The 71933-nt window shown below is 40.2% G+C and overlaps 3 protein-coding genes across 7 annotated transcripts; 1 reads left to right on the forward strand and 2 right to left on the reverse strand.

Moving 5' to 3' along the window:
- Positions 1-864: 864 nt before the first annotated feature.
- On the reverse strand, positions 865-5164 carry use1 (unconventional SNARE in the ER 1 homolog (S. cerevisiae)). The gene is made up of 8 exons (XM_086090072.1): positions 5047-5164; positions 4524-4573; positions 3978-4056; positions 3716-3868; positions 3518-3533; positions 3377-3398; positions 3135-3297; positions 865-2351 (listed from the first exon to the last, which is right to left on the reverse strand). The coding sequence occupies exons 1-8, from the start codon at positions 5143-5145 to the stop codon at positions 2169-2171; spliced, it is 765 nt and encodes a 254-aa protein (XP_085946198.1). The 5' UTR covers positions 5146-5164; the 3' UTR covers positions 865-2168.
- A 532-nt stretch (positions 5165-5696) lies between these two features.
- On the reverse strand, positions 5697-54880 carry myo9bl (myosin IXb-like). 5 transcript variants are annotated; one of them, XM_086088724.1, is made up of 44 exons: positions 54491-54880; positions 37273-37496; positions 36965-37184; positions 36149-36658; positions 28938-29032; positions 27309-27371; positions 26798-26897; positions 26541-26641; positions 26063-26192; positions 25893-25982; positions 25658-25774; positions 25445-25579; positions 25102-25223; positions 24851-24992; positions 24573-24768; positions 24006-24081; positions 23529-23621; positions 21259-21372; positions 20622-20661; positions 20394-20516; positions 20238-20318; positions 19914-20024; positions 19677-19802; positions 19426-19575; positions 18695-18855; positions 16227-17393; positions 16035-16110; positions 15845-15930; positions 15272-15390; positions 14290-14483; positions 14083-14190; positions 13835-14005; positions 13694-13735; positions 13505-13616; positions 13336-13409; positions 13051-13243; positions 12750-12878; positions 12179-12284; positions 11957-12088; positions 11476-11599; positions 11298-11345; positions 9639-9754; positions 9272-9411; positions 5697-7363 (listed from the first exon to the last, which is right to left on the reverse strand). In XM_086088724.1, the coding sequence occupies exons 2-44, from the start codon at positions 37431-37433 to the stop codon at positions 6819-6821; spliced, it is 6939 nt and encodes a 2312-aa protein (XP_085944850.1). In that variant the 5' UTR covers positions 37434-37496; positions 54491-54880; the 3' UTR covers positions 5697-6818. The 5 variants fall into 5 exon arrangements, with proteins under 5 accessions (XP_085944850.1, XP_085944847.1, XP_085944848.1 ...); XM_086088721.1 differs by lacking the exon at positions 23529-23621 and having other exon boundaries at positions 54491-54878; XM_086088722.1 differs by lacking the exon at positions 21259-21372 and having other exon boundaries at positions 54491-54878.
- A 4909-nt stretch (positions 54881-59789) lies between these two features.
- Positions 59790-63128, forward strand: s1pr4 (sphingosine-1-phosphate receptor 4). Its single transcript, XM_086089411.1, has 2 exons — positions 59790-59836; positions 61691-63128. Exons 1-2 carry the CDS (start codon positions 59804-59806, stop codon positions 62999-63001), a joined length of 1344 nt encoding a protein of 447 aa, XP_085945537.1. The 5' UTR covers positions 59790-59803; the 3' UTR covers positions 63002-63128.
- The last annotated feature ends 8805 nt before the right edge of the window (positions 63129-71933 follow it).

Consider the following 71933-nt stretch of genomic DNA (forward strand, 5'->3'; position numbering starts at 1 on the left):
CTGATCACTTCCAATTCCAAATGAGTAGAGAGCTTCGTTTGGGTCACTGAGGTTACTATCTGTCATTAGCCGGAGGCCACGCCTGACGCTGGAAGTCACTGCAAGCGCTATTATTGTTACGCACAAACAATGCACTCAAAACGTGACATTCAGAAGAGAGATTGACGCACACAGCCTCAGAAGAGCACTCGTGTAATAAACCAACACAACATATTTACAAGGACTGGCATACTGTATATACTGCACATACACTCCACTGGACAATTCATTAAGTACATCCACGTTCCACGTAATTTTTTTTTAGCAAAATGCCTGCTTTTAAAATGAATTTGCCCAACTATTCAGTGTTGCAGGACATTTTGCACAATATGCTGTTCACTGACAAGAAGCTGAACGGCAACAATCACATGTGTTTGATTTATGAATGGACCAGTACATTTAAAACAAAAACAAAAAAATTATATTTAGAACAGATATAAAATTACTGATTAATCGTGAGTTAATTATTGAAGTCATGTGATTCATTACAATTAAAAAAATTAATCGGCTGACGCGATAAAAAAAAAGAATTATTAAAAATTAGGGGCGTCAGGCGGTTACAATTTTAAATGGCATTAATCGCATGACTTCACTAGTTAACTCACAATTAATCACAAATTTTATATCTGTACTAAATGTTCAATAAAAAAAAAAGGTTTTCACACTCATAACAAAAGTAGAAAAAAATGTTTAACTAATAGTAAAATGAATTTTTGACGTCTATTGCCGTCAATGGCAGTGAATGAGTTAAAAGGGAAGCCAACCTCAAAATGTTATTTACGATATAAGATAGAAAGAATTATGAACAGTCAGGGTTCTGCTAGCTCCCATTAGAACAGATGAACTTTATTCAGGGTTAATCAGAAGCACTTTAAACGGTAGCAGGTGCGTGCTGACCCATTTAAAATGAGTTTTAATGTGGTTGCTTAATTCTAAAAACAGCCATATCCCCACATCTCAGTTTATTTTTACTTCCCCTCTCGAAATGATTGCATTTGTTTTCAACTGAGTCCTAAAAGTCAGGTCGCGTTAATGGTGGAGAAAGTTTTAACATTTATCTCGGCGACATTTTGGGGGCATTTGAACAGGGGTGTGTAGACTTTTTATATCCAGCATATATGCATTAGTAGTATGACAAGGCTGATCTTGGCTACTTGATGGAAAATTGTGACTGTGACTGCTTTTCCTTCACCACTGTGTAATCTGCTGACTCAATGCCTTACTTAGCCCCAATGCAAGTGGACAGTGACAGTTTAACATGACCTTAAACATGCACAGTGTCTGGATACTCAACAATTAAATACCTTGGCCGGTGTGCCACCCTCCTACAATGTTGAACAGTTGTGTGTTCGTCTCAATTGATCATAAGAATTACTTACAGCTTTCTGTCCAATGTAGTGCGTTACTACCAGTGCAAAAAAATATATACAAAAATGATATTTTGCTTGTCAATTTAGAGTCTTCCATGAACCTAACTGCGTGTTTGTGACTGGGGTAGGAAGCTGAAGTATTCAGAGACAATCCAGAAAAGCATGGGGAAAACATAACTCCATATCAGAAGGCCGGAGGCCATATTCAAACCTGTGAAGTACACATGCTGTGGGGTATATGCCACAGAGGCGGGACTTCCGACTTCCTGGTTATCACACACCATATACCATTCACCAGGCCACCGCGCTGCATAAATTGTGCATGATTATATATTATAAAAAAGGTAGAATATTGAATACATCTCTTGGTTTCGATCATATTTTTTTAGATTGTGCTGGTGTGTACCTTTTAAATTGTCTGGTGAGTGTTTTTCTATTTAATTACTTCAGATGAGCAAGTTTAAGTGTAATAAATTCAACCTCAAGACACACTGGATTGCAGTTTGCGTCATGAACTTAAGTGTTCATTATTTAGAAAATGTACGATGACTGGAAGCGGACATGATGAGATTACTGAACAATGAGTATCCATCCACATTGCAGAGCTATGTGTCTAGTCATGATTGGTTTAGAACAACTAATACTGAAGTTAGACAAGCGGTCCACTTAAAGGGATCCTTTGACCGGAGGTGAAATTGCATTGCATCACATACAGATCTGTGGAGAACTTTGAAGTCTTTAGGGGAGGAGGACACTTCATCATCTGAGCCTGGGGAAGAGTCTGATGAAGAGGATCATGCTGATGAAGGTGAACGAGACCAGGATGAGCATGAGCCACAGCAGCCAGTTGACCGACTTCTTGGCATGCTGCTCCAATCGCTCCGACTCAGTCTTCAGTTTCTCGAAGTTGACGTCGGCCTGATGCATCGACTGGCCCAAAGTCTGAAAGGTGGAGGGAGACACCGCTTGGTGAGAAATTGAAAAACACAACAACAAAAAACAAAAAAGACAATTAGGACTCTCAAAGAATTGGGAATATTTGGCTTTTGGGTGAAATCATCTTTACAGGTGAACCTTATTTGACGTACTAATTTTCTTGATAGCTTGCAGATACATAAAATGATTTTCACTAAATGTTTTACTTGTATGACTTTAAAAAAAAAAAAGTGCAACCCTAAGTATGGCCACCGGAACGCCCCTAAAACAAGCATTATAAACCAATTTCTCCTCCTAACATCTACATCCAAATTAAGAGCTTAGGCATAATTATGATTTATTATAACATCTCTGAATTATTATTATTTTTCTTTCAGAACAAAAGCATACTGTAGCAATTAAGTAAATTTTTTTTAGGACTAAAGGCTATTTTTTTAGACAATAAAAAGGTGTGTTTGTTCTTATTATTTTTTGTTATCCCCACCCCACACGAAAAATAATATATTAAAAAATATATTTTCAGGAAATAGTACTTTTTCCCCCTCCAGATTATGACCTTGTCCCCCCAAAAATATAATAATATAATCAAAAATAATAAAATTAAGACTTTTTTCTTATCAGGGGACATTGCAAAAATGTCTCCAAAAACTTTTGGCAAGACCTTTAGATTACAAAGAGGTCAGATTGTTCCCCCCCAGTGAAATAATTCGAATACTTGTCTTATAGCGCTCCCTAGCGGCAAAAGCAGATACTGACTCATCGAGTGTCTTGACTACTTTGCACATGCACCTGATTGTCCTGTTTGATGATGCTCTGTGCAGCCAGTGTGTTGTTTTTCAAGTTCCTGGCCAAGTTGAGCATTTCCTCTGCGATTTTCTCCTGCAGGTTGTGTTGATGCTGCAAGATGGCGTCCAGCTCTGCGGCCGACTGACGCTCGTCCAGAGGCAAACCTCTGAGGGACCAATCAAACATTTAGTGCCACCCTTCTGTCCAATGGAGCTAAAACTGTAAAGCCTAATGAAATTCTTTACCTTCTGTTTCGCAAATCCGTTTCTATAGAAACAAAAGGGGGACAGTTATGTAAACTAAATAGTATATACTGTTTAAAAAGCCAACATTTGACATACAAATTGGAGAAGTGAAGTTGCATTTCAATGAAACCAAAGGCTTACCTTTGTTTGAAAAGCCCTGTAATGACAAAGAGGTCATAGTAGTCGACATGTTCAAAACAATCAATGCACAAATAGGACTCAATACAACAGCAGCAATTTATCACCAAATTGAGCTATGCTATCTTTACCATTGTAAACAATTATATTAGTGCAGCCAGATATTTTGGCGTGGTTCTTTCACATCACAGTCGTTCCTACCGTGCCAAGCAGCTCATCCCTCATTTCCCCCGTACATCGGGCTTTGGTCTGCATGTGAACCGTTTTAGTGGCAGCCATTCTCTCGTTTGCTATAGTTGGAGTTCGGCCAGGGGCGAGGAACTGATTGGCTAAAGCCTTTTCCGCTGGCGATGACTGTGGTTGAGAACAGAAGAGCCATGACTTCCCAAATAATAATAATAATAATAATTTTAAAATCAAATAAAATAACAGATGTCAGCCATTTTAAGGGGTGACTACTGACCAGCTTCTCTGCTTCTAGAAGGCCCTTCAAAAAATCCACCTTTCTTGTGTATTCTGTCAGCACTTCTGGTGTGGGTTTGCTGAGTAAAAAGAACAGAAATTAAATAAATACCAGGGATGGTATGGATAGCGCCGAGTCTGGGTCACTTGAGTATCTGTCGATACAGAGTCCTGATTATTATGAATCGTAATTATATGAATTATTATTATTATTATTTTTAAATCAGACTAAAAATAACTTTTCTTCAACATTCTAATTAATTGAAATGTACCTGTCAGTGTGTGATAATGTATTTAATTAATGAATGACATGTTAATTTTACAACAACAACAAAAACCCTGGAAGATGAATGAATAAATGAAATAAAACAAAAAGCAGAGTCTAGGACGTCAGGGATATTTGCCTGCATGCAAATCCGCACTTCGCATTTAATGAAAACGTCAACTATTGCAAAAACAATAAACGTGAAGAAAACAATGAATTTTTAAATGTGTGAATTAACTCAATTTATGTTGTAAAAAAGAGAGTGCAGTGCGATGGTGTCACCTCATGCTTTTCCTCAGAGCCACTAACATCTCCTCCAAGGCACCAACATACTGAGGAGAGCAAATAAACAGCAACTACTTTACTTTTATAGTTTGAAATGACAGGCATTTAAACAAATTATCGAAACTAACGTTCTCTCAAGAATTCCAGCAGAATCGAGCATTATAGGGGAGGAGGGAGCATCTTTTGTAGTCACGTGTACGTAATTGTTAAAAATGATGCATTTGTTTTATATTCCAATGTGACAGGGATGACATCTGAAACTAGATGCAAAAATGAAATAATCTAGGTCCACACTATTTGGAATAAATACTTGTTAAGAAAAGTGCGTCAGGGTTTACATTAATATTAACAAAAGGTGAAAAGTTGCTCAAATGCATTGGCAGTGGTTTCAGTGACGACGTGGCTAACCGAGAGGCTAAATGCCTAAATGCTAACAACAGCCATGCTAAATTTTGCAAACGACTGCGTAAAACAAACCACAAATTATTTTATTTCTTGACCCGTCGTTGGGTTACTTTACCTTCCCCAGTCTCCATTCAGCCTCGCCCCGTTTTTCCGAAGCTATTGACTCACAGCGAGACAATAAACGGACGAAGTTGATTTCTAATCTGGAAGCCATGACAGAAGACAACCGGGTGTCGCGCTTAAATGACGTCACAGAAAAAGCGGCGGGATGAGCTTTAAAAAAAAACGTAGCGCGAAACATGAAAACGAATTAACTCTCACGTAGTGCATTTTCTAACTTACATAGACACGAACCTAATTCTTACTCAAGCGTAATTCAAGCAGTCTTATTTGTTAAAACGTCTGACTGCCCAGTAAGTCAGGTGTCTTCAAAGAGCGACTGCTTTATTTAGCTTTAATTAATACTGTTATTAATTAACGGCCTTATGAACGAATTTGGGACTGGAACAGATTTCACCTTTGCATAATTTCTTATGGGGAAAAAATGCTTGGCAACTAGAAAACGTCAACCAGCATCACTAAACAGACTGGAGGTTTGACTGTAGGCTATCTACTTACCTCGATTAACAGTGAGAGTTGATGGTAGATGATGACTATAACATCATTCTTGAGCTGGTCGTCTCATGACAGACTGTCTGCTTAATCAGGTTTTTGTATTGTGCAATGACGATTGACCCGATAAACACACACCAGTCGTGGCAGATGTAACAACAAGCATCATGTTCTGTATTGTCATGTTAATACTAATAGCCATTACACTTGATGCCATTCAGTCCCAACCATACACTCTCTGGTAACAAAACTTGGCCAAGTTCAAGGCAAACATTCAACAGCAGTCAGAGAGGAACATTAGTATTAAAACGAAGTTGGCCAACGCAACACTGCGGCAGAACATTTCAAGTGAAGCAACGTAGAAAAGTGAGGTCAAAGACATCATAGCGTGTTTTTTCTGTTTTCTTTTTAAAGGAAAAAGTGGCGTGTGCTGCTCGCGTCTCCCGTTGCTACGTGAGGGCAATGACTTCCTATCTGATGTTTGATGTCCAGCAGGTCGAGTAGAACGATGTGACACCTGTATAATCCGTCACAACATGAACACAATTCCAGGTTTTGTACAAATCAAAGAGTGAGAAATCCCTCCCCCTAAAAAAACAAAAAAAACAAAACAAAAAAAACAAAAAACACATTAAACAAAACGGGTGAACATTAAGCACAGGTGGGGAACCTTTTTTCCCTTTCTGGGCCATCACAGGGCACATGAAGGCAGACAACCCTTCACACTCAATCTCTGTGCAAACTGTTAAGTTATCGGTGACTCCTGTTGGGGCCTTTTCAGTTTTTATAAAATTCTGTGGGCCGTGCTAAATTTTTGACAAAAGAAATGTGCTTCAAAGATGGCAAAAAAAATGCTGGGTTAAATGTTTTCTGGCTTTACATGTTTTTAGAATTGCATACCCTCAAATACTCTTGTGGGACATGGGTTCCCCACCGCTGCATGAACAAGACAATAAAAAGACATAGAAGTTTTCTAGCATTAAGGCACAAGCTAGTATATTTTAGTGAGCATATTGGCTTCACTTTTTCATTCGGAGAACTAAGAAAAAACAAAGTGCAACAGGGATTTTAAATTAGCACAAATGAATGGGGGCGGGTGGGGCACAAAGACATTTGCTGGTCCACCATTAAGAGGCTACGCAACCTGGCATATTGGAAAAAAAAATATCTTACAAAAAGGTGCATGGCAACAAGTCCACTTATATTAAATGCCAATTAGTTGCCACAGATTGTAATCTGTGTAGCTCCCAAATCAACCAAAAATCTCCTTCCTGGTCAGACATCATTGTCCATATAAGGTATGTCTGGGTCAGAAGCGTGTCTACGGTCCTCCGAGGCTGGCATCTCGTTGTGCTGGTGTGGCGGACACTGTGTCGCCATAGAGATGGACGAGGAGGAAGGAGAAGGCGGGCTGGAGGAGAAATGGGTCAACAGGTCACACTCGGGCCTGTCGAGGTAGAGGGATTGGGTGCTGTCTTTACGGCGGCCTGGTTGCTCCCTTCTCTTCACAAAGTAGTGAAACGAACGCTTTTCATGTGGGCAGGAAGCCCGTCTTTGACCCGAGCTCACTGGCTGGGCGAGAACACCCGGAGGCAGTTTAACCGTGTCCGGGATGACGGGATTGCGGCGTTGCAGCTGGTGCCTGCAGGTAGCGTTGAAGGACATTGAAGAGGAGGAGCTGGACACAGATGAGGAAGAGCCAGAAGGGGTGATTTGTTGCAGACACACAAGTCCACCAGGGAGTGATGCTCTCTGCGCCAGGTGGGATGGCTTGGCTGGGTACGCTAGCTTGTATCTCCTCTGCTGAAGGCCAACTTCAACTGGAAGAGAGGGAAGACAGCGTTAAAATGGTTTCGGCAAAGTTCCTTAATAGAAACAAGATACGATTACAGGAAAGGTGTACAATTAGAGGATCATGCAATTGTGGTTCATGCAATATGCTGTATGTGGGAGGCCCAGTAAGGAAATTATTTGTCATGCAAATGGGTTAATTATTGGACAAACGCTTCATTTGGTATACCAACATTATCAAATCACTGGAAACAACAAAAAATTTTGTTGAGTCGATAGCATTGTGTCGTTGAAGAACGCCAGCCAATTTTAAACACTTTAGATTGCTTAATCATTTGTAAAAAATAAATAAATAAATAAATAAATATATATATATATATATATATATATATAAATAAAAAATAGCAGACCCATGTGGGGACTCTCCAATAGTATGGAATTATGGAAAAAATAACAAATTGACCAAATTTGGACAGTAAGTTTTGGCCCAATGTCAGCAAAAATGAGATGTGACACAAGTCACAAAAATTCAGCCTTTGGAAAGATTAACAACAAAAACATTACTGAATATGTATCTGAAAGGGAAACACTTCAAAAGTTTTCTTTATCATATGTTCATATTAGTGAAATAGGAATAAAGCAAATGAGTTCACCGTTTTCTGCAGCCATTTTGTTATTCGATGGTCCTCTGCCGTCAACAGAAATTGACATTGTGCAATGCAGCCCAAGGACACTTTGGCGTCAATTTCAGTCGACAGCAGAGGGCGCTAGAATGTCCAAATAGTTTACCTGCGTTTCCTTTGATACCATTTTGTTCCATGTTTAGATCTATATTAGGGTTCAACACATAAAAAATAAAAAAAAAAGGGGGGGGGCACCAACCCAAGTGCATCCTTGTTGACCTGGTGGAACCAGAGTGTCTTATTATTGTAACTGTACCGCATGTTTGCATTGATTTTCTTCTATGATGGTCATTCTCATTCTCTTTGAAAAGGCAGGAATTTTTTCATATAACTTTTGCATTGATCCTATTGATTTTATGTAATTTATAATTATGTCCCACACTCCAGGAAACTGTAGCAGCACTTACAAATGCAACTCATTTGAAGATGATGAGTGGTGTTAAATTTGAGCAACAACAAAAATAAATTAAAAATAAATAAATAAAAACAGTACTACACACTGATAATACTTACAAGCCAAAGTAGTACTATGCCGACACGGGAAAAGAAAAACATTTCACAAAGACATCAAGGACATACAGTTGTAATTATTCAAGAAGAAACCTGAATGATTAGAAGAATAAAGTAGTAATTTTAGGTACTTTTAAAGGAAGAGTTTGAAGTATGAAAATGGTTCAAACTGATAGTAGTATATTAGTAAATGATCTGTAAAAAATAAATAAATAAATAAAATCATCCCTCTCTGGCCCCAACTTGCCCGTCTAATTAGATTTTTAAGAAACCGTCATACCCGAGGAAAAATAACCAATCAGATGCCCTTACCAACACCAAATATTTAATTAATTAATTAATTCACATTTAATTTGACACTGCCACCGTGCGCAAACAAAGCTTTCTTCATCTTAGGTTAGAGAAGATGCAGACAGCAGGAAGACTTACGAAGTTGCAAAATATTAGACATAATTATGCAGAGGACACATTTCTCCAGCATATCCCATCATTTTCCTAGTGAAAATGTTTGCGCATGCTTCTGTGCCATACACGTGCATACACGCAAAAAATTGCTGGTGGTACAACCTGCTTTGCTATAGAGCAGACGGCACCGCTCCCATCACCATCACTGGTCCAGACCTGCACCACAAAAGACAGGAAGGGCCCACCCCAACGGCCCCGAGGTCTGGTCAGAAAGCCACAGGCGACAGAGACAGACGGACATGACCGGACAGACAAAGCAGACACTGACTGAAAACTGACCTTCGGGCTCAGAGTTAAGAGTGGAAGAACGCTGCTGCTCGTCCAAGAGGCTTTCAGAGCTCAGCGAGGCTTCGGAGTCCAAGTTCTCCTGGTCTGAACCGGGCTGCTCCAGCTCTGGTAAGCGGCAAGCCAGATCCACTCTGGGGAAGAGTTCACATTAGAGAATCTAGAGACTCGTTAAAAACAGTGGTGGGTACTCTCCAGTGTCCTCATCAGAATCACTCAGTCACCACTGTAGCAGAATAAATAAGTGTGGGAGCTTGACCAATACGTACTTCAGTATAATTTATACTGAATGAATGTGAAGTTTCATTGAAAAAGGCTCAAACGGACCTTACAGTGAAAAAACTCAAGCAAGCATGCTTACTTCTCCTGCTTGATGGACTTGATACGTTCCACCAAGTTCTTCTCAGCCTCCGAGTCCGAGTCCAGAGGCTCGTTCTCAGGGACAACTTTGAGTTCTGAACTGGCTTTTTCATGCACCTGTCAAAGCAACACTGCAGTTACAACCCAATCGATTTATCATTGGCCACAGGCTCTATTAACTACAGCGGAACCTCTAAATTCAAACGTCAGCTCAGCATGCAACTAAAGCAGTTGTGGATAAAGCATGGCTGGCCTATAATCCACCCCAACAAGTTTTTACATGATCAAGAGTCATGTATTTTTGTTGTTAATGTAGCACCTAGTCTAGTTAAATCTAGTAAAATCCTATGAACAGTCATTTTTGGGGAAAAAAACATCTAAAATTAAAGGGGATACTATACACAGGGGGCTTAATAAGAAAGTAAAAATGTTCGCGTTGTTTGGAATAGATGGTTATCAGTACACCTAGGGTTGCTAAAAAAGAAAAAGAAGAAGAAATTAATCACTGATTTTTACTGCATTTCATACACAATGTAACTCTCAATGTAAGTATGCCTCACATATCATTTAATGTACAAAATTAAAAGGTAGTTCCAGTTAGAAATGTAAACGGCAAATAAAGAACTAAAAAATAGTTTACTAAAATCACTAAAAGAGCGTAGAGTACAAGAACACAATTTTGAAAAATATTTAGAAAGACATATCACACGTATAGGAAAGGAAAATTGTTTTTAAAAGCAGGACTTAATTTATACTTAATTGGTTTGTTTTGAATTCATTCATATTATTCACTCTGAAAATTAACGATACCAGTAAAATCAGGACAATTAAATTAATGATACAAGTAAAATCAAGACACTGTATTATATACAAGTAAAGATACAAAATAAAATATTGGGGGGAGGGGGGGGGGCATATTTTACACTGTAGCATTTTAATCACAAGATTTTACTGTATTACCGTTAACTTTTTTTGTTTTGTTATAGCGTCATTAAGATTCCTTTGAGGAAATCGGTTTCAAAATCCAGACAAACATGTTCAAATTTCGAGGTTCCACTGAGTTTTTGTGTTTATCAACATGCATAAAGTAAACCACACGAGACTGTAACCACATCTGAAACACAGAGAAGATGGTGTTAGTAAAGAAACAAGCAGATTGCTTGATAGATTCATGCTTCTCCACAACAGTCCAATACATCTCTGAAAAATAATACCCGACAACCAAAATAGCCCTAACCCATTCACCTTCAAGAAAGAATTGAGGACTTTATGAAGGAAGATGTACAGTACGCAGCCAACGAGTGAATACTTCCAGAGCGTGTTCTTTACAACAACATGCATAATGGTTATCAATTTCTTTAATGTCACGTTCTAAAGAGGAAGAACAACAATCTACTAGCATCTTTTCCTCAGCATCGCATAGCAATGGCCCCTTATCACAACCATCAGAAACATGCAAACTACAACCGGTTAGTATGGTGGAGGATTATGGGGTGGGGATTAGTTCAAACCGAATGACTAAGAAAAAGAGGGTATATAGCATCACCCACATCTATTATGCCATGCACAGGTCAGCTCCTTTTGCATGGCAAACAAAGTAGCATACTGCAAGGCTACGTCTGCTAGATCTACTTGACCAGGAGAACTGGATGATACATACCACTCCTTTGTAAGGAGCTGAGAACCTGAGAGGTAATTGCCAGTTGTGCTAAGGAGAGACAGGGAAGATGGACCCAAGAGGGTGATTAATTTGTCCGGGGAGATGTTAGCACTCACTTTGAGAAGACACTGAATGAAAGAAACGCAAGTGACACTGAGATGCCGTTTTAGACCCTCACCGTGTTCTGTCTCTTGATTTTGAGCTTGTTGACAGCCAGAGTCTCTGCATACTCCAGCTGCTCGATCTCCTCCATCTTTTCATTGTAGCGTCTGATCTGCTCGCTGATCAGCATCTCCACGCATCTTCGAGTAATAATAATAATAGAGAATATAAGTATATCCTGTATATTGTCTTTGTATGAGTTGCTGCTCTGTGTGTGTTAAGCAGCAGTTGTTTAATGTTTAGAATTATTGTAATATCTACGCTTACTTTCATCAGCCTTCCTGTGGTGTTTTGCATTATACTGTTAGTTGACTTTTGTTGTTGATGTTTGTAGATTAAATTATGCTTGTATGCGGTGTTTTAAAAAGTTAAAATGCATTTTTAAAATATGTAGAGGGGCCAAACTGTAAATTTTTTTTCATTATTTTTTTATGGTCTTGTCTCACGTATGGGTCTCGAACTGCGATAAATGAGGGTTCGTTGTATTGTGGTCTTACGTGGTGGTCTTGGCGACGTCTTTCATGCTAAGAAGTGGGTCCGCGCTATCTGGGCAGCGCAGGATGCACGGAGCGAAGACAATGGCCAAGGAGTTAGGAGACATGCGGTTGTGAGTTTCCTCTTTACACACCCTGTAAGGACATGTAGAAAAAGATCAATATGTAGATTACCTTGAAAACATATTTTTCAAGCAAATTCCGACAATAGAAGTGAATTTTGACCTGACAAGGTGGAAGACGAGCCTCTCCAGTGTGTTGTAGTTTGCTGTCGGAAGCTCCTCCAGCACTTTGTAGATGGCATAGAGTTGCTCCTGCTTATCTGGCAGCTCTGAATACAAATAAGGCAATAAAACATTGCTCTGTAGTAAACCTGTTGAAAGAATGACATTCCAGCTTTGTGAGGTGATTTAAATGACAGATCGTGCTCTTAATTGTCCCATTCTGAAAGCAGGCCCAGGCAGGAAAGTTAGAAGTCGCACCTGTGATTTACAGTATATAAAAAAAGATTATTTCATATTTAGCCATGACACACTGCCCTCACTTTTGTGCTTCACTTACAATGAAACATAAACACAGTAGAGCAGGGTTGGCAAGCCAAATGGGAGAGCATTTATTACGGCCTGCCTTGCAATTCTGAAGCCCATATTGCTGGTGTCGGGCAAGAACCCCCTGTCACACCATTTAGTAAATTTCATATTTTTATACTGATCAGTCCACATGTGTGGGTGTCATTTTTCTTTTATGATATATTATATGGTAAGAAATGCCACCCCCCTTTTGTCATAATCCTCACCTACTGCATGCAGGAACTCATTATAATGTGTGAAGGTCATCAGTGGGTCTGGCAGCTCCCTCAGCCACTGTTTTACCAGGCCTGTAACTGTGTGGATGGGGTAGTCTTCAAGGCACACGAGGTGGGGGTCTAAGCAAAAAACAACAATAGGGCATCTCAATATATTGATATCAATATGTGCGAATGTCTCCAATGTATGCCTAGTAAAGGTTATTTTATATTTTCCTACAGTATGTTTGCATTTACATTAAAAATACTTGCCAAAAAGAGCCACAGTGAAAGTTGAGGGAGTACACTTTACCGGTCTCCAGTCGCTGGTGTAGTTCTTTCATGCGGTTGGCTGATCCAGACTTGCGGTAGATGCCCTCGGTATAGAGGCCCTGCATCTCCACGTGCTCCAGCATCATCTCCAGGACCATAGGAACTGGGTTCTTCTCACTCACCAGGTGACACACGCGCACACCAAAGTGCTGGCCACCGGACTCTTCATCACTCTGTTGGATTTAGCCCGACATTCGGTCAAATGGCTTCACTTCACACTACGCTCTGCATCCGAAGTGAATCCCTAAAGAAGCTTTAGACATACCTTTTTGGCACAGAAAGTGAAGCAGTCCGTGACAATTTTACTCAGGCACTTTTTGTGGCACACCATCTTACAATCTGTAAAAAGGGGATTGTCAACATTCGTATATATATTCATTTTGTTTTTGTCACCCTGCAAGATGTAATGTAATTAATTGTAATTTAAGACTCACAGCTACACATGTAGGCCTTCTCCATCCCCCAGATGAAAGAAGTGCACTGGTCACATGACTGCATGATGTTGACCTGATAGTTGACGAACACGTGATCCAAGGGGCTTTCCATCTGGCAAGGCAGATGGAAACTATTAGAAATCATGTGGCATATTAAACTGATGCACAATTTCAAATTTGGATACCTACACTTTTATCTTTTTTCCGCCGCTTTTTCCGAGCTTTAGCAGGCTGTAATACAATCAGCACAGAAGCATGTATTTGTTATTTTTCATGTAACAAATAAGTTGATAACACAATATGAGCGAGAGCAGGTTTGTGCGTTATCACCTTGGCAGGCTCAGCTTCCTCTTTCTTCATCTCCCCTCTAATGAAGCCATCCAGCACCGACTGAAACAGGTTGACCACAAGCTGGACTTCTCCTTTTTGTTTGTCACCGGCCAGATGGATCACTTTGTTTTGGTAGCCTGTCATCAGACCTTTGTAGCCAATTGTTGGTTTCTAGTTCAAATTAAGAGGAGAGCCATTGAGGAAGACAAAAGGTATAGACTAAAGTGTCATGTGGGATAAAGACTTACAGGGAGAGAATACATGGCTTTTATAGTCTCTCTGAACTGCAAGGTGGCCGTTACAAAGATGGCCTCTGTGGCTGACAGCGATTTACCTCTGGAGCGGAAATCATTGACCTAAAGAGGGGGGCACAAACAAAACATGTTTTTTCAGAGTCAAAATACACGACAATTAATTCCTAAATGAAGTAAGCAACCCATTTCATTCTTATGTACCTGGTTCCCCAGAAACTCATCAAGGTGCCGCAGCTCATTGGCATTGGTGATCTCCCGATCCAGGGAAGCGTTCCACTGCTCAGAGACGCGTGTGGCACGGCTAATCTTGATGGTGGGGTTACGGCCCAAACTTTTATTGGCACGCTCTCCTTGGGACTGGGATAAATGTCGCAAAGGGTATCCAGATGCTGGGGCTAAATGATGGAAAGAATGCTTTCATATTTCATCATTGCAAAAACAACAATCAATTGCGTGACGAAAAGATTCCTTCCGTATTCTCAGGCTCATACTGGACTGGGAACACTTGGAGGAAAACGTATCTGTTTTCATTAGGCCTGCTGCTAAAATGGTCAATGTTTTCTCAGAAAGCAAGCAGGAAGATTAGCTAAGACCCCACGAATAATAACGATAATACATCTGTGTTTTCTTTCTCACTTCGTGAAGTGTGACTGATGTGACAGGCAGCAGTCCAGCAGAGAGAAGACTCAAAACACAATGGAATTACAGTTGAAGCTCCTTTTTTTGGAACAATTTGTCAAACATTTTTGGGGAAAATGTTCAACATGACTTTTTTTTATTTTTTAATATCCACACTGTACGAGTATGCCCACAGAATGAGAAATGTAACTTAGTGTGGTGTAGAAAAAGCCCTTGCTGCTTAGTCCAATATGCCACTCGTTATCACAGTTAAAGACCCTGTAAAGTAAATATTGATATATCTTTAATACTATAAATTAGACATGTTTGAAGATGATTGCCGCTAAACAGTTTGTATACATTTCAGTTTTCCAGATGTTTGGGGCACAGCATCCGCTTTGGGGTATGTACTTAGCAGGAAGTATGAGCTCAAATGTCTATCATCTTAATCTGCCACTTAATAGTAAAGAGCCTCGTCAAGTCTCTCACCAACTTGTATTGATTTTTTTATTTTTTATTATGAGAACATATAAAATGAAAGTACGAAGACTTGCACATCATTTACCTTCCCCTCCTGTTGGCTTTTCGTTGAGAACCTGTCCAAGTGTCAAGTCTCCATTGTCGGGAGTGTGAGGCTCCTTGTGTGGTCGCTTTTTCAAGATTTTACTGAAGAAACCACCTGGCCTAAAGGTTTGACATTCAAATTCTTTTTAAAACTGATTGTTAAGGAGTCAGTTAATATTGTGTAATTGACAATGTTTTCAGCAAATCACCAAAGAACAATATAGATATATATTTTTTAAACGAGCCAATACAGTGTCAGAAGGAACCAAATGCTTTTCCAGATGTTGTCATAGCAACACCACATATGGAAGAAAAAGAAAGCCAGCTGAAGGCTCTCCAATTAGTGAGTATGAGCTACAAGCCATTTGGAGAAGATATATTTGTTAGTCGATGACTTTTTTTTTTTTTTTTACATATAGAAACATCTGCTTCTAGCAAGGTTGTGTTGCAATTAAGAGACCAATCGTATTTATATATATATTAAAAAAAAGCCTAATCAATCAACATCGATTTGTATTGTTTGTGAGTCTTCAAAAATTGCTCCATCATACCACTACGTGTTCAACACAGTTACCTGTCTGGTGTAGAAGGGGTGGTTGATTCCTCTTGGTTTCTCCTCCTGTTGGAGCTTCCTTTTAAGCTCTCTGTAGACAAAATCATCTGCACAATAGGACAAAGAATGGATTTTATCATATTCAACGTGCTAGGCTATGGAGAGAACGAAACTTGTGATTTTAATGGCACGATTGCAAATTTTTAAATACCTCTTTGGTTAAAAGAGCACCAGCGCCCTCAGAACATGGAGACAAACTGTCAATTGAGGAGGAGGCAGTTTGACTTCTGGGAAAAAAAAATGTAATAGAGACATTTCATGTATTTGATATACAGTACTGTAGTACATGTTGTGGTGTAAGAGGTAGCTAAATATGAGAATACAGTTATAACAGGAAACGTACAGAGGCTGCTTGGACCTTCTCTCATCTCTGTTGTGAGACGGAGGAGAGTGTTCTCCATCGCTCGCCTTTCCCTTCCACTTCTCCGACTTCTCTTTGATTGGTCCATGGCCACGCTGCAGGCTTAAAACTCCACCATCCACCACAGTTTTCTCATGCATAGAGTCAGCCGGTCGTAATGATAACGTAGTTGGACGAACAGCACCGGATTGCGGAGACATTTTGGCTTCCTTCTTCCCTCCTTTTTCTTCCTTCATCTTCCAGGCCACAAACGTATACTGATCAAGCTCCTTGCTGTCGGCCCGCTCCCTTTGCTTTGACGCCTCGGGTGTTTTGCTCTTTGGAGGGGAGGTTTGTTCCTCACTGGTCGCTGAGGATGAGGTGGAGGTTGAGGCAGCTCGTAAAGTCTCTCTCTGATTGTGCTCTAACCCTCTCCGTCTCCTCTGCTCTCTCTTCTCCTGACTTTTAGATGCGTGGGCTTTGTCTACAGGACGGACTAGGTTATGTTCAGGATGGGAAGTAGTAGAGGTAGTGCTGGAAGCCTGTTTCGAACCAGAATAAGTGGGTGTAGGATCATTGGCGGAGACCCCAATAGAAGACAAAACATGTTTTGTATCCTCCTCCTTTTCATCGAGCTGAGAACCAGCCTCAGGCAAAGTACCGTTGGTCTCCAAACCAGACCTGAGAGGTAGGTGTTTACAATCGCATTTTTGTGCTTGGGATAGCCATTCATCGTCCTCCTCGTCTTCATCCTGACCCTGTTCCTCCTCTGTATGGGAGCTTGATGCAACCTCCCCATCATACTCTCCTCTCACCTCATCTGGCTCCTGGTCCGGCAGGCTGTCATTCAGCATCTCCTCTGTGACCAGTTCTATATCTGGATCCTCTCTTGTTCGAGGCTCCTTTGCTGGTTTTGTCCCTCCCAGCTTTATTTGTTTCACCTCTGTTGTCTCTTTAGCTTCGAGCGCTTTCCTGATTGCCTCCTCCTCTTGTCTCCTCCTCAATTCCTCCTCTTCAGCTTTTCTTCTTTCCTCCTCCGCCTCCATTCGTAACTTTATTTCCTCTTCTTCCTGTCGCCTCCTTTCCTTTTCTTCCTCCCGGCTCCTTCTTTCCTCTTCTGCCTTCATCTCTTCCTCCTTTATGCGTCGATCCTCACGCATGGAGTGGCATCTGAAAAAAATGAAGTTGTATGACAAATTTTTCTTCTCATCATAACTCTGTTAAATTAGCCCAGAACTATTGTCAGAGAAGTTTTAGTGTAGGGTATGTCGAACCAATGCTTAGGAAGTGAACTAGAATCTCTCCTGCAACCACTCGGAGGTTCCATATTATACAGTTTAAGTCTGTGCTAACCCCACTAGAGTGTAGGGATGGGTACTTTTCACATTTGAACCGGTACTGTTCCAATACTCGGTACCGGTACTCAATGTTACCAATTTTCGGTACTTTTGTACTCTCTCTCTCTTTTGTTTGTATTCGTATTTATTAATTTTGGTGGTAGTAAATGTTCATCATTGTTTAATAGTAAAAATTGTTTTTAAAATAAATTAAACAATTACCTTTCAATATATAAAACTTGACAAATAAAAAATAAAATAAAACTTCAAATGCACCAGACAGGAATAGTAAAAATAAAGGTTAACCATTTTACAATTACTGAAGTATAATTAATAAACACAAGTTAATATTACGAAAAACAAAACAAAGTGTGACTCAAAGTTCTGTGCAACGAACAGTAAATATATAAATTTATCTTAGTTTTTTGTGCAGTTTTTCAAGAACATAAAGCCCGCTGCGCTATGAGCTCGAAGTTTGAACCCACGTTGGACTCAAATATATATATAGTTAAAAAAAAGACAGTTGGAAGAGGACATGACATTAACAAAGAGAATAATCATTTGAATGTATCCGATGTGGTCTGTAATGCTCGCTACATTTTGCCCACAATCTTTTGCCAATTTAAATATGGTCACCAGTAGTATATCCAAATTACAATGTCTTTATACCTTAACGATGGTGAAGTCATGTGCCTTCCAACATGATTCGATCGGTGGGGGAAGACGTGCGCAGGCTCCTAATACAGCGAGGACGCCGCCGACACCTCCCTCTCAGGTGTGCATTGTCAGCCTGCACACGGCATACTTCTGAAACTGTATTTCTCTGACTTGGTGCCGCAAAAATCTCGCTCGTTTCCAAAACCCGGGAAAATATTTTAGCGCGTGAAGTCCTGCGTAAGAGGGTGACATCAGTACGCTGGTGCACGTATAACGTTGCGTTCAAGTGCGCCATGGAAAATCATCAACTTTAAAAAATGTGCTTTAGAACCGAAACATGTTTGATTTTACGTGAATCGGTGCTTGGAAGTACCGACCCAAATTGGTCCATACCACAATAAGTACCGTTTTCGGTACCCACCCCGACAAGAGTGTGCCCACAGAGAACCCGATTGTGTCACTGAGCATCTCTGTTACCTTCTTCGTGCTGAGTGTCCTCTGACAAGGGCTTGTATCTTGGTGGCACCATGTCTTTGGCGATGATATGCTGATCTTTGTCGATGTCCTTTCCAAACAGCCTGTATTAGAGTTGCAGCCCGTCGCCTTTGTTCATCTTCGCAGTACCTGCGCCATGAACGCTATCAGGGAGAACAAAAAGTTTAGGATTTTTCCATGATGGTTAATTTTTTTATTTAATTTGACTTTTGAATATTAAATTCAGTTGTAAGTTTATTCATTTATTTTTTGGGGAAAATGCTTCATTTTGAGCTTAAATTTTTATTAGTTTTATTATTAGTTTGAGTATTTTTTTTGTTTTTATGTGAAACTTAAGTAACGTAAACTTCAATTTCCAAATGACTACATATTGTACATTTAAAATAAACACCAAAAGCTCATGCATGTAATTAATTGACCAAGACAAAAAAGTAAATTTTTGCTATTCATTTTAGTTAGTTTTAGTTTCATAAACGCAAAATTTAGTTCCAGTTAGTTTTTGTCTTTTTAAAAGCACTTTATTTTTATTTTATTTCGTTAACCAAATTTTCTTCTTCTTCAATTTTTGTTTTAAGTTATTGTGTTAACTATAATAACATTGGAACAAAAAGAGCATACAATTTCAAATAGGGTTATTTACATTAAATAAAATACATTCAATAGGAAAAACAGGACACTGTCATTAACAGACTAAACGTGTCATTTGAATTTACCTGTATCACGACAGCTGACTGTCTCATGTCCAGAAACTCTTTCCTCTGCAGGCGAGCTCTAAACCAGCGCTGCAAAAAGATTATCTTGCGCATCACATCCTTGTGTAGCGTGTCTTGCAGCTGTTGCCGCTCCAGCTCTTTCAAAAACACCTGAACATATCCCCCCAAAAAACACATGGATTATTATCTTGAAACAGACATGTAGGTGAAGTATAACTATTTAAAGATGAACTAAACACTTGAGGGCGTACCTTTGTTTTGCCTATTTGGTATGTGGTGGGATCCAAGCCCATCTTCTTGTCTAGCAACGCAGAAATGTCCTCCTTACAAGCAGTGGAGTCCTTTGGCAGCAAAACCCGGAACTGCTCTAAGAATTCCTACATGCAACAAATTGTCAAGTTAGAGCTAATAGACAGAGATTTATGAAGGTACTATTTTACATCATTCGCATGACACCTACTTAATTATAAAAGTAAACTTCACATTACCTGGAATGTATATTTAGCACCATAGCCAGACCGCCTGATTCGAACAGTCTCCAGCATTCCGGTGTAACGGAGCTGCTGGAGCACCAAGGTCTCATCTAGATACATCTCCTTCTGCTCAAAAAGAAGCACAAGAGGAAAAGTATAATAAATGTTCAGGTTATGAAGGCATTATCAGTACAATTAATTAAGAAATGTAAGTTCCTCTTCTTTCAAAATAAGTAATACTTGAACGTGAACTCTGATTTATCTTCTTAAGACTCGGGAGCGTGAGAGAAAAACTCCAAATCAGACATTCAATAATAAATTACTATTAATTGGTCTTACCTTCTCAGCATTGGAGCGGATACAGCGGATGAAGAAAGGCTCTGCTTTGTTCAGAGTTTCCAAGAGTTTAGTCAGGGATTTCTATTGAAAAATAAAACATTTTTGGGGAAAAATGCTTGTGTCTATTGTGTGCACATGATTGAGGGCAAATGTTACCTGGAACTGGGCACTGATACTAGGGGGCTTCTTCTTTTTGTGTAGATGGAGAAGCGACTTGGTGGTGCGATCATGTAGGGTTAGGCTTACAATGAACTTCAGGGACCGAGAATCCAACAGATTCTGCACAGTGAAAGGAAACCTTTTTTGAAAAACATTGATTTGGTGGAAAATGCACACGGGAGCCAAGATACAAACAAAGCTAAGAGACTTAATTCATTTTGATACCTTAGGGATGATCTGCTTCTGTTTAGTTCCTTTGTTTTTCCTGTGGAAAAGGGAGACCAAAGATAAATAGTGAGTTGTGAACAGTTGTGAAGAACAGGTGAGGAGGAGGTGGAGTGACTGAAGCCAGGTTAGTCATCATGCGATCACAAGTCAGTGACGAAATGCAAGGTTGCACCTGACAGGATTAATGACAGTTTGGCGGAAATGGATGAGTGTGTAAGAATGACGCCAAGGAAGAAGACGTACTTAGCTTACAGCAAGAGACGGGATGTCAAATTTACCCACAGGACCCTCGACATACACAGACAGACATGCTCGCTTGCTACCGGCACTGCATATGCACAACGTATTCATACTCAGTGTCACATTTCTTGAACTGACATGACATGCTGCAGGGCCACTGCTCCTCACATGCCTTTTGATTATTATTCATGCCGTTTATGACAGTACTCAAGGCATTTCAGCTGAAACCTTCAAGGAATCTAAGTCTACAAACACACTATCCCATCAAACAGGAAGCTGGTTGTTATTCATGTCCTCATTAGATTCAGCCACATGACATCTATGTCTATTTCCCTGAGCAGAGTGCACTGATTTTGGCGAGCTCCGACACCCCCCAGTTTGTCTGCAGACTCACTGGAGGACATGTCGCGGGAAGCGGAGACGACCCCAGGATTGCAGCAGCTTGCGGGGGTCCTCACCATCCAGCTGCAAGTTCTTAATGGAGCTGATGATCTGCGCATGCATGTCTCTGATCACACGACACACACAAATGGCACAGTGTGGACAGGGAAAATGGGAAAATAAGGTGAAAAAAAAAAAAGAACAGGAAAACGAAAGTGTGTGTAACAAAACCCAAACATTTTGGACACCTCAGAGGAAAACACACCAACAGTTACCCAAGATGGGAACGCACAAGGCAAGATAGTTGGGGGTCTGACAGCGAGAAACATTCAAACTGTTCATCCGTGAAGAATAACTCACAGAATGCATACTCCCACTGTCCATGTTTATTTACAAGGGGAGCACAGAGCATACTGAACCACCCAACCATGATGCCATATCCCCTTTAAAGAAGGAACACACAGAGGCGAAAAAGACGGAATGGAGCTTGGTGGGGTATTATTCACACCCGTGTTGCTGCAAATGTGGTAGTCAACATGCATATGGCCGCCTATTTGGTTCCATGCTGGAGGGACTGTAAGTTATTTGTGTTGATTCAACCCAAATTATTGGGCTTAACGCTGAATCGGTGAGGTTAATTAATACTGAGACTTATTGAGGAGCTGTTTCATGCAGTACTTTTCTATACTTACCAACGCATGACCATGAAAGCAGGAGACAGGCAGGAAAGGAATGGGCAACACAATCTCACTCAACGGTGAATCCAACCTCCTCTATTTTGCAGTAGCAGATCTTAACAGGCCTGACTGATTTAATCAGTGTAACAATGAACTGTGAAGATCTGAAAGCCAAAGGGTTAAAGCTCGAGAAGATTACGTCTTAAAATACTCTTTAGGATGTTTCGTTCCATTCTCAGAAAGCTTAACGGTCTGTTCTTATCTATCTGTACATGTAGGAAAGCGTTCTTTCAGCGCTGCACAGTTGGTGCATGTAACTTTAGCTCCACACCTTTTTGTGCTCTAACACAAGAATAATAAGTAATGGGCGCAGCTCATGAAGAGATTGATGGGGATAACAATGAGGTTAGAGAAGAGCCCTTTCTAAGTAGGGATGGGTGAGTAGTACCGATACCAGATACCACCTTATTTCAAGTAGGGCTGCTTAAATATGAAGAAAATATGAATCACGATTAATTTGGTAATAATTGCAACCACGATTAGGACAATCATTTGTTTTTTGGTACTTAACAATTTTTTTTTAAACATTTCTTTGAAACACTAATTATGCAAGTTAATTTTGGAGCAAACAAGATTGATTAAATTAGCCCTTTTAAAATAACAAAAGGTGCAAATTTAAACAACTGAAAATTAGTATTAATAATATTTTGTTTGTTGACGATTATGCAGATTTTTTAATTGTAGAGTGTAATAATTGAAATTGTAATTGAATTTCAATTAATTGCACAGCCCTAATTTCAAGGTATTGGTACTCGTGGCGAATACCAGTATCGGCTGCCCTCTTGTGACCTTTTTACGATCACGACTAGGAATTAGAAAATAAGGGAATGGAAAATTGGCATTAATTTCATGCAATTTTAAGGGAAAATGTTGAATTTTGGACATATAAGTCTTGTTTAAAAAACATTTTTGGGGGGATATTTTATGTATAAAAAGTACTAATGATATCGGTCTAAAAAAAAAAAAGAAGTGGTATCGAACATCCATACTTTCTAGTACCGTTTTCATTGTAAAAGAACCATAATCACAACCATTATAAGCTTGTCATTCTTTCATTATGGGTTATGATTAGGGATGTTCGATACCACTTTTTTTCAAGTAAAGTAAAGTCAGACCAATACCTGTACTCAACTTTTGAGTAGTCACTGATACCACTATTACTTTTGATAAATAGAATTCCGCCCCAAAAGACAATGACCGATAATTTTAAAGAAAGACCTAGCATTTTCCCCTAAAATTGCATGACAATGACAATTTCCTATTTTTCTTATTTCTAGTACATGATCATTAAACGACCACAAAAGGGCGGCCGATACTAGTATCGCGCTCCGGCATGATACCGATACCTGGTATTGGTACTCGCCCATCTCTACTTATAATGCATACTATCAGATTTTTTTTTACATTTGAGAGGCAAGCAAATTAAGACGAGAAGTAAACCAGTCTACCTGTTGCCCAAAACAAGCATATTCCTTCCTTCCTGCCTGCCTGCCTGCCTGGTCTCACGTATCCAGCCATTTCTCCTGTCGACTCTTCCTTCACTTACTTTTTATTCTCATAGCTAGCAAAGATGTCTTCAAAGGCCTCTAGAGGGCGCTCCTCTGAGTGATCAAAGTAGAAATCGAGCATAGATGCTCTTCTGCGGAGGGGAGAGGAGAGAGCCACACACACTGTGGTCACCAAAAGGTGTCAAGCGGGAAAGGAGAGTGCGGATTTGTGAAATTGTCCCTCTTCAGCTCTTCCAATACCACACAGCAAATCAGAAGGCAACATACAGTATCAAACACAGACAACAATTCATGAAGATTGTTGTATGCTCAGAGATATTTAAGTGTGAAGGTAGAATTTTTTTTTGCAAAAAGTGAGGGCGAAAAACACCAACACCCCTGACGCCATATCCGCAGTTATTTGGCTGCCCCCGATAGGAAAAAGATTGGACGGTTAGAAAACCAGTTCAACCACAACAAAAAACTGATATGATCATATTCAGTTTGTTATTCAAATATTTTACATCTGTCCTTACTTGTAAATTCGCTCTATTGGAGCATTGGCCCGCTGAATCTCTCCCAAAGGAATTCTGGAGGTTGGACGCACAACGCCTACAAGAAGCAAAAAAAAAAAAAAAAAAAAAACTAAGTCATGAAATAAATTCTGTAAAAGGTAAATGAGAGCCATGTGACTGTAGCAGTTTTGGTTCTTCTAAACTTCATTAATCTTGTTAATCCAGTTTAAAAAGTTCCTGCGTCAGTGGGCTATAATTGCGAGCACCAGAATAATGCACAGGATTGCGCATGTAAGAAATCTGCTAAAGTCTCACGTTTTTGGCCCCAATATTCTCTTTATGTGCTGACCTGAAAGGCTTATTGCTGAGCAGAGAAACTGCACAACTCTAAAGCTTTGGGTATAAGCCGTTCAAAGGTCTACAAAAGGTAACACATGGCATACGTGCCATGTTTTTGTTGCACAGGAATGAAAATGTTGCATATTTTCATTGACTGGAACTGATAAAATACTGTATTTTGATTGAATAGCAGAATTCATATGGACTTCAAATGATTATTTCACCCCAAAGCAAGTTTCCTGATAGTACCTGCAGTCTTGGCGGCCCATGAGCGACCGGCCTCATTGAAGGCTGCCATGCCTCTGATGGTGGCGCGCAAGATGCCCCATCGAAACATAGCCACGGGGTCCATGCCGATGAGCTGCCGCACGTACGCTCGGTCGCTGCTACGCAATAACGCAACAATATCCGGACGCATATGATCGGTGTTTTTCTCCCGGAAATCCTGCAGGAGTCAAAGATTAAAAATAAAATATCATCAACCTCGTCACAAATTGGTGAGTTATTGTTACTGTGTGATTGCTTACCTTGATTTGATATTTGACTTTCCCAGCAAAGTGTTGAATGACGAAAGCAGGCTCCATGACTGGTGTGGACAAAAAGTATTTATTGCCCTGATGCTGCTGCTTGAATTTGGCTAATAGTGTCTCATCTGTGGCATGGGGGAAGCTGGATAGAGAAAACAATGAGGTGAGGAGGGACAAGTAAAAAGAGGAAGAGGAACAAGTAGATCACATGTTCAAATGCAACAAACAAGAACCAATGTTGTCTTCCTTACTTGCTCTCCTCATCCAGCAGATAAAGCAGGCCAGTGGGCTTCTTGCTGGTAAGGTGGATGCAGCCCACATTGTCTGTGTAGTCAATGTTATGCCAAGTGATTCCCTCTGCTTGGTACTCCTCCTGCAGAATGCAACAATTTCGTACAACAGTTCTTAAATAAATTTTTTTGAATGTGAATTAGCTATATTAATGTATTCATAGTTTGCATACATTTTAAATTTGTGTTTACAGAGTCATAAATTACAACACAGCATGTGATGTGTTAATATATTGTAAATTTTGCATTTACCACTTCAAGCCTCAACGACAAAAAAAGCCGTAAAACATAACAGGTCGCTCACCTGCTCCAGATTGAATATGTGATGATTGAAATAATACTGCAGCTGCTCATTTGCATAGTTGATGCAAAACTGTTCAAAGCTGTTGGTCTCAAAGTCCTCAAAGCCAAATATGTCCAGGACACCGATTGACAAGCGCTACAGGACAGAACACATACGGGGTCATGACTGCACTACTCATTTTAAGTGTTACTATTCATGTGTGATGTATCTCACCGGGACAGATTCCTCCATGTCTCTTTTGTTAAGCAGTGCATGATTTATGCGTAGGACAATCCAGTCAAATAAGGCGCTGTATAGAGATTTTGCCATCGAGTCTCTGGCCGTGATTGCCTGGCGTGACGGGAAGAATTGCAAGAAAGGATAATGAGAGTTGGTTTGTTGTGCCTTCAGGTGTCAATCCCAAACAAATAAGATGATTGCGCGCTGGGAGCAGGGGCCCAGCAGATACCTCAGAGTGGCTATAGGGGAGGATCAGCTTGTCATTGACTGTCACGGTTTTCCTCTTCGTCAGCGCTTCAACCAGCAGCTCCTCTTTGACCTGAGGGAGACCACCATGTTTAAGGCTTGCACACAGCTGACCAAACACGGTCCCATCTAGTAAAATACACACAAAGTTACCTTCAGTAGGTCAGAGAGAGTGGCCAAGACCTCTGGCGGCCCCACCTCCAAGCCCTCGTCTCGGCCTGTCGACTTCTTCTGGTAGGTCACGTTGCCAAGGTACAAGATGGCCGAAAGCACAGAAAAAATCCTGCAATAGAAATTGGTAAAAAAAAAGCTTTTGGGTACTCGGCACCATCAGCCTGGAATCTTCTGCGGAATGACAAAGCTCCAAGAACTGGTGTCCTTAAATGTTTTTAAATCTAAATTGAAACAGCTATGCTACTTCATTGACTTGCTAGTTTGTTTCTGTTTTTGAAGCTTTTAAGATACAATGATTCAAGAAAAACAGCACAAGACACTTGCAAATTGCAAGTATCCTTTCAAAACATCTCCCTGAGCATGTTTTGAGGAACAGTAATTTTCTTCCTAAATAAAAGGTAAATTATAAAGAAAAACATACTATTAAACTACAAGATGATGCTGATCATTCACTTACTGCTTCTTGGTAGCTGGAAGGAAGCCAACCATCTCCATGGCCTGCTGTAGTCTCTCAAAGTCATGATGCAGGTCCTCCTCCTCTTCAATCATAAAGTTTTGCTACAGAAAATAGACAGAAAGATTGCAGAAACACAAAACCAGAAAGGACAGAAAATGAGAAGAGTTGGATGACCAAACGAGAGAAAAAAAAGCAACAGATTGAAAATAATAAAAGTTCAGTCAGTCAATTACAGTTTTAAATTCCCTTCTTCCTACCTGCTTGAGGTAGAAGTAGTCTTCAGGTGGCAACAACTTGAATTCTTTTCTTTCCTCCTCGGACGCGCCCAACAATAGGTAGTAAAACACATGGTAGTTCCTAAAACATAACAAATTGTTGCTTAAATGGACTAATTGCATAATGCTATGTTATATATATATATATATAGATACATGCTGTACATAAGTAATCCAAATAAGTAATGGCTCATATTTGAGTGAATTCATGATTGTTTGCTCCAGAGTCCCATCAGTGTCATTTATCATTATTGTTATTCACATAATTTTTAATATAAGCAGATCGTTTTCAATTGGTCATTTGAAAAAAGCTTGCAAGGCAAAAAAGTTTGGCCACCGCTAGTTTAGATGTGACGATATTAAGTCGATGGCTGAGGTCCAACATTAAATGCAACTCGCAGAAGATCTCTAGGGAAGCTTCTCGTGTTTACAAAGAGACCGCAAAAGGGCAGACAGAGGGAGGGAAAGAGGTCGAGAACCTGCATGTCCTCACCTTTCGTTCTTCTCTCTGGAGACTAGACGAGACTTCTCCAGGAGATACTTCTCCACAACAGCACTGCAAGAGCGAGAGAATGAAATATTGGTGAAGAAGAAGAAAAACAATGCACATGAATCACTTAACACTAAAGGTCACCGTGTTTGTTTGTGTGTGTGTTGTTTGAATTCAGGTCATGTGCGAGTGGACTAGTAAGACATGAGGGGAGAAACAGGAGGAGACGTGAGGGCAGATGGTGGAAACAATCGAAAGGCGGACAAAGCATAGAGTCTAATGGAAGACACACATACACATGCATGGCCACTAGAGACAACTACGGGCTTCATTTATTTTATTGCATGGTGAGTGTGTGAGACTGAGGGGGCTCCAAAAAAAAAAGAAGTATGCTTTCAGACCGGGACAGTTATGAGACAAGCCATTTTAAAAGGAGGGCTATTTACCCACTCCATAAAGTCAAGGCCAAAAAGTTGTTTGAATCAGACTTTACAAGCTAGGGTTGTTTTTTCAATAGCCAGGCAAAACAACTCTGATGCCAGCCCTCCTAACAAACTAAAAATAAAAGGTAAGGGGCTCAGAGTTGGAGGAACGGATGAATATTCTGATTAGGCCATCCCTGCGCCAAGGTGGAATTCTCTTGCCTGGGCACCAGTGAGGAAGAAAACAGCACCGCGTAAGACGATCTCCTCTACAGACTGTTTGAATGGCCACTGGAGATGGAGAGATAGACAGGCTGCCTTTGTTACATGTCCAGATCCTCTGCTATCTCCCGGATGGGAAGCAGAAGGTGACAAGCACATCTTCCGCGGGTGAACTCCAATATGGCATTTCCTTGTCTAAGAGGATTCTTTATATAAAAGAGGCAGACAATACCCCTCCTGATTGGATTACAATCCAATTTAATTCAAGACTTGAGAATTTAGACTTGGTGCCATAAACGGAAAAGGCCTTGTTGGGATATAAGGTAAACTATCAATCTTTACAATGAACAACTCACAGCTGTCACCACAAAAACTTAAATGTTTAGAGTTCACTAAACCGTTGCAACGAGTAAAGGTGCTGTTAATTTAGTCTTAATTTATTTGCCGTCTACAAAAGAACATGCAATGGGCTACTTGGCTACACAGACTTCTGGTAAGCCAAACTCCTCTGTTCAATAAAACACTAACATGAAAACAGAGTAAAGTTCTAAATAATCCATAGTTGATTTTCCCCATGGTGAGTCAAGAAAATGCAGGTTGGTTTGCTAAAACTAACCTAGGGCGACCGGCTCATCTTGACCGTGTCTGTCATCAGTCTTTGCTTCTGCAAAGTGAATAAGCAAGGTGTGGGCTGAAGTCTGAATGTTTCCAAAAGCTTTTTCCATTCTTGCATGATATTTATCCGTTTTATAAGACATTGTTTTAAGCAGCCCACTGCAGATGAGGAAGTGAGGAAGTGACGTGTTCACCCAAACTTTGATGGAGCTCCTTACCGGAGCCTGGGGGCTGATAAAAAGGAAGTTGCTGATAGTGGCTGAAAGTTTATGCCCACATAAGAGAGGAAGCGATTTGGGCTAAATAAGTGATCTAAATGACAAGTTACAGGAAGATGCTACACAGCACAAAAATATCACTGTTTATTACTCACCCTCTCACCACTCCGGTCTCAAGGTAATGAACCTGGATGAATTTACCAAAACGGCTGGAGTTGTTATTGTGAGCTGTCTTGGCGTTTCCAAAGGCCTGAATGAGGTAACAGAGAAAAAAAAAAACATTTGTTCAAGGGAGTACAGTTATTTTGACATTAATGGAACACTGAGAACCCAACAAAGTCAAGTACATGAAACGACCATAGTGTTTATAATGTCCTGAAGACAAACTAACTGTTTATGTTACTGCCCCCAATTCAAAACATCACTTAACCAATCGTGAGGAATTTAAAACCATCATCGAAAATACGACCAAGTACAAAAATAAAATCACAGCGAAAGAATGCCTTTGAGCGAGCAATCTGCAGATCAATCCGTGACATTAAATCACCATGACACCAAAGAAACTCTATACTGCAGGGGTTACATCTTGTTTTTAAACAGCAGCTGAGACCACTGATGTGGGTGGTATCATGTTCACGACTGTGTGTATGTGTGTCACAGGGGCTAAACATCTGCAACTCATTGTCCCCTCTCTCCATCCGCCTACTTCAAAATCCTATCACTCATTTCCCTGTTCAATCTGTGGATGAGTGCGAGTGTGTGTGTGTGTGTGTGTGTGTGTGTGTGTGTGTGTGTGTGTGTGTGTGTGTGTGTGTGTGTGTGTGGGGGGGGGTGTGTGTGTGTGTGTGTGTGTGTGGAGAACAGGTCAGTTATGATAAAGGAAAGTAGAACAGCCGCTCTGGGCCACAGTGTCAGAATGGTGTGCCATGAGAAGCGAGAGCAGAGCCACCAGGGCTCACTCTGTCCCTCGTTTCTTGCATTGATATGGTAACAGAATAGCTCACTCTCTTTTTTTTATTTATTTAATGATGCTCACATGGTTACAGATACACACACGAGTGCAACAAAAGGCCACCGCAGGGGAAGTCGACTCTGTGCATGATAAATAGGAACCACATTGTATGCTCCGAAGCAGGGGCAGGCTGAATTTGTTACAGTGGTGTCGTCTTTAGCGTCCTTAGAGTAAACTGGTGACCCATTTCTGCTGCTTCAATACAACACAGTTTCAGTCATTCTGCTTTTGTACAATCACAATTTCAACTCATTCCAGTAGAGGTGAGACTACCTAGTTAGCACTTCATCCACACCTTCTTTTCTTTCCTCTGCTGGATTTACACTATTTGTTTTCCCAATTCTGGATTTCTTTTATATGTGGCCTAGTTTAGCTATGAGTCTTTGCAGTGTAAGGGTAAACAAAGGGTCTATAAGTCAATGCCGGAAACTGGGGTGTGAAGTCTGACACCCAATGCTCATTTCTCTCTCCCAATTGCATTGAAAGCAATGTCGCCAACCAACACACTGTTGGTTGCAGAAATATATCAGTTAGATGAAAGATTCTATATACTGTAGAAGTTAAGGTATGCATGGGGATTTCTGTATAAATAGTCCGTGGGCCCTGCGACTTTGTGTCGTTTGGTGACCCAATGAAGGGGTGCGAGTAAAACCATTATTACAGTAATTGGAAAAAATATATAAATATTGTATTATATTCAGTGTTGTTCCGATACCGATACTGGTATCGGCAGAGGCCCCAATACTGCATTAAAACAGTGGTATCAGTGAGTACTAACAAGTAACATGCCGATAGCATTAATTTTGACGCTAATATAGGACTTTGAATGCAGCATCTTGTGTCTTGCTCATGCACGACATTCACTGATGTGTGACATGTTCACTGCATGCCGAGCTAAGATATCCTATTGGCCCTTGAATGCTCTGAACCAATGGCAGGACAGCTTTTTCATGTTGAGAAAAAAAACCTTAGGTATCGGTATGGTATCGGCATCGGCAGATACTGCAAAGCTGGGTATCGGGGGCCAGAAAACGGTATCAGAACAACACTAATTATATTGTAATATTGTCAGAACAACACTAATTATATTGTAATGTATATTCAAGAATTTTTTTTAAAAATCTGCACATTTATTGGTCAGGCATGCGCTTAGATCAGAGTGTCTCAAATTTCTTCACAATTAAACCTACATTTCACTTGAGAATCACCATGAGTCTTTCATTTCTCTTGTTTCTCACTGCACCTCAAAGAGCTGTTCTGACTGACCTGCTCCAGCAACCTTACAGCCACGTGCACAAAACCCTGGGAAACCTCAGCAGAGTAGAGGTCTCTGCGCCGTGAAGTGAATACTAAACATGTCACAGCATCATCACAGCCAGGGAACATGCCCGTGAGGAGGAGCTGTGATTGGCTCTGAGGCACAGCAGGTATGAGGAAGTGAATTGACACATTGTCAAAGCTACATCTTTGAATGGATGCTGTGGTATTTGCATTCTTAACAAAATGGGGGTTGCAGAGTTTGTGGAAGGGGGAAAAAAAATGAAGGAACAGTGAGAGGTCGAGAGAGACATGAACACATTGTTGGTATGCATCTGCAAGCTTTTATGATGAGGTTGTCTTAAGCGATCCATTTCTGTAAAATTGATTCTATGGTGCCATCTTATCCAGTAAATTTCCACTTGAGCATAGCCAAAGTGAACAGAATGAAGGCTCACATCCCAATTGAGTCACACAAAGTTCTTGGAATTCAAACTAGAAGAGTTCTTCCACAAGCGGTGTTCCTTTATCATTTATTTGTCTTGCAGAACAATGAAACCAGATTACAATCTTTGGTAACTGATTAAAATAAGTATAATGTAATGTTGGCTCAAGATGAGCAGTGAGCTTTTTAGACAGTAATTTCAATTTAGAGTAGACGGTATATTAGGCCTTAATATTCGTAGCACTGGGGCAGTGTTGTATTCTCTCAAGTGTGGCCTTAGCGATCAAGCTTGATTTAAACAGCTCCATGACTCGAGTGCTGCCAAGGTCATGACACTCACACCTCTCTGCAGACTGGATTTGCTCACAAAGGACTCCTCATTGTCCAACTGTCACGGATTCCTCCATTCACAAAACAACAGCGAGCGCTCTTGGCAAAACCAGGCCAAACCATGTGGTCATTCTTGACTAATTTGAATTGATAAGATCTTGAAATGCTTGTTTAACTTTACATGCAAATACTACAGTGTGTAAACAAAGTCAAAGCAGCCGTGTTACTCAATAGCTATGAGTACAATGCTACTTCTGAAAAATATACTTTGTTGACAGTGATTTAAGATAACCGCGTTACACAGTTCCTCATCTATACTTGGCCCTCTGTCACGGTGGCATTAATCTTGCTCAACACAAAACCTCTTGATTTGAGATCATCTCAACCACTATCATGTTATCCTTTTAAGTACAATCACAGCATCGGTACTACTAGAGGCAGAGGGTGTATGAATCAATTAAATAGTGGCAAATGCTTTATCTGAGTCCAGTTCATTGAGCCACGGCACGAGAAGCACAGCCTCTCTAAACGATCTACTTGCTGCAGTCAAATGACCAGGCGATACTATTATCCTTTCAAGCAAGTCAACCTAGAGGAACACAAAAAGCACAAAGCTTAGCTAGTGGAACAGTGACACAGCCAAATCGAAATGTAAAACAATTTTTACAGTATAGCACAGATCATAATCCATACAAAAACAAATCAAGTCTGTATCGAGTCCTCAAACCTTTGCGGCAGTTTTGGTATAATGTTTACAAGATGTGCTTGTTCATTTTAATAATTACTCTCAGGCTTTCTGTGCCCTGCGCCATCAGTTTCCTGTGGCTAAGACAGCAAGCAAGCAGGGAAGCTAGATATACATGTCAGATTGTCAGATGTTATGGCTTTGAAAAATGTGAATTAAGTTTTTAAGCCCTAGTTTTGGTCCTCTTGTGGTGTAGTGTGTTACCAGACTAGAGCCATTTCAAGCAGCCCCACCCATGTATTCTTGGGTACCACATCAATCTTTAGCTTATGCTGTGGTCAAAGTACCACAAATAGGTCCTGAAGATGGCTGAAACATGTTGCTACATGTGGCTTACATGTAGCAACTATCTTGCTACAAGAAACAGATTGCTCTGCACTTCACCTCAATTCCAAATAGTGATTGTATTGTTTTTTGTCATTTTGTGCGTGCATCAATTGACGTGTGAGCTAAAACTAAATAAAGCCAGTTTTTCCATTCTTGTACTCCATGCTACCCTGACAGTGTAGATAGGAATAATAGGGTGTAACTGAAGCATATACAGTAACTCAGAGATAAACAATGGATCTGCAGACAGAATGGCCAGCTTCTCCTCTACACTTCCTGAACCACACAACACAATACTCTGGTCTATTCACACCCCGAAAGGGTCCTGGCAAAAATTAAGGAGAACTACTGCCGTAACTTCCCATGTTGTAGCTGCTTCCTGTTAAATAAGGTTCCGGATGATAGAAACCCCCTGTGAAGTTACGTTACGCCTGAATCTTAATTCAGGGCCGCATAAAGCATGGCTAAATTTATAACGCTAATTCTTGACTGTGTTAATCTTTACAGAGCAGCTGAACTGTCCTTTATGTGTGTTAATGTTCATTCTGTGAAAAGGGGCAGGTCCTAAATGCGCTTCGAAGGAGTAAACTGGAGGCTCAACCAGTCAGACCAGTTCAAAAAGATAAACATTACTCATCGAGTATGTGAGTCATTCATTGATTAAGAAGCGCACTGAAGAAGGTTTCAGAGGAGACCAAATTCATGAAATGCATTATCAAAAGAAAGTGTGTAAAAGTACCTCTTGATTGTACAGAATACTGTACACTATAGATGTACAATATTACAGAGGTGTCTATTAGAGAGAAGGGTGTTAGTAAGTACAATGCATTTTAATAAGACAGTCTGATTTTAAACAGAAGTGACGACTCCTCGACTAAATGTACCACATTTAAAACAAAATAGAAATGAGGTGGTGAATGCCACCAAAGTAGGACGGCTTCTTTGCAAAGTGGTTTCAGGTTAAGGCCATTCTGTCCAGCAGCACAAATAATGATATCACCTCCTCAAAATGCAACCCCGGTCTGTAGAGTTCCCCTATAGCCACGGGGTAGACGCACAGAAAAGCACACCCTCTTTGCAATACCAACCACTGTACTCTGATCAGTATCCAGTGCAAGAAAGCACAATCTTTAGGAAAGTCAGAGGTTCTTTTGTACCAGTAAATCTACTGAAAGAAACTTACTCTCTCTGCTTAAATCTCAATTCCAAGTTATCATAGGATGGAAGCACTTCTTGTGTGGAGAGAAACTGCAGGGAGCATACTTTAAGGAGTTATTACTTCCTCTGTAAAGAGACTTGATGTTCACGTGAGCTGTGTTATTAGTTTGCTGCAAAAGCTGCTAGGTGATGTCAAAGTAGTCGTTTGTTCCACATAAAATAAATCTCTTCTTTGTAGAGCATGTGGAAAAATGTCAAAAGCACTCTAACTTCGGAATGAAATGCAACTTTTGATGTAAAGCATGCTGAAGTTGCTCATAGGCCAAGATGATTGACAAACTGGAAGTTGATCTCTGCCGCTCGTACTGACGAGGCCAACAAAGCCTGATCTCGTCTCCTTGTCTCCCTCTCCAACCACAGCTTTGGACAGGACTGAAACAGACTGCATTCTGGGAATGAACAGCGGCCACACATTTGCCAATGGGAGTAGAACTCTGCTGATGGAGGGGAAATTTTCTCCATCAGACTGACGCACATTAAAGGAGCAAGGCTAAACTTACTCGGCTGCATCTTAAAGTCGCAGCACTTTTGCGAGTGCCTTTCGAGTGCTGAGTCAAGAAGGTCAAGGGACAAAAGTCACGAGGCAAATGACAGATGGCTGACTCGCACTTTAAAGTGACTGTAGCACCCTCCCCTGTGTGTTTATTTTTTTCTGCAATGCTACTGCAGCACAATCCTTAACATACTTTAACAGCTCTGGGCTGATGTTCTCCCGCAACAATGTTGTACTTTCACATTCCACACAAGGCTTTTCTGGATAAAAAGGAATATTTTTAGCCCTGTTACTGCGCAATATAAAACTGAAAATATGCAGCGATTTACTTTCAGATCAGCACCAACTGCATTTAGAGGACCACAATGCTGAAAACCATTCAACTGAAATTATGTCGTGTTGGATTGCAGTCTGAAGAGGGAACGGGACTTTTGAGTGCCATCTGTCCTCAGGCATATCACTTAACTCCACTTTTTTCTTTCTTTCTTTTTTGTCAGATAACTGGGCTCACAGGAATCTTAAAATATATTGGGACCCATTCATATGCACACAGCGCTGTTTATAGCAGCACAACAAAAGTCCACAATACAGGAAAACCCGGCAAAGTTTTATCACCGTCGTGCTAAACAATGAATACTTTGTGGGAGGGATGTCAAAGCTGAAAATTATTTCAAATTCTTCCACCATTAAAAGTGACTAAGACTCTGTTTCTTATTACAGGGAGGGGGGAAATTAAACAAAATAAAGCCCGCATACTCTTAGCCAAGTAGATTAAACTGAACAAAATATCAATACCAGGGCATTTATTGGCAGTCCCATTTTGTAAAAGCGCAGACAGATGTCTCCAAATGTCTTCTTGCGTTACAGATTTAGTAACAGAATTTGTTCATTTGATTCCAATAGAAATAGAGGACAGAATCATGCGAAGGGTTAACAAACCACCATTCCAATTTTGTTCTTTTTTTTTTGCGCAGCGGGAGACCATAGTCTTCATGGTAAAGCATTTAATACTACACACCAATGATCATACAGTATGTCAGTCTGCCTGGCGCTGCAGCCTGAAAAGACATTTCCTTTCTTCTCTTTCAGGGGAATTTTCTACCCTCCATAACCATCAAACTAAATATAATCATTCTAACTTCAAATAATCTAAAACACACACAGTCTGACTTGAACGTATGTTTTTTTTTTGCTGCAATAGAAGCAAGAGTGACCCTTTTAAGGAAGCATCATCTGTGACAATAAATGTATAAGAACGACGCATGATTTAAGCCAGTGGTGTGTATGGATATCTGCGACATAAGGCCTCTGTACGGTTGATGAGGCAAACAGACGAATAGATCTGGCCTGATGACAGGCGATCTTTCAGGGTTTCCCCCAGTGCTTTATAAGCCTGGCGGCCTGCCAGGATTGGCTTGCCTGCCGCCCCCCTACTCTTACTGGGTGATGCAAAGTAGCAAGAGGTGAAGGAGCCAATTGAAATTGCACAGCCTGTGTGTTGCAATCAGAGACCTGCAGCCATTGACAGTATTCTCTTACCTCCAGGACTGGTCCTGCACCAAGTATAGTCCTCTCCACACCGCTGGCGTAGCCTTTCTGGCTGAGTGCAGTCAGACAGTGAATGAGAAAGTTGGTACTTTGCGTCTTGCCTGAGCCGCTTTCTCCAGAGATGACAATACACTGGTTGACCTTCTTCCTGAGCATTGCATAGTAAGCCACATCCGCAATGGCAAAGATGTGCGGCTCCAGTTTGCCCAGCTGGTGGTTTTCGTACAGTTTGACATATTTTGGGTTGTAGATGGGCAGAAATTTGAAGGGGTTGATGGCAATGAGTATGCTGCCTGCGTAGGTGTAGATCTTTTTCTTGAAGAAGCGTGTGCGCAGATCGTTTAGGATGCTGTCCTCGTTGAGTTTGGGGAGGTTGCAAAGGTCCGCAAAGTCATCCTGAGGAGGTGGAAGGAAGCCCCTGGCGGCAAGCCGCTGTGCCTCCTGCTCTTTGGACAGGGTTGGGAGGTGGACATAATGAATCGAGCCGTCGTTGTTCCTCTCCTGGGTCAAGGATAGAAAATGAAAGTAATTTTCATTACCACAAAATAATTCTCAAAAAACAATTGGACATGTAGATGAAAAGGAGAACTATTTAAAGGATGCTACAATAACTAGTAATGAGTGATTACTTAATCATTGAGAACTATCTTGATTGTGTGGAACTGTCAATTCATTGTTACCGAAGCCAGCCGAAATGAGGTGTGCTAATTGGTTATAAGCATGAACTCAACGAATTTGCTGGAATGATTGTTATACTGCTATTTTCTGTTGAATACAATCGCGCATGAGAAATACTACTTATGAGACCTGGAGTAAGAAGTAAAATCCAAGGCTCTGCGGGTGCTCCTCCTGAGCTTTCCGAGGCCACAGCAGGAACCTCTGCACTGGAAGATCTCCAGCCTCCAGCACCCATTCTTCCCCTCCACTCTCCTTCACCTCTGCCAACACATATAGGCGGCCAGGGTCCAGCCCCAATGCCACGGCAGCGTCCGAGATCACAGAAGCTGCTGTGGCATCTTTCTGCACTCTGATTAGTAAGAGGAAAAATAAATCAATAAATCAATGGTGTTTAAGAAAGGACTGCTGACGTTTTGTAACGCTGCGGGCTCTCCCACCTCAGGTTGCAGCAGGTGGATGACTTAGCAGCAAGCCGGGGATAGATCTGGAGCAGGTATGAGCGTCCGTTGTGATCTTTCGTGCTCGTAAGCAGACCTCCTCCCCCATTTACTCCACCTGCACTCGTTGCCACGGCGTCACCGCCATCTCTGACACTCATCCTGAGTCAGGGGGAGTTGCCTCAGCATGCCGCAGCCACCGCCTTCCTCTTACTACACAGCACCTAGAAGAAAATAAATCACACTTAGATCAATGACAATTTTCACAGGCTCACACTTGAATTGTGTCATTTGTAGCAGTAGATCTATGACATGAATGAGAGGAAAAAATTCCCTCATCTCAAAACACTCAAGTATTTTAATGATCATACACAGTGTTTGCATGTGATCATAAACTGTTTAAAATGCCTGTTTGTTCGAGATGCTAAAAATACACATTGTTGATGACACTTTAACCTGTTACCCCGCTGATGCAGCAAAGACACAGAGCTCAGCTGCAGCATGAAAGCAACCATCATACCGAAACACTACACAATGTAAACCACTAATGTTGCAATGATGGCACAATATTCACTGAAATTGAAAAATTAAGCCAAATTTTACCACATCAATAACGTACTATTAATTTAGCAGATTCTGGCAACATGAAACAATGCCTAAAAATGAAGTCTGTTCAGCCCTTTTTTTTTTAAAGAAATGTTTGTGCTCAACTGAGCTGCGTCGAAGCAAAGCAGTACATTAATGGTGTGAAACAAATTAGTAAAACAGTAATTAATACTAGTAATAATAATTTGTTGGGTGTCCACTCCAATCTCATAACTCAATTTACTCTTGTATCAAATCAATATTCTCCACTGAAATTCCATTAATTCGCTCCAGCGGGCAAAAACATCACATTGTTTTTGTTTCAAGAAATAAAGAAAAATAGCACTGTATTGTAATAAAACATTAAATGTGATACAAGCAAATAAGGAACTGTCATCGTTACATTTGCCCAAGCCAATGTACCTTAATTGTATGGAGCATTTAAACTAGTAAACAAAAACCTGAAGAAATAAGGGTGATGTCATGTTTTTTTCCATGACTGTATATCCACAAAGTGATAACTGAAAAGAGAATAAAATTAATCCAACAAAAACACAAAATAAAATGTGCATGAAAATACCATCAAGTCAACCATGATAAATGTGACAGTGTGTTATTTCAAAAGGAATAGATTTCTCAGTCAAAAGTTTGGGGCTTTTTCCATTGGACAAACAACTATGTCAAAAATATATATATACACTGCATCGCTACATCGCTGTCATGCTGTCAGTGAGGAGACCATTTGTCAGCTATATAGTATACCCTATATAGTTCAAGATCCATACCACAGGGGCAAATTTATCATGACAGCAGCTGTGTAGAGTGTAGAGAGATGTATCATGTAGCATAGCCCTGTATTAATAATGAATGCTTGGTAAACTGTAAGCCACCCTTGGGGAAACAGGAAGCTGCTTTAAATCACAGTCCTGCATGGTATATGGCAGGCAGACTACACTGCTTTAGTAACCTGAGATCCGTCCTGTAAGCACAACAGCTGATAGTTTATCACTTTTCTCATTCAAGGAGAGACTGTTTATTTTGTCAACCTGAGAAACAAGACGTTATAGACCAATATATGATCCGAGTAAAAGGAATAAGGCAAATAGGATGTTAGAGTCATAAACTTGTCAATGACTGATTATTACAATCTTGCTAGTGTTTCTAAAAATGTTCTCTAGAGGCTAAGCAGCTGTTTAGATCACTGCTGTATATGGACTCATGCGGAAGTTGCTTAAATCAGTACCTTCCTCCAGCCTACCATTGATGCTATGTTGTGCAGTGTTTAAAACTTAATGATTGTAAATCATTATCAAGTCATGCTGGAACTTTTAAAGCACATTTTCAACAATATGTTTTGGTCTTGGAAACAGATAATCAGATCGTATAATTGATTATTGTGCGAATTAGCCCCAAAACAGAACTTTACGGTCACAAGCTTTTGCATTTTTCCAGATTACAGTCAGTCGCATGCATGCTTTTTAAAATAATAAGGCACACAAAACTGCAGAGACCACAAAAGACAGCATAAGCATTATCCTCCATTACGAGGTCAAAAGGGTTTGAATATGTCACTTTAAGCTTCGAGCTGCTCACTCGATTAGTGTTAGACTCCAAAAAGGACAACACAAAGTAATAAACTTCAATTTACGAAAAGATTGTGTGAGAGACTTTGAGATTTTATCTTGATTTGCATACCGTTCAAAATAGTAAGATGCAAAAGAGGTAGTCATAGCAAGGACATTGAAATTAACATAAAAGCCAGAGGAGACCAAAAGCAAATATTTTCAAGTGAGACCGAAAGGAGAGGCAACCCTGTGGGACAATCAAAAGGAGAGACATGGAGCTTTGAGATAATACAGCTTCCTCCCTGCAAAGAAGATCCTCAGCGAGGATACCCAGCATTCCACAGATAAGACCCCTGCGTTGTCTACTTCACATGGGCTTAGCCTGGCCTTTTAGCTGCTTACGGTGGGATGGGGAAAGACACCGGACTGCGTGACTACAGCTCAGACAGGGACTGTTCAGCTGCTTACTGTGTGCAGGACGGGGCTTTAACCTCTAGAAAGCTCCTTAGACCAGACATATTTAAGGGGGTGCCCACTTAAGAGGGAAGGACTCATCAAGCTTTTCCAAACTACAGTCAAGAGGAAAGGACTGTTTAATCTGTTCGTCACTCACAAACATGGCTTAAGGTCTGTGCTAATCAAATGTGTAGGTGCCAGGTTTTACAATTCAAGTTTTATTTTCTGGCCAAATTGAAGTCCAATCCTCATGACAAACCTGCCACATGTACACACTAAAGGGACAACCACAGGAAATAGAGCAAACTTGGACCGACCCCATATTTGGCACTAAAGCCTATTCGTTTGACTCAATGGCACATGCGTAATAACCCAAATGGCTCTTATTCTAAATCCGCCCACATAATAAAAATAAATACACAATAACTGCACCCAGAGTAGGAGGAGGAGTGTCAAGAGTTTATAGTCTTCCATTGAAGTGTGAGACAGCCTCGGCTGTTTTATTCTTAGTTTGTGCTCCAGACACTACAGTGATAATCGAAGACTGTTACACTCAAGTCTATGAACAGAGCAACTAGTGAGGCCTGAGACACCATCAGCTGACTGTATGACGCGGCAGGAAGTGAATGACCCAGTGACACAGACAGTCAATGAATGAAACACTCGCTCTCTCCTTTCTCACCCCCCTTGCCCTCGCTGCTTGACTCATAATTTTCAATCAAGAGAGGTTAACGGTGATGAAGCAAGCTATGATGTCAACAGTGCGTGTGGAGGAAGATACGGTGACTCCCTGAATTCCATTTGCCTTGGTGGGTAAATGTTATGAGTCAGTGCAGAGGCAAGCACCTTGAATATGGCAAGTCATAGCGGTAATGCCCAAAGTTAAAAAGCCAAACATTGCTTACAGAAACTCTACAGCTAACAACAACAACAACAACCTTCAGTTTGATCGTTCATCAAGTACAACACACTTACAGCAACTTAAATATAATACCGGTATTCATCTATAGGTGGGAACCAATAGCATCCTGGGAGGAAATGAATGGATATGAAAATGTTCTGCTGACTTATGGCCATTTATTGGACAAAACTCACTAATGCATCTTCCGCAAATTGCTTTTGTGTTTGTGTGCGCGCATACTCATATTGACAACAAGCCAAAGGCTATGTGACGCCGAGGGATTAATCCTTTGAGCACATGTGCGCAAGTTGAGAAATGTTTTGTTTTTCACTGCATTTCGAACATCTGATAGTTCAGAGATCCACCTACACACCCCTTTCGGTGTCTATCTGTGCAACCAAAAGCTTATTTCTTCTCCCTGGGGAAAATGGAGCTGGGGCCACTCAAGTATCCATCTGCATTAGAACTCTCGCTAACATGACCTAATGGATATGAGCGGACTGGCCCTTTGCCAACGCTCACTGCATTGTCCTCAGGGCACAAAGAGTGACAGACAGAAGCAAAGGAAGTCAAGATTCAGCATGTGTGTGTGTGTGCGTGCACTCCTTGTGGCATTTGGCCTTTACGTTTGTCTGTCCGCTTGGGGTTTCATAAACACACAGGTCTGGCGATACTGCGAGATTGCTTCTCTTGCTGCAGAGTGGTGCTAATCGGCCTCAGGGGCTGCTGCAGTGCAGATGCATCCAAAGTGGCTGTGAATGGATCAGTGCCCTCCATCTCGACTGCCATGTGGCCTATTCAAAAAACGCAGTCCTTTGTTTAATCAGAACGATACCTCTTGCAGGGAATTAACCAGCAGAACACCAACTGGGCTCATAATCACAAATGCAGATATGGAACCCAGTGAAGAAAGAGTCAAGGGTAAAGGCCACTTTGAGCTCATGTACCCCCCCCCCCCCCCCCGAGTCTCAGCAACATCAACAACAACAAAACTAAGAGAAGAGGAGCATCTGCTGTCTGCATCTAAGGGACACAAGAAAGGAGCCTTTTGACTTGTTGATATAACCATATTCAGCCATTAATGAAGCCAAACTTATAGTAAAAAACCTACTTCTTGTATAGTCCCGACTCCCTAGTCCTACAGAAACTAATGCTGCCTGGTACAGTTATGTTCACGACGACGACGGTAAGATTCAGATCAGCCTTTTGATTCTACCACTGGGTGTGGTAGACAAGATGGCCGTAGTTGTGTCAGCGATGTGAATAGTGTGGCACCACGCCATTACAGCACATCATGTACCAGTTAATTATACGAAGAAAACAAACATGTTTTCTTTGTGTGTTGACTGTTCGCATAAACAAGAATAACGACTTCAAATTGGCCTGTGTTGCAATCCACAGCATTACTTTTGAATGGCTCTTTTTGTTTTAATATGAAGAAAAGCAGTAAAATCACTATTGACCAATGTGTGAACAATAGTGCTCCGCCTCTACAAGTGAAGCAACAAGCAATCAGCACACAGACACATGGGATGCTATGGGTACAGTTTTGACCTATAATTTGACATACAATTACATAAAATGTGTGCTGAACAAAGCAAGGCATTACATGGTAATTTTGTTTTTCCAAACGAAAGCCTGTCTAACTAAATAACCATAATGGAATAGACAGTGCTAATCAATCAGAATACAGTTATCTCAGGGGGCTGCATTGATCTGCCACTCCCAATGTCATGTGTCTGAGCCACGTATTGACAAGCTGGCTGCCGTCAGACGCCCCTTGGGGAATTAAATTGACCTCTTTATCACACATGATGGTTGAAAATGTCCAAAGTTAGTTCACTACAAACACAAGATCATTCAAAACTACGTTATTACTCAACCAAGTGTCAAGCTGTTGTTTTGACCTTGGTGCAATCAAACATTAGTGTGAGTCATAGCACAGTTTTATGAACTTCCACTTTATGTACATTTCGCAGCAGGTCACCAACCTGGGAGGCCACATAGGGTAAGACCCTACACTGCCTTCCCTTTTCACTGTGCATCTGTTTTTCCCTTTCATCTTTCCTGGTATAGCACTTTCTAACACAAAATCACCTTCTCGTTTAGCTCCTCCAGTGCCTCCCATTCCACCCCCCACTGATCACCCCCCTTTGCTCCCTACCACAGAACATTTGGAACCATTCCTCTAACTCAGTCCAGATGCCAGGTTGCACTGAGGGGAGTAGAGGAATACAGCCTTGAATTTAATGTGCTCTCCCAAAAAAAAGGCAGTTTCGTTGTTTTAATTCAATTTCATACCCCAAGGGCCAACAACAAATGCTTGAATACAATGTGAGTGCATTGCATGTGTGAAGTCCTTCGAGACTTCCTACAGTAATGTGACGTCCATATGCAAATTCTCACCATATTACGTCTGTCTTTCAATCGCATGTCAATGCAGCTGGCCATAAAAAGTGGTGACATTCTCAGTCACTCTGATGAGCTGAAGACTGAAACCATGAAATCAAAGCAGCAGCACGAGATACATCAATCCCGGGAGACCTTTGCACGTTGGACTTAATGAAATCCAGAAGGTGAGGTTGGTTTGGAATTCCATGTAGGCTGCTGGTGGTGAGTTTAAACTTTTCCAGGTCACTCTTGCCATGCTGGGGGAAAAGACTAAGAAGTATAAATTAAGAATAGAGTCATTATAAAGCCTCCCAACACTAGTCTGAGTCTAAAGTGACATCACTTCCATCCAGTCCAATATGATAAAACCTTATAAACAGGATCCCAGACAAAATAAGGAGCACCTGCAGGCACAACTCTGGAAAAGCGGAAAAGGAAGAGGATTATTGTACTCACTCACTCATGCAGGCTACTCTGTGTTAACAACACTTCCGACACATGCATCCATTGTGCTGCCAGCATGGCCACAGAAGTGCATAAGCTTGAATGAAAAGGCTATACGCTAACCAATGCAAAAAATGCATCAAAAGTAAGACGCAGAAACCAATTTTACAAGGATTTGTTGATTGTATCGCCGGTGTTACAAATAGGCAAGTAAATCATTTGAAATTATTGAGTTTGACTGTGTTCAAATTTTTAAATGATAAAATAACCTCCCTAGACTATTGAAAGGGTGGAAGGTAAATGTGTTTACTAAAATGAAAAACCTTTAAAATTTTCAGCAATAAAGATACATTCTGGTTAATCTGTGCTGGGCATGTGTATCACTATCAGTTATAAAACAACATTGAATGTGATCTTTCATCAAACGCAATGCACATTTTATTCGTACATGCAATGTTTCAACAAAACAAAGAAAGAGATGTGTCTGCTACATGATTTGAATTTTTTGTTCCTCTCTGCACACATTGCTCACATCTTGTCACCAGGTCTCTCTCACCTAATCCAGACATCCTGTACGGTTTCTGACAAATGAGTTATTCATCAGTGACCTGAGACTACACAGTAAAAACAGAACAAAGACAAACAAAACAGAGTCCAGTCTACAGAGAACCCAAAGCCAAGCTCCATTGCTATTCCAGCTCTTCAAACCTCTACTGATCTCACCTATACTTTCACCATCTGTGCTTTTGTCTGCTCTTGTGTTTGGTCACCCTCCACGGCCTGTCAGGCATTCATAAAGAAAAGCGAGACAGTTCAAACCTTGAAGACCTCGTCCAACAAAAGGTCTTTAAAACAAACATTAGAATCAAATCACCCTCCATGTACTCCTCCAGGAGTTTAATGGAAACCAGGTCCTCTTAAACGAATGTTACAGCTATGTCTGGTTAGGTTACAATTATTTACAAATGGCAGTTATGCTACCTATGTGGCATGACAACCAAGAGAGGTGAATGAAGACACAAATGACGGTTGTTATATATCATCTCATTGGAACTTCAGATGCATGCACTCATTTGCCCTGCCTAATCAATACAATTTGACAGTGGCCATCACAGAGCGCCAAAAGTGCAGAGTAAGAGCAATCCTAGCCGGAGGGTGGTCCCTGCCCGCCTCTCTACTCATAATCCTGAGCCAAGGGACAGGATCAGTGACGGCAGAGAGGGTGGAGGGGGATGGAATAGCTCTCACCGCAGTCATCATTAGAGCCATGTTTCCACCCGGTAGTAAAGTAAGCCATGTTTCCGCCAAGTGGTGAAGTTCATATTGGTTCCACACAGAACAGTTTTGAATGGTAGATTCTGAACTGACTGTTTTTGAATCATGTGTACTGTAGGTGTAAGTCAGGTGACATCAAAGCAGCAAGACCACGTATAGACTAGAGTATATTACTATGATTTAATTGATGAATTTAATTATATTTTAATGTGACACATTATTCACGGTACTAAATTCCCTCCCCCATTAGTTTCTCAAACTGGAGTAGTGGGACAATAATTTGCACCAAATTATGCCATATCAGTTTTTTGGAACTGTGACGGTGGTAAGAATAAGTGGACAGGGAGCTTGTGTTTGTAGGCAAAGGTAAACAGTTGTCAGTACCGCCAGTTGATAGCTGAAAAAATGTCAATGACTTTGTCAAGTAATCGACACGACTTTCATGACTTTAGCGTCAACTACAAAAAAGAATCTCAAGTCGTTCAAGTGCCACCGTATATCTCTAACTAACGTTATATAGTATGACACATAAAGCATGCAATGTGACATTAATACAACTCATCCATCCGTTTTCCAAATCATCCACTATACAATACCATAATTTTTCCATAGTTTGATAATGTTATTTGACCTCAGAATTTGGCAAATCTCCACCTAGGGCCAAATATAGTCCGGATGCTTGTCATATCCTTGTGAAACAGCTGAATGTATGTATAAATGGCAATGGTATGTTAGTCATCCAGCGCTTACATCATGGACAGTGAGACGCTTGTGGACATTCCAAGGTCTGGTTGCCATAACAGTCGCTTCCTGTTTAAATCGTTTTAGATAATCCAAAATACTGTCAAAATTCCACATCTAGAAGAACAAAGCCACAACAGTATATCTCTTGCATTTAACTGTAAAGAAAGTGTATCAAAAAACAACTTGAACATGATCCTAAATGCTTCATTTAATCATAATGTTGGCTGTCTTGTTTTGGTTACATTTTGTGATCACAGACAGACCTCTTTTGAACTCGAGTTTTTTTTAATACTGGTTAAATCTCTGCTTGGATTACAACTGTGTGCCTGTAATCACCATCTAAACAACCCGCCATGGAAAGATCAGTGTGGTCGCAAACAAGCCTTTGATCGCAAGCATCTCAACCTGATATGTGTAAAAAGTAAGTGAAGAATGAGGCACTGTAAGTAGGCCATCGTCAAACAGTTGGCCTTTTCCTCACTTACACCCTATCATTACAGCTGAATCTATTTATAAAGCCCATAAATTTGGTTGGCCACACAGACAGTGCCAAGTTACCAAGGAGTTTGAGGAATTGATGACTTTACAGCCTCACCAATCTCCCTCTCTGCATCCCTAAAAGTATGCTCAGTGATTTTCTGTCTTTTGCTCTCCATCTGCTCCAGTGTGTAAAAAAAGAACAGGTCATAGTAGCAATACACGACACAGCTCATTTGCCAGTTTTCTCCAACGCGAAAGCCCCTTTCTTCCACCGAAGAAAGGCGGACCATGGAGCACACACAAAAGAACACACTGGTGCACATTTCTCCTTCCTGACCGTTCATCTGCTACTCTAATGCTCATATGAGTCAACGACATAATTTGCAAATTATACTCGATGAACTTGTCAGAGTTTGTTCTTTCTGTCAAAAAACACTGAATTGAAACTATCAGCACATGAGATTTTGCATGATGGATTCTGCTGATCCAATCCCCACCAGAAGCAGCATGAGATCTAACAAGATAATCTTTGTGAAGAGACACATTTTGTATTGCGGTCATCCAAATATCTTCCTTATGAGCGCATTGGCAAAAAGAGAAAATAAAAACAAGTCTCAACACGCCAAAAATATTTTGCCAAGTTCATTGCTAAAGGCCTTTCCCTTCACCTCATGTAGTAAAAAAATATCTTTAGGCCTCATGTAGTTTTTGTTCAGTCAATTACTTTTCCATTTATCCCAGACATACAAAAAATATCTACCGTACATACCTACCTACATTCTAAAACATCGAACGCCACAACGTATCACACATCAGATATTCGCTATTGGTTATGATATACTGTATTACAAACACGCATCACATAGGCAGAGTAGGTCCTCAGTTTATGACGGTTATGGAATATGAAGCATCGGAGTTAGAAATGGTACACAATGAACTAGTTTACACAGCAGTGTAAGAATGCACACTCAGGCATTCTGGTTTATCGTTCGTTTTATATTCTACAGCCTAGGCGTTTTTATTTTTTCACACACAAAATTTACAGTATTTATGTCTTTACTGTGTTGCTGCATTAGCCTTCAGATTGGCGCACAAATGTAGTTATGTCACAACAACAGGAAGGGAACTCTGTAAACATTAAATATGTTATTTAAGTATTCATGCAAGCATTGTGTCTACACTAGCAAGGCACTTTTAACCAACAATACATTCATATTTAAATAAATAAATAAAAATCAATTAAGGTCGTAATATGAAATGTGGTTGCAGATGCCCTTCACCCATCTCACCTGACATTCTTAACTTTCACTTCTTTGTCAAACACACACAAAAACTGCCAAATGGAGATGCATTTTGTTATGCCATATTGACACTTATCAAGCTCACAAAATGTGAACATTTTCCAAGTAAAGGATGCAGACAAACCAATGTATTCTGACAATATGTACAGTATGCTGTTCAAATAAACTATTCTGATGGAATAACCTTCCTTACTTGGTCCTGTATATTGATGAGGATGTTGTTTACACCCCCCCCCCCCCCCCAACGGATGAGCTGACTAGTTTACAGTACACCAGCTTAATAAATGGATCTGCAGTGTCTTCCATTCCAGGGGTAACCTACATCGGCTAAACGCAGCACAGCAGCTGCACACAGCGAGAAGGCATGCTGTTCGGAGACTAATTAGAAATCACAGTGCGGCTGCGCTAACCTGCTCCACTTTCCTTGTTCTGACAAAGAGCTTGAGATGTTGCACATTTGAAAGAAAAAACAATTTGTCAACAACACTGAGATCATAGATGATGTTGTTTGTTGTGCTAACAACACACGTTTTGGTTACAGAAGTCGAACAGTCACTTTGCATTTTTTCTGACTTTTTTTTTTTAAACAAAATGGAAGTCAGCAAAGCCCTTTCAATCAGTTGATCCTGCACATACAGTGCAGAAGCATAGTCATTGATTTTTACAAATATTTTGTAATGTTAGGAGTATAGTGGAAGTTTAGTGTAAAATCAAACAATATTGAGTGAACTTTTCAGGAAAAATAAAGCCACAAAAAAACAAAGTTGATGTATGTAATGCTTCCAGTGTTTCCCACAGATTTTAAATCTACTTGGGTGGGTGGACTACGTCTCCTCTAGCCTCACGATCCACAAGTGAGTGACGGCGAACTAAAGTTACATGCAGTATATCCTGTCGCAACACGTTTTTTTCTTTCTTTTTAAACACATTTTTAATATAATTTCTGGAAAACTTCTTGGGTGGTGGCCAATTCACTTGGGTGGCCCGCCCAAGTATTAACATGGTGTGGGAAACTCTGGCTTCATATAACTAAAGTGAGCATCCAAAAAATGTACTTCACACAAAAGGTGTTTTGCTTTTTCTTTGGCTTTTTAAGATGTCACCAATTTTGGCTAACTCTTCTTTTCATTACCAAAACTGCTTACAGAGCAGCGAGCTACTCTCCCTTCAGCCTTTTTAAGTTCCTCGTCTCTTTCAAGTCAAGCACCACATTGAATCCAAGAACATGACAACTCTCGCTAACCTCAATGGCAATGTTTTACTCAAGAACTGATGTTTATTTCCATTATTTTTTTGTATTTTTTTTTTTATGTATTCAAAATGTGAATGAATTAAGGCTGCCCAGCATCCCCAACAAGCTTAACTCATAACAACACACAGGGTAAATAAAGCTCAAACTGATTTAATTAAAGATTCAAGATTCTGTTGAAATCATGTAAGAGACATCAGAAATTAGGCATATCTATGGCTGCTCACCAATTATCTATTCATCCCCAGCCACACAGAATTGTATCTGCCAGGATGTGCAGACCAACTGAAGCTCAACTGTGAGCGCCCTCCCCCCATCTCATCCGCAGCCCCTTATCATCTCTGCAGCCAGAACAGACCATTATTAGCAAGACACCATATGGCTATTTTTGCTCAAAAACATGAAAAATAAATAGCTGCTCAGTGGACTGCCTGAGTGAAAAGAAGCACTTTAAAAATATGGTGTGGAAAGAGGAAAGGCTGCTTGAAGGTGTTGCAATGCGACTTCAGTGGTGGAAAACTGCAATGTGTATATTTCTGACAAGCATGATGAATTTAAATGCATGATGAATGTGGTTCTCGTGCAGTGAAACCTCCAAAGTCCAACATAATCCGCTCCATGCGGGAAGACTTTCAAGTCGTTCTAATATTGAATATAAGGGTGGTTTTCTCAGAAAACATGGTCCAGGAGTGTGACGTGAGCCCAAAACTGAACCTGCTATAAACCAGTAAAAAAATTATGTATGGTTTAACTGGTAATTGGACTGTTTCAATATAGTGTTATATTTACACCACATGGTGCCCAAAGCGCTTTACAAAGCCTCACATTCACGCATTCACATGCCAGTGGTCGGCTGCTGCCAGGTCCACTGGGAGCAAACAAGGGTTCAGTGTCTTGCTCAAGGACACTTCGACATGGTCACAAGGGCTGAGGATCGAACCCAGAACTTCTCGGTAGGGAGACGACCACTCTACCACTGAGCCATACCATTTAAATCAAACCTTCCTGTGATTCTATTGTTTCATATTGGAGCATGGGCACCAAGCATTCAAAAAAAAAAAATTGTTTTAATTAGTTTTTTGTTTTTTTTAAACAAATGAGCAGCTATGTTACCTTCAGAAGACAATATTCAATTGAGAAACTGGTACAAAATAGCTATTATATGTAAGAAAATTACCTCTGGTGAACAATGGCTGTCATGCTTGGTCAGTACATTGGAGGATCACATGGACACAATTTACTAGCTGTTCACTTTGCAAAATACAAAATGCTTAACTTTGCCAGCAAGCTGAATTCTGGCAGTATATGTTCACAAACACTACGAGAATCCATCTTGTACTGCTCCCGCTGATCCGTTCGCTATCGACCTTTTTCTAAGACGAGACCAAAGACGACATCTTCAGCCGTTGCCGTGATTGGTCAAAACAAACGTGGACAAGATGCCGCAGCACCCAATCAGCTCGAAGTATTGGACAGAATGTCCCGCGACTTTTATGTCGCGCGATATGTGATATGGGATATGTGATATGTGTTTGCTTTCCCAAGCAAATCATCGTGGAGCAGTCCCAGATTGAGAACTCCCTTGAATGAATCACAATTATCAATCTAGTTATTGCCAGGTTACGAAATGCCAGCAGCAGCTGAACTGTGCGCCTTTCAAATCCTGCTGACTCATACGCAAGAATACAAAAAAAAAAGTGGTCACGACGGGGGAAAAAATAACTGTCGAACTGGGTTGCCATTTGAACCACCCCCGTTTATCGGCAGGTTTCTCTGGTCATTTTCATTTTTCGAGTCTTTAGCCATTATATTTTCAGCTAGATGCTATTCCCGTTAGCATCATCGGCTTAATAAAAATGGTTGCTCATATTGGACTGAGAAACACTGGCCGTATTTCCTATCTTGTAGTCAGGCCAGTTTCCTGTTCTATGGCCATCATTACACTGCCAGCACTGGTACTCTGCCATGGCGTGATTGGCAGGCATCTTATGTAACGTCACGCATTATGATTTTTGAGGCAATTTTCCCCCCCCCGGTGATTTAGCCCATGTCAAGCATTCCATCTTGAGAAAATCCTTTAATTGCAACAAGCTTCATTTTGAGATCTTTGGTGAGCCTGACAACCCCAAATCAAGCGATTCAAAGAAGCTGTTCTGGAACATGTGACCAAGGGTTCTAGGAAAACGTCATTTCAGACCAAGCTAAAACAAAGCAACGGAAAAAGTAAGGAAAGATGGTGATGATCTAGTAAAGAAAAGTGTGTATGTGTGCGTGCGTGTAATTGTAATGTTCATCCTGCTTATGATTTCTTTTTTCCACCATCGGGACATTCGTCATCATGAAAGTGCTTGGCCCTGCAGCTTACAGTACACGGAACCACATTTGTTTTGGCCTGTTGTGCCTCCGAGACTCAAAAAGCCTTCAGGAAAAACTGCAGCAGTTTAATCTTGAATGTAAACAAAGCACCTGGGATAAAAGACAGTGTAAATAGACTAAAGCGAGGGAACAGCAATCATTTAACGTCTCAGTGGAAATGACTTTTAATCAACCTAAACATACGCATGGTTCAGTTGAGTCATGATAGACATTTTTAGGGCTGTGCAATGTGCATCGTGGATGTCCATGCCAACAGTTAAACCACATTCGTTTAATTTGGAACACATGGAGCACAAACGTGAAGATATGTGCACATCAATAATAAATGCCTTTCAATAATAAATGGCTTCTGACACAATAATACGTGTCAAAACATGTTAAAATATCACTTTACCCAAAAGCACTACATTGCACAAAAATGTCTCTGAATTATAAATTGATGACATTGCGGCACATTCTCAAATTGATTGATATGTATCATTGCTGTCAGGCGGGGAAAAAACCCTATACATTCAAATATGGTCAATTTGATATGTTTTCAGAAATTGGTACTAATGGTCAGTCCTTTATACAAATGATTGATCAACCTCAAGTGTTAAAAATAACATGAGAGCAAATCTTTTAACGCTCTTGGACATTTCAACTGCCAAAGAAGTCTCACATAATGCCACCTTTGACTTAGCGGGAGCTCTGCTGCATTATGTTGCCTCAAGATTGAAGCTCTGTATGATTTATTTGGACCAAAACGAGTTCAAGTAGTTCCGTTAGTAAATCTTAAGAGGCATTTTTATTATTATTTTTAATTAATAGCTGTAATCTTTCATTACAGAAAGGAAGCCCATCAGCCATGAAGGTAAGTTTGCATGCAGGTGGCGAGATGTCTGACGTCAAAATGAATTAGGGATTTTATAGCAAATTAAATTAGCAATACAACATGATCATGGATATGTGTTCTGCTGATATTTGGTGCACAACAATATATGATAGCAATATAAGGTATAATACCAAATGTAACAATGCAGTGTTTGGTAACTAAAACTAGATCTATCAATGTTAGTAACTGCACTGTGTTCTTTTATGTTGCGTTCATTTATGTATATACATTTGATTGTGCTGTCATATAGATTGTGCTGTTGTGATATGAATTGTACTAGATCACCCTTGAAAAGGAGACCTTTGTCTTTAATGCATTTGATTTTCTGGTTAAATAAAATTTGTGATTTATTGGCATGCGCTTCACAGTTCCAAGTATGAATGGTTGTTTGTCTTTAAGTGCCATGTGATTGACTGACAACCAGTCCAGGGTGCACCACATATCTCGCCCAAAGTCACCTGGGAGAGCTTCCAGCTCACCCACGACCCTAATGGCACTTGTCCTTAAAAAGGACTGAACAAGTAATCGATATGTTATCGTTATTTCAAGTTTAGCTTCTTATAATTAGAAAACAATGTTTATTTGCCACCCCAATTGGAGTTTCCCGTAAAACACACAACAAAAACAATTGCCACTACACATATGACAGGGTTTCCCACACCATGTTAATACTTGGACGGGCCACCCAAGTAAACTGGTCACCACCCAAGTAGATTTAAAGAAAATTTAATAAAAATATATTTAAAAACAAAATAAAAACGTGTCAAGACCAGATAAACCACATGTAACATTACTTAACCCCATCCCACCCCCCACCCGCGGAGTCCACCCACCCAAGTAGATAAAATCTGTGGGAAACACTGTATTATATATTTAAATACAATGTGTACTTCGTTTCGAAAACATCATCATCTTATTGCTATCAGTCAATGAGGAAACCCCATTGACAAGCTAGCACCAATTAGTAGGGGTGGGAATCTTTGAATGTCTCACGATTCGATTTTTGGGTGTGCGATTGAATAAAAAAATCGATTTTCGATTAAGAAAGATTTTTGCTTCAAAATGATTTGTTTGACAACGATTTTTGCTGTAATTTTTAGATGTTCAAGGAACCGTAATGATCTACTCCAGTCTGACTTACTAATTAATGCTGATTAGTGCTCTACTTGCGGCACAATGAACGGCTCCACGCTGCAAAAAAAACAACTTTTATTGGAATAACTTGATCATGACTTTTTTCTCCTACTCTCTAATGTGGCTACAACTTAACAGTGTATCAGACCGCGTGGAACCACACTGTGGCCAAATCGGGTACAACATGAACAGCGCTCCCAATAAAGGCACACACAAACAAAGGTAAGACAGTATAAAACTATTTAAATAAAATTGATTTTGGGACATTTAAAATAGATTCTGAATCGTACTAAACAAGAATCGGTTTTTTGGGCACACCCCTAAAAATTAGCATTAGACGTTACTGATTTGGTTGTTCTTTTAAAGTTACTGTAGTTGAATTGAGTTAACATTCTTTGACTGTCAACTACATTGAGTATCAGCATTATCGTTGTAATGTTTTATTGCGTTTACTGTTTTTATGTAATTAATTTATTGTTTAAACCATCTTTTGTCAGATTTTTACTTTTTGTACAGCACTTGGAATGCAGCTATGGTTGTTTTTAAAGTGCTCTATTGAACAGAGTTGACTTGAGTTTTGAAATCAATGAATAATCATGTTTATTAATCATGATTTAATATCAGTAAAAACAATCATATATTTTTTCTATAATCACCCAGCCCTACTAGCGATATAGAAATTGGATGGATGGATGTTGTTTTGTTTCTTCCATGAACAAAGAATGGCCAACTGAAATGAAGATTTCTTTCCTTTCTTTGTTTGTTGTTTACCTGTACCACCAAGCCGCCAATATTGTGAGAGCCCAGTCAGCAAACGTCAATTAGTGTCATTTATACCCAATCACCGCACGTGGCACATTGTGCTCGCCTCGAGGAGATTTAGGTGTGCTGCAAGACATTATCCAATTTTCTTGATTGGCCAAAACATTATTTATTTGCTACACACGATTAATTGTTGTTCATCTATGCCAGGCATAACAGTCAAATGCGCTTTCACTCTCTGGCCTGTATATTCATGATTCAGGATATTTTTGTGACATTTTCTCATGGAGGTGCGCCGTGAGATTTTTTCCCCAAGTGTGCAAGATTAGGAAACACTGTATCGGTGTGTTAGTCACTTTTTTTTTATCGTCTGGGAACCTCGTTGAGCAACAAGTTGGGACAGATAACTCGTGCACACATCGCCAAGATGCTTGCATGCGTGTCACTGACTGAGCAAACGTGTTCACCCAAGTTATTTGTAATGACAGTTTTGAAAAACCCTTCACAGGAGTCGGTGCACTAGTGTAGGCTAAATTGTATTGCTTCCCCTTGCTGCTCTGTCACTACAATAACCGAGAGCCATTTGTAAACGTCCACATGCTTCCAGGATCGCTTTCTTAAAAATTCAAGTCCAAAAACAATTGTCATAACGAGCCAACGTAGAATGAAACATGAACGTACCTTCCCTCGCTGCTTGTCCCATTGTGTTGCTCTTCAATGTATCCCCACTTTGCTTTCAATCCGTCTTGAGAGTCCGTGGGGGGCTAACGACGCCGAAAACGGACAAAGATGAGACAACGAGCTTGAAACCGGCGCGGAAACACACAAATAAAACGAGCCGAGAGAAAAAAAGTAGCTTCCTCGTACGCCTCGGCGACACAAAGAAGAGGCGTCTCTGGGGTAAAAAGGTGTTCAAACGCGCATTTGTCGCAGGGAAAATGGACTGGTTACTGGTCGGCTAACCAGCTAGCCTGTCGCCACTTCCTTTCTTTTCTGCCTTAATAACAGCAGCCAGGCTGAGAGAAGCCGTGGAGGAAAAAAAAAGTTGAGGGGGGGAAAAAGGTTGCGTTCAACGAGGGCGCGCTGTTGCATTCAGAAGTACTGCTTTGGGACAACACTGCCCCCTGCAGCATTTACACTAGTGGTGCGGCATACAAGCAAGCAACGACGACGACGAGTCGAAGCATTGCTTTGAGTAACGGCGCCTCCTGCAGCATTAAGACAGCACGTCTCTGGCTGTGTCTGAATGTGCACCACACTCCCTCCCTCTGTAGTGCCATACTGAGGGGTTTCGCCATTTTGTAGTGGCGTCCGAATGTCCAGGGAGCGAAAATGTAGGGCACTTAAAATGACCCACAATGCGCTCTGAAAAGTAATGAACATCGATGTTCACTCAAACGGGTTGATATATACCACAATGCATCGCGAGTATGAAAAAAATAAATCTAATCAAAGCGATGCATTAAATATATACAACGAAAATAGTTAATTCGTTTTAGTTGAAAATATTTACAACAAAAGAAATAAACTACAGTTTTAAAACATTTTTATTCACAATAAATAGTCGGAGATATATGCGCCAGTGCGTCATGACAGTTACGGTGGTCACGTGATATGCGACGAGGAGAAAGTAGTGAGCTGGTTGTCCGAATCACCAAACAGAAGAGGGCACTACATATTAGAGTTGGACTACTACATAGTGTGGTGCTATGTAGTGAATGAAGGGTTAGGGGATAAGGGTGGACATTCGGACACAGTCACTGATTTTACATACAAAGAAGTTTAAAAAAAAAACAACGTTTATTTGTGGAGTTGTTTGATATTCTGTATATCGTGACCTGTAAACATTTAGGTATTTTTTGTAAACTATTAATACCCCTGGCATGTAGTTTTTGTTTCACTTTATGGTCCGGTGTAGGTACTAGATGTGATCGGGCTGCTAGATTTGATCGGGGTCGCCTACAGATGACGTTACGCTACAGGATTGGCTGGAAATTGTCCGTTTACAATTGTTCAATAAAGTTATATAACAAAAAGTTGACGGTATAACATTGGAAATAAATTAATAAAGATGTCATTGAAATAACTAAACGTATGGGCAAAAATTGTAAAAACGTGAATAAACCTAAGAATATAAAAGCAGGATACTTTAAGATTGAAGAAATAATAAAATAGATTGAAGCGCCCTCGCGCTCGCCAGTGACGTCACTACTGCAGCGCTAACGCAATGCGCGTTTCACTTCGGTTTGGTTTCTTTTTTAGCTGTTCACAAACCACAATACATCACAAAAACAGTCTTAATGATAATAGGAACAATTAACATTCTAAACTGACAATATTTGTCACATCTCAGGCAATTAATTTGTGTAGTTATCATTTATTCAATCTATTTTATTATTTATTCAATATAGCTTGCGTTTATATTCTTAGGTTTATTTACATTTTTACAATTTCAGTCCGTACATTTGGTTATTTAAATTACATCTTTAATATTTTCTTTCCAATGTTTGACATCAACTGGATAATTTCCAGCCAATCCTGTAGCGTAAGTGTTCGTTAGGTGACCCCGATACGATCTGGCAACCCGGTCACATCTGGTACTGACACCGGTAATCCAGTTCCAATATAGATCGCAAACTGAAACATCATCAATAAACATCAGTGGCAGAACTGCATAGGCGGGAGTCGGGATGGGCCGGTATAGACCGGGCCGGTGGGCCTAAGTCAAAATGCCAGGGCCGATTCTTTTTTTTGTGCCAGTCCAGCCCTGCCTGTAACTACTATTTTTGTACTATGTTTTACCCTGTGTGCGAGTAATAAAGGTTTCTAATTCAATATAATAAATTGTATCCTAAATCCCTTTTCACACAATACTTATTGAGCTCATTCATTGTGTGTATATATATATATAGTGTGGGGTAGGCACCGCAGAACGGAGCGTCGCTGGGCAACGTGGCGTGGCAGGAGAATATATGCCACAATAGCAAACTGAACTGAATTTAAAAAAATAATAATTTAGAGCGACATCGCTGTGACATCTAACAAGCGCCTCCAATAGTAGAGAGTTTGGCAGAGTGATATTTTGCAGGCTTATTTACACATGCCAGCATGAGGACAATGGAAGAACCCTTAATTGCAGTGTCTCTGTGTGGCGAGCTTTGGGTCACATTAAAAAAAAAAGACATATACATGACACTTGTTTAAAAAGACACTGTTCCCTGCTCAGCTTGAAATTTAACACAAAGGGGTATTGGTTGATCTGTAGCTCACAAACGATATTTAACTGCCCGCACAATTTTTCACACTGACTGAGTGATGCGTGAAAAGGTGTTAAAGTTAAGCCGTTTGAGCTTCTATTGGATATACGGTACTATAAGACAAGGAGGCTACAAGGGCGTCACACATGCCAACTATTGCTTTAGGCCCAAAGCACCAGGCAAAGGTAATTTTGGAATCAGTGTGTTATTTTTTTTTTCTTTGAAAAAGCAAATTGCCTTTTTGGGAGCCTCAACATGCTTAAATAAATAAATATATATATTTTTTAAATACATGTGTGTTCTGGTGTAAATGTTTGTATTTTCGATGTCTCCAACTTGACCCTCAAAACTCAGTCAGCAGCACCCCCTGAAAAGATTTAAATGAATGAATGAATAGCCCACCAACACCAGTTTCACGGATTGACACACAATTTGGTTGACACGTTTATCACAGCAGTATGCACAAAAAAGTATTTACAATTCATGCATGAAATATAAAAAATTCTATTCAGATTTTACTTTATTTCATGTTGTTTTAATATGTTTGACAAGATACTACAAGGTTGAACAATAGTATAGCAATACCTAAATGAAAACAAGAAAACAAATTATGAAAAGCAATAACATTTCGTTGGACAATATGATATTTTCAAACAGCAATGATGAGGTAAGCTGATGAAACTCTCAATGCTATTCAAAGAGGTATTTTATCTCACACCTTCCCCACACCTCCTTCCAAAATTGCATACACATTTTTTTATTACGCTCTATCAAAATTGAAGCCGTCTCTCCAGCACCCCCAGTGGCTATTTGATGGCGCTACATTATTTTTCATTTTCAGGCAAAACATTGTAATGCTACTTTTTGTCCACAAGATGTTGACTTTTTCACACGAATGGATATTTTCATAGTAACCACGAACATCGCTGAGTTGAAGGTTTGTTGTAAACCTACTGGAATAGTGTATTTAGAGTAGTCAAATTGTAAAAAAGTCTTAAAGAAAGAAAAGAAAAGATTGACCCACCACTAATATCACCAACCTTGAAAGCAGCATTGTATGCAGTAAAAAAAATAATATGATGTTTGTGTACAATTCTCAGCCTGATATGAATGGTTGGGACGTTTAAGACACACGTGAGGTTGACATGACATTTGTGGTTAAAGTGCTGATTGAAGTTATACGTTGAGAATGTGGGTGTTTTCAACCGTCAACAGGGTGTTGTTAGCGCCTTGGGTTGCAGTTACCGGTACTTGTTTATTTTCCTCATTCCATTTACAAGTACTATGACATTTTAAATACTTTTAATATCCATTATTTTACTTTGGTTTTTTTCTTATACACTTCATATAATGCACCTGCACATTTTAATGAGTAGGGCCTACCAACCACTGCATCATATAGAGAAATTGTGTCAAAATATTAGAAACAGCTCTTAGTGCGATGAAGTGACGTTTGCAGACACAATAGCAAACTACAAGGACAACAGCAAAGTTTAACAGTGCCAAAGTAAAATGTAAAGTTGTACCAAATGATTTGTCACTCGACGTGTATTCAGATGTGGCATCGTTGTTTTAAAACTCAAAAAGGAGAACTTCTATCTGAAACGAGTAACAGGACTTGTTTCCTGGGCGAGGCCCGTGAACGTCAAGCCTCATTAGCTACAAATGTAGGTCAAACAAGTATGTCATTTGACATACTATAGCTATCGTGCTAGCATGCTTTGCAACACACTTATAAATATTTGTATTTGTTGATGCTCTTTATTTGCTTTGTTGTGAGTGTGTCTGTGATGTCTTTGATGATGACCGACACAGAGATAAAGGAACGTCTGAGACGCGGGTGCGTACAAATCAGCAAAACAGTTTATTTTGTCACTGGCAGTCGTGCTTTACAGAGTGACTGCCGCACAACAGCTTTAATGCAAGCAGACTCTAATGGCTATAAGAACAAAAGGTTCATCAATCTGCACCTTTATTTGGATCAGCACTAAAACGTAACGGCTTTTTCTTCATCCCATTTACCACCCATCTACAAAAGTACTAACAATTGCAAAATGCACCTCTAACAATTCCACTCCAGACCTGTAGGTGTCAGTCTCTACACTATACAGTATTGCTCGGTATTGGAAAAGTGGCGGCCACTCGCTAACCACGCCTAACTACAATGCATTATAAGATATATCTTTGAGTGTTTCATCTGCATCACGTTGTCAAAACCATCAGCAATCAGATGAAAGTAAAGCCCATCAGGAAAAATATGTGCAAAAATGTTAACCTATCCCCTGTGAGTCACAATTTACAATTCTGAGATCATATACTGGTTAGTCTGAATGGCCAATGCAAACAGTGAAGTTCTTCCTTTGAGAGGCTATCATTACTCTAGACCGATATCCTAGCGTTAAAAAAAAATGCACTGATAACAGTGCTTTAATTGAAAAAATAACAGAAAATATCAGTAACATTGGCAATGTAGGGATGTACTGATTTATGATATTTAATTACATGGCAGCAATATTAATACAATCTCCAATGCAGAGGTTGTGAAAATTGTAAGTGACTTTAGATTTGGCACTTGTTCAAAAAAGTGTGGACCTTTCACTAGCTTCATGATGTGGTGCAAGAATGTGACAAATGATGGCAATCTGTGTTGCATCACACACCTCTGATGGGTGTGAACATTACTTCCCCATCTAACATGGGCACAGAAATCAGTAGTCAGTGACAAGTTCATCTTCTCATGCACTCAGCATCACCACCAGCAACAGTCACGGTAAGTAGGCTACTCACGGCGCACCATTCCTTTGTGTCTGATTATCATTTGTGATTCATTATTAAATAGCGCAAAATGCACCGTTTTATTTCATTCAGATTGAAAAGATTTTTGATTAGTGCAATGATCCACGTCTATTCAGGGTGATATGATTTTCTCTTGTTTCATCAGGATCAATAAAAAGCTTTTGGTGTCCTCAGGCTCAGACAACATTTGAGAAATAGATTTTGGGCTACACAAATAGATTTGTGAGAAGTTATTTGATGCTGGACATGCATATTATCATTGTTTGTACTCTGTACTTGTGCTCAACTTGCTTTAGGAGAAATAATTCAAATGCACCCTGCTGTGATTTAAATGTCCTGCGCATCTGCTTCTGGTCCATGCTGTGTTCACCACATGAGGGAGGCATTTAAATGATGCCTTTTAAATTGTTATAGTTCCAGTGAGGAAGTATGTGGCACGTTTGACCCCCACACAAAAACATTTGGAGTTCATAGTAGGCAATTTGCTGATTATGCATTTAAGGCGGGGATAATAAAAGCAGTGGCAGCATAATCAAAATGATTTTTAATACTTTGTTACACGGAACTGTCCGTCTTTTCAGTTTATAAAAGAACACATTTAAGGACTAAAGGCAATAGTAGTATAAACTCTAAAAACAACAACAAAAAATAACAATATTTCTTAACTGTTAGCGTTTTAAAGTAACTTAAGTGTGAATATCAGAATGAAGCTGTTGCTCGACGGGAATATCGGTTAGGAATTCGTCCTACTTCATATGGCCTACTTTGGTCTGCTATTTTAGATATTTTATCATAAAGATGTATTCCCCTTTAATACACCTAAGAATGTTAAGATTATAAGGAAAGAATAAGATATACTAAATTGTGTAGTATACTGATCATCGCACTGAACTTATACGTAAGTAAAAGATTTATTTATTATGTCGATAAACTGGGCAGTACAGCATTCGCCAAGCATACTTAAATAACAGGTATACTGTTCTTGAACGTCTCCACATGTATTGCACTTTAACCGAATAAGCCTTGTTGAGCATTCTAAGAATGCAGTGGTGCCTTGAGATATGATTTAAACATTTTTACCTGTGACCATTCTTGCATCTTAAGAAAGTTGAACCTCAAATCATCTTTTGCCTTTGAAATGAATAGATTTGCAATAAATCCGTTTCAGCCTCTCCACAAGAAAAATTGTGTTCCACCGTGTTGTAAAACATTTAAAAAAACAAACAAAAGGTCTAATCAGACAGTAAATGTTTTAAGTTATTAAATACTGACAAGGCTTGCTTTGTTTTAACCCTCCTCAATGTCCTTCCAAACCCTTCAATTTCCTTACAATAAATCAAAAACTGTTTTGCTTCTTCTTCTTCTACCTTGTTTTTCTTCTTTTTTCTTCTTCTTCCTTGTTTTTTTAATTTTTTTTAAACTCCAACATCCACTTCAAACTGAGCACACGAACCAGAACGGTGCTGTCAAACAAGATCTTCTACCTTGTTTTTCTTCTTCTTCTTCTTCTTCTTTTAGCAGTTGACAAACCAGCTTCATAATGCATGATCACCACCAACTGACACTGTCCTTCCACTGAAAGGAAACCAATGTTGTGAGGATTGGTGGCACCATCTCGCGGCGGAGGTCTAAAGCATACTCTTATCTTAAAAAAAACCTCATATGTCAAGGTACTCGTATTTCAAGGCACGTAGTGTGACTCTGGTCTGGCCTGAGTGTAAAAAGTCAACTGTAAGCAGACTTCCTTACTATGTTTTAGTTGGAAATAACAATTCTCTTGGTTTACCTTCTTATTTGGTTATGGTTATTTTGTTCTCTGTTTTGCCAGGTGTGTGTTGTCCAGCGGTTTGGATGGGACGATAGCTGTCTTTACAGCAGTTTCATTTCCCAACCTGGTTCTAGTCCATATTCTCCCAGCTCAGGAGCAGCCATGGATCTTTTCTCGTCCCTCACATCCTCTTCATCCTGCCCTCAATTATATCATTTATCCGCTTTTCCCGGCAACGCCTCCGAGATCAACCACGTGATCCTGCAGCATTACAACCACACAGGCCGTCTGAAGAACAGGACCGTTTCAACCTCGCAGAATCACATCAGCGCCACCATGGCCTTCTTCCTGTTTGTAAGCATTCTCATCATCCTGGAGAATTCCCTGGTGTTGGTGGCTGTCATTTCTCACATCTGCCGCAGTTGGCGTTGGGTGTACGTGTGCATTGCCAACATCACCCTCAGTGACCTCCTGACCGGTGCTGCCTACCTGGTCAACATCTGTATGTCTGGTAGTTGGACTTTCCAGTTGACCCCTGCGCTTTGGCTTTTCCGCGAGGGTATGCTCTTCGTCGCCTTGGCCGCATCGATTTTCAGTTTGTTGTTGATTGCCGTGGAGCGTTACATGACTATAATGAAGCCACTGCCGCAGAAGTCAGCCAGGAGCACCTATTATAGGATCTACGGCCTGGTGGCCCTCTGCTGGGTTTTGGCGCTGGTGATCGGCTTCCTCCCCTTGATGGGCTGGAACTGCGTGTGTAGCCTGGATGGATGCTCCACCCTCCTGCCGCTTTACTCAAAGACCTACATCTTGTTCTCCCTCAACATCTTCGTCTTCATCCTCCTGTCTATCGGCGTGCTCTACAGCGCCATCTACTGCCACGTGTACAAGAGCGCACAACAGCGGTGCCGCAAGCGCTCCCTGGCTCTGCTTAAAACCGTGATCACCATCGTGGGGGTCTTCCTGCTCTGCTGGGGGCCGCTGTTCCTGCTACTGCTGGTGGACTTCTTCTGCACGTCCCGGCAGTGTGCGCCGCTCTTCAGCGCCGATTTCTTCATCTCCCTGGCTGTTTTCAACTCAGGCATCAACCCTATCATCTACGCCCTGGGCAGCGGCGAGATGAGGAGGGCCATGGCAAAACTACTTTGTCGATGCTGCCTGAAGGCCGGCCTGTGTCGCCCCGAGCTGCTGGCCTCCAAGGAGACCAGCAGCACATCGGAGAGCAGGCAGGGCAACATGAGGAACAATTTAAACAAGGTCAGGAACATAGACTTGGCCTCCCCCCCGCCAACCCCGAAAAAGGCTCGTAAGGCGTCAAAGAAATGCAGGCTGAGCTCCACCGCCAGCTGCCTTTCGTTTTCGAGTGGTTAGACCACAATGTGGACCCCTCCCATGCAAACAGGACCTGAGAGAGATGCTACACATGCAAGTAGTATAACTGTTTCCTCAGCTTGTGGTTTGCCATCAGGTAAACACAACTTCAAGCAGGTAGTTTAAATTTTTTTTTTTTTTATGTATATTTCCCCAAGTGTGCCATTTAAAGCAACGCCAAGGAGCTTTCAGTTTTTGTCGATTATGGCGGCACCTGATGGACAAAAGTGGTAGTGTTTTGCCTCTAGAAAGACCGCATTTTCCATGAGCACCAGCATATACCATCATCTCTGAGCTCACGCCAGCTAGTGAAAGCTCTGTGCAATGAATGGGGACAGATGCCATAAAGCAGTTGGCACATTTGTAGTTTTTTGTGTGGCAGGGTTCCTGCCACCCTCCTCAAAGTTGCCATGACAAAGGAACCGTTCAAGCTGTAAGTCAATGTTTCATCAGAAGTTATTTTCTGAAGGTTGAAAAGTTTAGGAGAAGGACCAATATATTTTTATACCTTGTAAAAAAATGTGTGTACTGTATTTGCCCCTGGAACATATGGAGTTAATGCTGTAGAAAGAGCCATTTTGTGTACATGCATGTAGGTCACCAAGATGGCCGTTACGTGTCACCATTGTTTTAAGTGCTTATTAAGTTACATATATATATATATATATATATATATATATATATATATATATATATATATATATACATATATATATATATATACACACACAAATAAATAAATAATATATATATATATATATATACACACAAATAAATAAATTATATATATATATATATATATAAATAAATAAATACATTTGATCTATCTATATATATATATATATATATATATATAAAAAATTATTTTTATTTTACCATGCTAGTTTACCAGGTTGTGTGCTTATAACGCATTTTTTGTAGCATTTGGTTATACTGTATTTGAAAGATCAAGAATGTGAGTAAATTAAATACTTAAACGTATCATCAAAGGACTTGTTATTCCACCAAAATGCGACCAAGCGCGTCAAGACTGTTAAGGCAGTTTTATAGTGTAGTGTTATTTTGTGGTGAACTAATAAAATGCACATTATTTGGAGTGAGCGAGCCAGCGAGCAGCCCGACGAGCAGGAGCTAACAAAAGGTCCTGGCAAGAACTAGCTGGAGCAGCTAAAGAGAGCTGCTAGTGCGAGAAGCTAGCAAAAGCTAGCGAGAGCAAACCAGATGGAGACAAGCGGCGGGAGCCAGAATCACTGGACTCAGTGATGACCACCTGCAGGCCCCCACAGCTGTGGAAGGTAAGTGGCGGTCGGCCCATTGGGTCTGACATGAGCTGCAACTACCCTCAGAGGCTAACTACATTCACGAAGGTTTCTCCGTAGCAGAAAGATGGCGGTGAAACATGTCAGCGCGGCGCAACCTTTTTAATATAATTAATTAATTGATGTGATAGCACATAGTCTTTTAACATATTATTGAAATTAATGGTGGATTTTTTTTAATGAATGAATTATTAGTTCGCCACTCGATGGCGCTAAATAATACACACCGTCCCTTTAAACTGGACTTAGCCACTACAGCAGTTTAAAAATAAAAAGAGTATTCCACATGTTGTTCAGTATACTTCTTTTTCTATTCCTCTGAAGGGGGATGTGTCATTGAAACCTTGACAGGCTCCATAAGACTCAAAATGATTCATGAATGTAAGATCCCATTAACATCAACTCGACAAAGTCAAGTTTTAAATAATCTTCAAGGTGTCTTTGCTCACATCAATCTCAAACAGCTCAGTGTCAATCAAGTAGCTTTATTATCTGTTCTTGCATTAAAGCTCAATAGATATTGCACAGGTATACCTAAAGCTGTGGCCAGTGACTGAATAATTTCCTTGATAATGAAAATCAGTGGCGTGCAAACCTCCATCAAGGCTAACAAACATGTCAGGTTCTATTTTATTTTTTTTAACTGCAGAATCTTCATTTTTGGGTTTGGGTTTAAACTTTTTTTTTTATTACACATGGGTCAATGTGACCCATTCTAATGTTTAATCATCATAAACTATCACATAAGGCAATGCAATGTTTTAACATGTAAAACATTTTTTAATTAAAAAACAAAAGCCAACAGACAAAGTTGAACCTAATTTTTGTTCCCCCTAGATTTTCAGAACGGGTCAATTTGACCCGCAACATAACAGGAGGGTTAAATGTACTTTACACGTGCCAATCTCCTGTATGGACTCCAGTGAGTCCTTTCATCATGTAGACCACACACCTGTCCTGCTCCGAATTGAAAGGAATGAGGGAACTGCTTCCATTGGCTGGGGGGGAAAAAAAGGGTTCACTCCCACAACGGTGCAAATGACCCTTTCTAGCTGCTCCTGTCTACAAAAGTACTAAAAGAAAGAAGACTCCATCCATGCACACAGTTAGACCGCATTGTACGCTAGAATTGCGCTGGACCCGTCATATAAAAATCAAAAAATCAAGACAGTCGTGCGTATCAAAATTTTGTACAATAGAAATGGATGGACGGACGAACGTACAAATGGATTAGTTATTCAGTTCAGTTATTTTCAAAACCTCCTCAAAGAGGTAAGAAAGAAAGACAATTCCAGTTGTCAAACACTGTGAAACTTTCCATTAATAAGGTAGCTCATGAAACAACAGGCGCTCCAGTGCAGCTGTATGTTGTAACACTAGCTGTCAAAGAGTTCACAGAAATAAATGAAATTTTCTCTCCTTGGCCAACTGTTACACAATTTAGCCCATGGGCATATGTGATAGTAAAAAAAAAACACTTAATCATCCACATCTTTTATGTTTAGTGCAGGCTATAAACACGATGGCATATTAATGACACCTCTTGAGATGTTCCACTATTTTGGCACTCGCGCAGGCATTTCCCGCCCATGACGTCAGTGAGCTGAGCAGGCTCATGTAAGATTTCTGCGACAAGGAAATGCAGCGTTGAGAAAAGGCAAAAGTTGACTTGAAACAAATTACAAAAGGTGACTTCTTGTCATAACAAAATGAAATTATCATTATGTGCATGTGTGAAGCAGGGTGTGACGTGGCATGCATAACACAGGCCCGCGCATGCTTGGGACAGTTATAGCGGTTATAGCCAAACCACTTACTGTAAACCTGACCAAGTCAAGACAAAAAATATGGATTTGGATTATTTTTAGTCACGATCATATTGACAAAAACATTTTTTTTTTTAAAACTTGCATAGTTGAAGGCTGTTGTCTGCTGTGCTTAATACTTAATACTTAACACAATTCATAATTGTATATGTAGGCCAACCTGTGTCTATTATTTACTTGATTAATCAATAACTCCCGATTAAAAACATGTTTTAATTTTTAGTCCAGTGCTTCTCAAATAGTGGGGCGCGGTGCAATGCCAGGTGTGTGTGTGTGTTTGCGAGTGTTTTTTTAATGCCATACTAGAATAATGTGTAATGCAAACAGAATGTGTAATCACACATCCACTACAGTAGATGGCAGTGGCACTCACATTTATTTATTTATTTATTTATTCACATATTTATTTATTTATTTCAGGCAAATTGATGTATTTCAAATCTTTTCTAAAATCATTCTTTGCTGTAAGTAGGTCTACCTTTATTTATTTTTTTGCCTTATTTAATGTTAATAAGGATACAATGTTAGAGGTGAACTAATTTCTGAGACAAATGTTACTATTGATGGTCATGGCGGAGAGGTGGGAGGTCAAGGGAGTAGAGATAAAAATTAAGATACACTGCTTTATTCAAATTAGTTTTATTTGAAATTTGTAGTGCAGAAAACATCAATTAATTATGATCCAGGTACTGCTTTGGTCTGTAACATATCGGCAGTGAGCAAATTCTGAGACAAAGCCCCTCAAATGTCATATCATATCCCTTGATATCTTAATTTTCCACTTTATTATCATTGATTTTACTGTATAATTTTTGTGTGGTCTTTTTGTGTGTGTGTGGTTGAGTGAACAAAGCCATTGTCAGTGGTGTGTGACAAAACTGTGTGTGAGTTCCTTTCTGCCCTTACCTTGAATTCCCCCAACTTTACAGTTAAGGGCAAGGATAAGCCTCCCTCATCACTGATGCTGGCGGCCCTCCAGCTCCCTCAGCGACATGATGAAAAAGCACCAGCAAATTCCAGGCGTTATTACCGGCGCGCTCACACACATTTGCTCGATCACATTTGACATGTCATGGGCTCGTCACCAATTCTTGCTTCTCTTCTTACAACGAGGCCCTTTCTGCACTCCAAATGAGGCACGATGGGTTAATGACGCTTGCGTGCAGACGTGGCTACGGCCTCCGTAATTACCTCACTGCCTTGGCCTCCAGGTGTTGAGCAGACAGCTGTCTGCTGGAGGAGGGAAATCGAGAAGCTACAGTACAATGGAGGGGGGGGGGGGGGCATGTTGCCACCAGCTTTACGTCACCCAATTGGCACTTTTGCTTCCAAAGAGAACAAACAATACTTCACTTGAAACTGTTATTGTCTTAAGAGCGTGGTTCCAATTAAACAACCATACTTACTATAATGACTTCTTTTGGCAAATTAAAAGCAACACGCAGTCGTTTGACATCATTTCTCTCGTCTAAAAAGCCAGCTGAAGTTTGCTCACATTGTCACCGCAACCTTGAGCAAAGATCTATACACCTTTGAAGGAGAGTGAAACAACTATGGATTGCCGCAAGTCAAGCCTCTTTATCTGGACGCAGCAGAGAGACGAGATAAAGTGTGTTCTTTGTTTGTGGGAGCTGCAGTGTCTCATCACACGTCAAACCTCGCCTCCTGTTGGGATTTACCTGCTGGCCTCTTGCAAGCTGGGCAATTTTGTTTTATTAACTGAGAATGTTCTTCGGCGTGACTGGAGATTCCCTGACGCCTTTTTATCTTGGCGCCTGTCTGGTCTGCAACGGGATGCCCCCGGCCTCCCACACCAAATTAAATGGGGCGTCCTAAAACCAATGACTTTTTTTTTATTCTCCAGAGTCTTGAATAAATCTGTCAATAATAGTAAGTTATGAGAATACATCTTGGGATTTTTATCGAACAAAAAAAACGTTGACTGCAGCTGTTTTTCCCAACTTTTATTGAGCAAGGCGTATATTTTATATTTGGAAAAAAACAACAACCTCACAGCACACTACCAACAATAAAATAATTTACCTTCTTGCGTCAAGTGAAGAGCATGATGATAATAATAATAATAATAATAATAATAATAATAATAATAATAATAATAATAATAATAATAATAATAATAATAATAATAATAATAATAATAATAATAATAATAGGACCAATTAAATTAAACTGAACCATTTCCAATGGCACAGTGTTTAGTAATAGAATTGGGCCCTTAAAAAAACCCATGGTGGGCAATTTCCGACTGCTATGTAGTTGTTTGGCAGGGTTACTCAAGTATAAGAGCAGGAAAAGTTGAAAGCTACGTTGTAGACTCATTTGTCAGTAAGTACATGGGCTGGGTTAAAAACAACACTGCGGCGCAATCATGTGCCATTACGAGAGATTAATGATTCAGATGAAAGCCACCACACCAATCATGGCGCTGATTGTCATTCTTCCAGTGCAAACCTTCCAACATGCACGTGGGAAAGAAAACACGGTTCTGAGCGCTTTGCTTGGACAAACACACCATTGCTTTATGCTTTAGAGCAATATGACACATTGGCATAATGTCTTTCTTTCTGCTGGCTGTAAAGATTTCATATTAACTTTACGTTTTTTTCTTAAAATCCTTAACTTAACATTAATGTAGGAATGTAGGAAGGAACCATTTTGGGGTCTAAGGAACTGAGCGATAAAAGAAAAAGGGGCTCTTCAAAGAAGCACATACTGTCCATCCACAATTTTTATTTGTATTTACTTGTTCATGTCTAATCTGTACATATACCGTATGGTTGATACAGTAGTCTGCTCGCGAGATGGGAGGAGCAAGATGGCCGCCCTGTCGCTTCAACGGCTTTCATGGGCGTGTGTGGGCTATCGGCTATCTAGTCATATACAGTATTCAGATCAGTGGCTGAAACAAGCTGAAATCGTCATAAGGAACCCTTAGCTTTCCAGCGACATGTAAAATACAAGAACTGAGCACAATGTCGGCATTTTACGTACTCTCATTGGTTGCGCTAAATACTCTCACACTTTTTAGTTTTTAGGCCTACCAAAGTTTGTTGCAGTTTTGTCGGCAGTTAGCCACGATAGCAGTTGCTTAAAAAATCATTTTCAAGCATTGTGTTGTGAAGAAAACAAAAACAAATGTGCACTTCTTTCCGAGCAGCACGTATGAGGGCTAAAGCTAGCTTACATGCTAGAGTAAAGAAAGGAGGTGCTTTTAATCTAAACTTTATTTTAAGTTTGTATGTTTTTGTCATGTTATTAGATAAATAAGATATAGATAAAGGTTTGGATTTGTTTGGAGGAATTATTATTTTACCTCGACGAAAACAATGAAATTAATTTGCATGCCACCGCACACAAAAGGCCTTTTTGTTTTTGTGTGTACGTGTTAGCCCTGCTACAACGCAGTCACAACAACAACCAGGTGTCATGTCATTATCTGTCTGTCATGTCGAGATGGACCAGCCCCAAAATATTCTGTGCATGTTTATGCGTCTAGCACGAAATGGCTAAGCAAATGTTGTTAATACAATTATAACCAATCAGTCAAAGGTTTCCCATGGGACTCTGACATCCTTTTGGGGCCAACAAGGTCACGCAAAGAACAGGGACGGCATACTTGGTGCACGTCCATTTGAAAGGAAATCGAACATCTGCTTACAAGACCCTTTTCTCCCTGTTTTGTTTGTTTCCAATGAGCACCTGATTGAGGAATCTCTTGTGAGTCGACCCAATGTGAGATCCGTGTCCTTTCAGTGCAGCCACTGAGGAAGAGAGCTGAAAGGTTGGCCCCCTTGCTCGCCAAAGCGTCTCGAGAGGAGTATATGGGAAAAGTGCTTTTCTTTCCGCGTGATTTATGACCTCATCAACATTTTTCTAACCCTTTTCGCTTCCATTCAAGGCAGTATAATGGTGGGCCCGCCGCTAAAATAATGTTGCGCAATTTGAAGCCAACAAGACACCAGTCTACACACCAATTATCATTGGCCTGTACTTTAAAGTCTTTGTAGTTGTGCATGATGAGCACATGCCAAACTTAATTCCTGTTATACGGCATTTGAGGGGGACAGGACAAGACACATTTTGTTCAGTTGCTCCCTGTTTATGCGGAATGTGCTGCCACACCATCGAGCAGTCGATTCCTAACAGGGGATTAGTTTATATGTACTGTGAGGCTTGTATGGGCAGAGGAGGTAGGGATCTACACGGCTTTCCTTCGGAATGTGAACACGTGTGTAGCTTTTCCCAATGAGAAATAATGCAGATGGATTTCATGGCCTCCACGGACCGGCCTTTGAAATATTGTTCAGGTGATGTTGTAAAGGAGACGTACACTTCTCACAAAACAGTTTCACTTTGAATTTGTGTTGATACATTCCTCTTCGTCGTGCTGTCCATGTTTTGAAATCATGAGACAAAGACGACACTAAATGATTGATCAATGCTAGCTCAACATTGCTAGGTTTAAAACTGGATGTTCTCAGAGGGATGTGGTCACAGAGCTTAGTATCAGCAGGTTGTTACAGAGAGAATGGAATAAGTTATTTTGATATATTTTAGGTAGATATTTTAGCATTTTAGCTTCATCCTGGAATTTGACGTGAAAGCCAAATATCCATAATGTTTTGTGAGGAGCGCATTATGCTTTTCTCCCACAATTTAAACAGTTTCGAAGTGTCTTTATCTCTATAAGGCCTGAACCATGAAATATATGAGAGAAAATTTGAGTATTTATTGGTCCTTTTGAACTTTTTTTGGGGGGCGGGTCGACTTCCGCATATGACTTTTGATTTGTGTCATATTTGATACATCCAGTCACAATGATACACTCTAAAAACAGTTGGGTCAAAAATAACCCAAATATGGATAAAAAATGGACCGATCCACTTTTATAGTTTAATTTGACCCAACTTTCTGGGTTGTTTTATACAAAATGACAAAAATTTTGACCAAAGTAAAGAATCTGACCAATATTTATGAGACCCACCTCTTGACTCAAAGTTGGGTCAAATCAACCCATAGTTGGATTATTTTTTACCCAACACTTTTTAGAGTGTATACATTCATACATTTATAACTGTCAAAAACATAATAATAAACAGACATATCAAACATATTAATGTTTCCAAAAATCAGAAAGAACTTTCTTAATTGGGGCAATCTTGCATGGTGGCTGGAAAAACCATCAGCTGGGTGATACTACCCTCTAATGGATTATTTGTGCAATGCATGTGTCAGATCATATACATCAGGGTTTTAATGGGGATAACAATTTTATACTTTTGAAATAGAGGGCTCAAAATGTCTTGTATTTAATATGATACGTTTGGTCAGAGTGACCATATTTAGATTTTCAAAAAAGAGGAATCTCAGCCCGGCCTTGATATACTTAAATGGTACTCAAATATGCCATGCACTCTGTATGGGTAGAAAAGTCTTACTTGACAATTGAACAAATAATAATATCATGTTCTAAGCTGAACAAGATCTATTTATCAAGCAGCCAACCTCCCACGATCGATCTTTTGTGAATGTCATCCATTATTGCTGGAAGCGCCCATACCCAACTCGGAGGATCGAACCCGTACCGTGACCATCTGTAGATTTGGGAGTGATTTGAATGCTCAATAAGTGAGGTTTTATGTAAAAAGCTGGCCTTTTTTTTCTTTTAAAAATATAATAAAATGCTTTTAAAATATATAACAATAATAACACAGACACACAAAACTCACCATTTTTTCCCCTACGCCCCTTGCGACTTAGGAGCAG

Source organism: Leptonotus elevatus, chromosome 11, assembly GCF_054856555.1.
Source record: "Leptonotus elevatus isolate MCC_2025b chromosome 11, RoL_Lele_1.0, whole genome shotgun sequence".
NCBI lineage: Eukaryota > Metazoa > Chordata > Actinopteri > Syngnathiformes > Syngnathidae > Leptonotus > Leptonotus elevatus.

What these genes read in the sequence shown, in the direction of transcription:
- s1pr4 (XM_086089411.1), top strand. Translation starts at nt 59,804, where the DNA reads ATGCACTCAGCATCACCACCAGCAACAGTCACG. An exon ending in CACCACCAGCAACAGTCACG is followed by an intron (nt 59,837 to 61,690) that starts GTAAGTAGGCTA and finishes CTGTTTTGCCAG; the next exon opens with GTGTGTGTTGTCCAGCGGTT.
- myo9bl (XM_086088724.1), bottom strand. Translation starts at nt 37,433, where the DNA reads ATGAGTGTCAGAGATGGCGGTGACGCCGTGGCAACGAGTGCAGGTGGA. An exon ending in GTGCAGGACCAGTCCTGGAG is followed by an intron (nt 29,033 to 36,148) that starts GTAAGAGAATAC and finishes TACCTCATTCAG; the next exon opens with GCCTTTGGAAACGCCAAGAC. An exon ending in ACCCCTTCTACACCAGACAG is followed by an intron (nt 15,391 to 15,844) that starts GTAACTGTGTTG and finishes TCAAACCTTTAG; the next exon opens with GCCAGGTGGTTTCTTCAGTA.
- use1 (XM_086090072.1), bottom strand. Translation starts at nt 5,145, where the DNA reads ATGGCTTCCAGATTAGAAATCAACTTCGTCCGTTTATTGTCTCGCTGT. An exon ending in GCTCTGAGGAAAAGCATGAG is followed by an intron (nt 4,057 to 4,523) that starts GTGACACCATCG and finishes CTTTTTACTCAG; the next exon opens with CAAACCCACACCAGAAGTGC. An exon ending in TTCTAGAAGCAGAGAAGCTG is followed by an intron (nt 3,869 to 3,977) that starts GTCAGTAGTCAC and finishes TCTCAACCACAG; the next exon opens with TCATCGCCAGCGGAAAAGGC.